We start from the raw sequence: 71,722 nt of genomic DNA on the forward strand, positions 1-71,722 counted from the left end.
GGTTCCTCTCTTCAAAAAGGGGGACCGGAGGGTGTGTTCCAACTATCGTGGGATCACACTCCTCAGCCTTCCCGGTAAGGTTTATTCAGGTGTACTGGAGAGGAGGCTACGTCGGATAGTCGAACCTCGGATTCAGGAGGAACAGTGTGGTTTTCGTCCTGGTCGTGGAACTGTGGACCAGCTCTATACTCTCGGCAGGGTTCTTGAGGGTGCATGGGAGTTTGCCCAACCAGTCTACATGTGCTTTGTGGACTTGGAGAAGGCATTCGACCGTGTCCCTCGGGAAGTCCTGTGGGGAGTGCTCAGAGAGTATGGGGTATCGGACTGTCTTATTGTGGCGGTCCGTTCCCTGTACGATCAGTGCCAGAGCTTGGTCCGCATTGCCGGCAGTAAGTCGAACACATTTCCAGTGAGGGTTGGACTCCGCCAAGGCTGTCCTTTGTCACCGATTCTGTTCATAACTTTTATGGACAGAATTTCTAGGCGCAGTCAAGGCGTTGAGGGGTTCCGGTTTGGTAACCGCAGGATTAGGTCTCTGCTTTTTGCAGATGATGTGGTCCTGATGGCTTCATCTGACCGGGGTCTTCAGCTCTCGCTGGATCGGTTCGCAGCCGAGTGTGAAGCGACCGGAATGAGAATCAGCACCTCCAAGTCCGAGTCCATGGTTCTCGCCCGGAAAAGGGTGGAGTGCCATCTCCGGGTTGGGGAGGAGACCCTGCCCCAAGTGGAGGAGTTCAAGTACCTAGGAGTCTTGTTCACGAGTGAGGGAAGAGTGGATCGTGAGATCAACAGGCGGATCGGTGCGGCGTCTTCAGTAATGCGGACGTTATACCGGTCCGTTGTGGTGAAGAAGGAGCTGAGCCGGAAGGCAAAGCTCTCAATTTACCGGTCGATCTACGTTCCCATCCTCACCTATGGTCATGAGCTTTGGGTCATGACCGAAAGGATAAGATCACGGGTACAAGCGGCCGAAATGAGTTTCCTCCGCCGTGTGGCGGGGCTCTCCCTTAGAGATAGGGTGAGAAGCTCTGCCATCCGGGAGGAGCTCAAAGTAAAGCCGCTGCTCCTTCACATCGAGAGGAGCCAGATGAGGTGGTTCGGGCATCTGGTCAGGATGCCACCCGAACGCCTCCCTAGGGAGGTGTTTAGGGCACGTCCAACCGGTAGGAGGCCACGGGGAAGACCCAGGACACGTTGGGAAGACTATGTCTCCCGGCTGGCCTGGGAACGCCTCGGGATCCCCCGGGAAGAGCTAGACGAAGTGGCTGGGGAGAGGGAAGTCTGGGTTTCCCTGCTTAGGCTGTTGCCCCCGCGACCCGACCTCGGATAAGCGGAAGATGATGGATGGATGATGGATGGATCTTTAATTGGTGAGTAGTTTTTTTAGTTTTATTACATAGGGTGGTTTTACCGCTCTATCTAGCTTTAGCTATCTATATATTTAACTATATTGCAAGTACTGTAATTACCATGTAGCATAAAAACAGAGCTTCCTGTTCCTTTTGGGTCTCAAAGTATCCAAAGGTATCTTTAATTGGGGAGTAGTTTTACTAGTTTTATTTTATCGGGTGGTTTTATTACTCTATCCATCTAAAGATCTATATATTTAACTATTTATCAAGTACTGTATTTAGCATGTAGCAGAAAGCTTACCATGAATTAATAACGTGGACCCCGACTTAAACAAGTTGAAAGACTTATTCGGGTGTTACCATTTAGTGGTCAATTGTACGGAATATGTACTGTACTGTGCAATCTACTAATGAAAGTTTAGATCAATAATCAATCAATCAATCAAAAGCTAACGATAGCAAAAAGAGAGCGTCCTGTTCCTTTAGGTTTTCAAAGTATCCAAAGGTATCTTTAATCGGTGAGTAGTTTTACTAGTTTTGTTATTTAGGGTGGTTTTATCGCTTTATGGAGCTATAGCTATTTATGTATTTAACTATTTATCAGGTACTGTAATTAGCATGTAGCAGAAAGCTAGTCACACTTGCCAACCTTGAGACCTCCGATTTCGGGAGGTGGGGTGAGGGTGGGGAGGGCGTGGTCGGAGGTTGGGCGAGGGGCGTGGTTGGGGGGGCGGGACGTTGTTGGGGGCGTGGTTAAGAGGTGAGGAGTATATTTACAGCTGTCCATCCATCCATATACTACCGCTTATTCCCTTTGGGGTCGCGGGGGGCGCTGGTGCGTATCTCAGCTACAATCGGGCCCAAGGCAAGGTACACCCTGGACAAGTCGCCACCTCATCGCAGTATGTATAGAAATTGTTATTTATAATTGAATCACATGTTTATTTTTCAACAAGTTTTTAGTTATTTTTATATCTTTTTTTCCAAATAGTTCAAGAAAGACCACTACAAATGAGCAATATTTTGCACTGTTATACAATTTAATAAATCAGAAACTGATGACATAGTGCTGTATTTTACTTTTTTATCTTTTTTATTTTCAACCAAAAATGCTTTGCTCTGATTAGGGGGGAACTTGAATTAAAAAAATGTTCACAGGGGGTACATCTCTGAAAAAAGGTTCAGAACCACTGCTCTAAAAGCTGTAGATGTTATTGTCACATATGCATGCACAGTAGATGGCAGTATTGTCCTGTTTAAGAGTGTCACAACATTGCTGTATACGGTAGATGAACTGCTTTACGCTAGACGAAAACGTGACTGCTGTTGTTGTGTGTTTTTACCACGCTGGGAGGACAATAATGAGACTGACTAACAATAAACCCACATAAGAAACCAAGAACTCGCCCTCGATCATTCTACAGTTATAACGTCATTGGGCAGGCACTCTGTTTATATTGTGGGAAAGGGGACGTGAAAACAGGCTGTCGACACGTCACTCGGGTCCGCATGGAGCTGCAACGGGCGTGGCCTCCAGCGCCGCCTGAATTTCGGGAGATTTTTGGGAGAAAATTTGTCCCGGGAGGTTTTCGGGGAGGCGCTGAATTTCGGGAGTCTCCCGGAAAATCCAGGAGGGTTGGCAAGTATGAAGCTAATGATAGCAAGAAGATGGCTTCCTGTTCCCTCATTCCAGTGGAAAACAACATTTTTCATGAGAATTCCAACATGGATTTGGCATTTGCGGTAATCTAAAGGAATTCATAGTATTGGATGATCAAACGCCCCTCAGTAGTAAAGAATGCTGGATTTTGTCGCTTGCCTGGTCGTAAATACATGACTTTCCGACCTGTATAACAAGGCTGTTAGCGAACTCAAGACGGTGTGGAGTCTGTCAGCGTCACAACAAAATACATTTACTGTATTTATCCAACAATCAGGTAGAGTACATGCAAATTATATTAGCATGTACTAGGGCTGGGCGATAAATCGAGTTTGTAAGATATATCGCTATATTTTCAAACAAGATATGAATCAAGAAAATACTGTAATATTGATATAATTCATTTCATGTTAAAATGACCAGATGCCGCTAATTTTTTGTGATCCTTGTTCTCACCTGCTCCCTGCTCTCCTCTCCCTCTCATGGGCTACTAAACCCCTCATCCTCCTTCTAAGATGTCCGTGATTGGTTGGTTGTTTACTATGGTAAATCACGATTGGTTGAGATTATGGCAATAGATTAGGGACAGGTCAACCAGAGGCATGGAACTAGGAAAGGAAATCCCAACAGACATCCCAAATGACGACAAGAGAGTTGTAGAAGAGAAGAGGGAATATTCAAGTGGGCGATTTATAAAATAAAAAGACCAGTGGAAGATGACATCGGGATTCTCTTTCTCAGATATTTCTTTTAGCGATGTAGACGACAACCAGGAAACCCATAATGTGTCTACTTGGCCACATTTGGAGAAATGTATGCATCTGGATAAAACATTCATTTGAATTGATTTACCATGTAAAACCAAATCAAAACTGTTCTCCACTCGCCAAATATAAAATCCATTTATATTTGGCACGAGAAATGCTGCCAAAAATGTATGCCGAAGTAAGGAAGATCAAAGCCGCACAATTACGTAAAGTGACTTACTTGGCGCTGGTGTGACAGTCCATTACATCGTTGACTGGGAATTAAAAAGTGCCTGCCTGCAAATGTGTTGGGTTTTTTTATCAGAGTTTGATACATTTTGTATTATTTTCACAGCTATGTTAATTATTTTATGTAGAAATAATATTTTTCTATGTTGTGTATACATTCTTTGTTTTTTTATTCCATTTATGTTATGTAATTATGTGCTACCTAAACAGTTTATTTTCTGTGCTGTTAATACCCATACCAAAGTGCCACTGACTAGTTTCAGTACAGTAGTCTTTCACTTCAACTTCAGTGAAATTAAATGAGTATCTTTATATAAACATTTTCACCGGAAAATATATCGAGATCAGAGGTGGGTAGAGTAGCCAGAAATTGTACTTAAGTAAGAATACTGTTACTTTAGAGATGTATTACTCAAGTAAAAGTAAGGAGTAGTCAAAAAATATTTACTTGAGTAAAAGTAAAAAGTATGTTGTGAAAAAGCTACTCAAGTACTGAGTAACTGATGAGTAACCTGTTTGTTTAATGATTACGGCAACAAATAATGCACAAAAACATAAAAATAGCAATGAGCAAATTCAGAGCCAGGAATATCGCTTAAACAACTAAAACAATAATATATATTAAATAATAATACATTAAAATTAAAAAAAATAAGGCACATTGAGCCACAATAACTTAATAGCACCATAGGCTCAGAAGGCATTGATTGATTAAGTGATTGATTGAAACTTGTATTAGTAGATTGCACAGTACAGTACATATTCCGTACAATTGACCACTAATTGGTAACACCCCAACAAGTTTTTCAACTTTAATCAATTACTTAATAAATTACCAAGTCGAGGTGATCTACCTCATATATACGTATACATACACACACATCATATATATATATATATATATATATATATATATACAGTATACCACTATAATTTATATTTATTTATTTTGCCATTTTGTTCACATGTTAAAGGTGTTTTACTGAATATACATGCATGTTTAACATATAGATTCCTATCTTTCATGAAGACAAGAATCTAAGTTGGTTTATTACCTGATTATGATGACTTGCATTGATTGGAATCAGACAATAGTGCTGATAACGTCCACGTTTTCAAATGGAGGAGAAAAAAGTTCCTCCTTTCTGTCTAATACCACATTATTTGTCCAGCTTCCATATTCGTTTTATTTACACTTTACAATAAATACATTGGCGGCAAACTCCGTAGCTTGCTAGCTTGTTTGCGCTGGCTTTCGGGAGACTCTTATTTTGTTAGCGCAGGCGCGATGGAGCGGCACTTTTATTGTGAAGACAGGAACTGTGCGATCAGTCTTTAGGCTTTTGACGGGAAGTACAGTTGAAATAAAAAGTTTCTTTCTTCCTTTACACTTTTGATTGATTGAAACTTTTATTAGTAGATTGCACAGTACAGTACATATTCCGTACAATTGACCACTAAATGGTAACACCCCAATAAGTTTTTAAACTTGTTTTTAAGTCGGGTTGTACGTGTGTTCGTCCATATCGCCCAGCCCTAACATGTAGCAGAAAGCATGACAGCTATTTATTTAAGAAGATGGCTTCCTGTTCCCTCAGGGTCTCCATTTATCAACAAAGTGTCTTCAATAGGTAAGGTATCTATCTAGCTAAAGCTATATGTAGCTATCAAGCTATCCAGTATGTGCTAACGTAAATAGCATGTAGGATGATGGCTAACAACCAGCAAGAAAATGGCTTCCTGTTCCCACTCCTGTCAGGTGTCTTTAAAGGGTCAGTAGTTTCAGTGTTTCTATCCATGTATCTCTCTATTTCACGTACATGCTAGCATAAATTACAAACCCGGTTTCCATATGAGTTGTGAAATTGTGTTGGATGTAAATATAAACGAAATACAATGATTTGCAAATAATTTTCAACCCAAATTCAGTTGAATATGCTACAAAGACAACATATTTGATGTTAAAACTGATATACATTTTTTTTGTTGCAAATAATCATTAACTTTAGAATTTGATGCCAGCAACGCGTGACAAAGAAGTTGGGAAAGTTGCCAGAAAATACTGATAAAGTTGAGGAATGCTCATCAAACACTTATTTCGAACATCCCACAGGTGTGCAGGCTAATTGGGAACAGGTGGGTGCCATGATTGGGTATAAAAGCAGCTTCCATGAAATGCTCAGTCATTCACAAACAAGGATGGGGCGCGGGTCACCAATTTGTAATCAAATCGTCGAACAGTTTTAGAACAACATTTCTCAAAGAGCTATTGCAAGGAATTTAGGGATTTTACCATCTATGGTCCGTAAAATCATCAAAAGGTTCAGAGAATCTGGAGAAATCACTGCACGTAAGCGAAGATATTACGGAGCTTTGATCCCTCAGGCGGTACTGCATAAAAAGCCGACAACAGTGTGTAAAGGATATCACCACATAAGCTCAGGAACACTTCAGCAAACCACTGTCAGTAACTACATTTGGACGCTACATCTGTAAGTGGAAGTTAAAACTCTACTATTCAAAGCAAAAGCCATTTATCAACAACACCGAGGAACGCCGCTGGCTTCGCTGGGCCCGAGCACATCTAAGATGGACTGATGCAAAGTGGAAAAGTGTTCTGTGGTCTGACAAGTCCACATTTCAAATTATATTTGGAAACTGTGGCCGTGGTGTCCTCCGGAACAAAGAGGAAAATAACCATCCGGATTGTTATAGGCGCAAAGTTGAAAAGCCAGCATCTGTGATGGTATGGGGGTGCATTAGTGCCCACGGCATGGGTAACTTACACATCTGTGAAGGCACCATTAATGCTGAATGGTCCATACAGGTTTTGGAGCAACATATGTTATCATCCAAGCAACGTTATCATGGACGCCCCTGCTTATTTCAGCAAAACAATGCCAATCCACGTGTTACAACAGCATGGTTTCGTAGTAAAAGAGTGCGGGTACTTTCCTGGCCCGCCTGGAGTCCAGACATGTCCCCCATCAAAAATGTGTGGCGCATTAAGAAGCGTAAAATACGACAACAAGACCCCGAAATGTTGAACGACTTAAGCTGTACATCAAGCAAGAATGGTAAAGAATTCCACTTTCAAAGCTTCAACAATTAGTTTCCTCAGTTCCCAAACGTTTATTGAGTGTTATTAAAAGAAACTGTGATGTAACACAGTGGTGAACATGCCCTTTCCCAACTACTTTGGCACATGTTGCAGCCATGAAATTTTAAATTAATTATTTGCAAAACAAAAAAAGTTTATGAGTTTGAACATCAAATATGTTGTGATTGTAGTGCATTCAATTGAATATGGGTTAAAAAGCATTTGCAAATCATTGTATTTTGTTTATATTTACATTTAACACAATTTCCCAACTCATATGGAAACGGGGTTTGTAGAAGTATGTCAAAGAGATCCAGCGTTTAAGTAAGTAGAACAAACAGAGAGCCTTATATTATTCTGCATTCAAAACAACTTGACCAGGTAGATTAGCCCAGCCAGTGTGTTATCTCTAACATCACAAGCTGGTGGTAAAAAGAAGTCCATCCATCCACTCTGTCATGTCCTTCCAAATAAGGTGATTGAGTTCGGTTTAGCTTTGCAGCTGAATCTATTTATTTTAACTCCCCCCCGCCCCTTCACTGGCCTTGCCATAAAGAAGCTGAGAGGGGTCTCTGTGCTCCACACAGTGGCCCTCAAATATCCACACTGCCTGCCTCCTAACATCTGCTATGTGATGCAGGAGGAGGGTATTTTTTTATTAACGTTGGCACTGAATGATCACATCATGTCTCATGGGGGCATAGAAACGGAGGCAGATTACGGCTAAAAGCCTCTCTTTAACCGCTTTTGTGGCCCAAAAACATGGCTTGTCTAACATGGCTGACATAAAATCACAGAGAGATTAGCGTGAGACGCTTTGCATGTTTAAAAGTAGAACTCATGCGTGTAGAGGAAGTTCGCCAGAGAGAGGGAAAGCAGGAGAGGAGCGAAGAACAGGCAAGGTCTTATGTGTTGATATTATTCTAATCTCGGCGACTAGGTCCAATGTAAGCAACATGGAGTACTGGAGCATCACTTCAATCGCAGCTTCATCAATGGCTGCTCTGTTTCACACTCCCACCATCAGACATTTCATTACGCATCAATCTCGACGGCATAAATAACACTGACACTCAGAGAACCTCCGCCAACGCTTGAACATTTGTCACCTGCAAAATCATTCAGCACGTCTGCCACCTTTTTAACTACTAGGTCAGACTTCAGACCAGGTAAACAAGGTTTAACCATTTAAACATGTTTTATTGTCCCATCCATCCATCCATTTACTACCGCTTAGTCCCTTCAGGGTGGCGCGGGGCACTGGAGCCTATCTCATCTACAACCGTGCGGAAGGCGGTGTACACCCTGGACAAGTCACCACCTCATCACAGGTTTTATTGTCCCATCCATCCATCCATTTCTACTGCTTGTCCCTTTTGAGGTCATAGGGGGTCGCTGGAGCCTATCTCAGCTGCATTCGGGTGGAAGGCGGGGTACACCGTAGACAAGTCGCCACCTCATCACAGGTTTTATTGTCCCATATTATTATATTTTTTAACAATTCTAAGTGCCAATGGTCCCACAATAGTGAACCATTTTAGAAATGTGTTGACCAAAATGTAAGCTTGATGCTTAGTAAGCCCGACTGGGAATACACCATTTTGTGTACTTTTTTGGGAACTTTGCCTATCGTTCAAAATCATTATGAAAGAAACGACAACGGATGGATTTTTTTTTAATGCTTTCTAAATATTAAATGAATAAATTAAATAAACTTAAATAAAAGTCTACATATAGCGCTCTATTTTGGCCATAATATCCAATGACCTTTCAAAAAGCGCCAACAATACTCCATTTAATTTTCGTAACTTGAATATTAACCAAGTATTAGTGATATTGTTATTATAAGCGCTAACTCAGACTAAATATTTTTTGCGGCACTACCATGTGTCCCTATATTGAGGTCCTTGAGTGGTCTGCTGCTTCCTCGCTTCCCTGCTCCTTAGAAATTTATTGAAGATCATAAATCATGCATCTCACCTGGAAACTAGATGGCTGAGGATATAATCCGACAAGTTGGGACACTTTGACAGAAATTTAGGACCGGGACTGGTGAGAACGACACGAAAAGGCGCGGAGTAAACCCTGTGTCTTTGCGAGGATTATGAGTGATTCTTCATCTAAATGGGAATATATGAACATGCTAGCAGTCTGCATCCTAATGACAGCATATATTGTACAGTAAGTGATGTTTTATTATGTTTGTTGGCTCTCATGAAGTCTGCAGTGAGTAGAAATCAGTGATTAAAGGGGGGGGGGGGGGGCGAACATCATGATGCGTTAATGAAATTAATCGCATTTATTTAATGTTTAGAAAGCATTTAAAAAAATACTATCCATCGTCAAGTCTTTCATAATGCCTGTGAATGATAGACAAAATTCCCCCAAAAAGTGCAGTTCCCCTTAACGCTGCTAATGAGCTGCTGTTGACCACGCCTGTCTCTGACAGAGTGTGGCTCCATTTACACTGAACAGCAAATATAAATGTTTTACCCTCAAGTGACACAAATGGGATATCTTTTGCTAGTGTAAATGCTCCAAAGTGCTTCAAATGTGATATTTTGGCATCCGATTTGGGCCACATCAGGAGGAGGTCTGTATGCATTTGGAATAGAATCTTTTCAAATGTGATTGCAGTCTAAACAGCAATGAGACCTGTTTGCTACGTTCACGTCATATTTGGTCGAGCTGCATCATTCGCGTGATCACCAAAATCACTTTCCTATTTGCAACTCTTTTCTTCCTTCTCCTACAGTTGTTTTTTGTCGTCTTGCCACTTCCTCCATACCAGTATTTTTCAACCACTGTGCCGCGGCACACAGGTGTGCCGTGGGATACAGTCTGGTGTAATTTCACCTAATTGGGTTAAAATTGGTACATTTTAAGTCTACTTGATACTTCTTTTTGTGCCCTTGTGTTCATGATGCTTTCCATCCTTATCCTTTCCATCCTTTGTAACTGAGCTACTGTGTGGAACATTTTCCCTTGTGGAACATTAAAGTTTGTCTAAGTCTAAGTCTAAAAATCTTTTTTGCAAACCAGTAATTATAATCCGCAAATAATGTGCCCTTGTTGAGTGTCTGTGCTGTCTACAACTCGGCAGACTAACCATGTCATACTCTTCTATATCAGTAGGTGGCAGCAGGTAGCTGATTGCTTTGGAGATGTCGGGAACATGGGTGTCCATGATCACAATATGCAACTGACAGCGGGAGGCAGTGTGAAGGTAAAAAGGTATCTAATTTTTAAACCCAAAATAAACAAAAGGTTAATGCCTCTAAGAAGAGGCATTGAAGCTTAGGGAAGGCTATGTAGAACAAAAATAAAACTGAACTAGCTACAAAGTAAACAAAGACAGAATGCTGGACGACAGCAAAGACTAACAGCGTGTGAAGCAGAGACACCGTCCACATCCGTACATGACACGACAATCAACAATGTCCCCACAAAGAAGGATAGCGTCCGCACAACTAAAACATCTTAATTGCGAAAACAAAGCAGGTGCGGGGAATAGCACTCAACAGAAGGCATGAAGCTGCTACAGGGAAACTACAACAAAACAGGAAGAGCCACCAAAATCAATCAATCAATGTTTATTTATATAGCCCTAAATCACAAGTGTCTCAAAGGGCTGCACAAACCACGACGACATCCTCGTTAGAGCCCACATAAGGGCAAGAAAAAACTCACACCCAATGGGATGTCGGTGACAGTGACAATGATGACTATGAGAAACCTTGGAGAAGACTGCATATGTGGGCAACCCAACCCTAGGGGAACAAAAGCAATGGATTTCGAGCGGGTCTAACATTATATTGTAAAAGTCCAATCCATAGTGGATCCAACATAACGGTGAGAGTCCAGTCCAAAGTGGATCCAATATAGTAGCGAGAGTCCCGTCCAAAGTGGAGCCAGCAGGAAACCATCCCAAGCAGAGGCGGATCAGCAGCGCAGAGATGTCCCCAACCGATACACAGGCGAGCGGTCCATCCTGGGTCCCGACTCTGGACGAGCGGTCCATCCTGGGTCCCGACTTTGGACAGCCAGTCCTTCATAAAATAACAGAGCTAGACAGGAACTTAAGCAATGCACACTGGAAAACAACAACAAACTCAAAATAAGGCACGACAACCTGGTGGAGTTTCATTTTTTAACCTTGTCTGCTGGTGGTGTGCCTCTGTATTTTTTTTTTATTAAAAAAAATCTGCCTTGGCTCGAAAAAGGTTGAAAAACACCGTTCTACACAAACCCACTAACAAACTGATCTGTGGCATCCATGTTTTCTCGTGTAATGGCGACTTCCTTGTTCATTTACATAATCTGGTCAACTTCCTTTGTTTTAACTTTCATCATCATCAGCCGTTGTCAGTCCACTGCTGGACGAAAGCCTCAGCATGTTTCTGCCATTTGGCGTACTTTTCATGCTGGTTATTAGCCTACACCTTCCACGCTGGCTTGGTGCGGGTTGGAAGGGGTATTTTGTATCAGAGATCCTTCTCCTAGACTAATTGCCTTACTGGGCTGTTGAACTTAGTCTGTATTGTAGTGTCCCGGAAGAGTTAGTGCTGCAAGGGGTTCTGGGTATTCTTTCTGTTGCGTTAATGTTGGATTACGGTGCAGATGTTTTCCCGAAATGTGTTTGTCATTCTGGTTTGGTGTGGGTTCACAGTGTGGCGCATATTTGTAACAGTGTTAAACTCGTTTATACGGCAACCCTCAGTGTGACCTGTATGGCTGTTGATCAAGTATGCTTTGCGTTCCCTTGTGTGAGCCAAAAGCCGTAGATATTATGTGACTGGGCCGGCATGCTATTTTGCCTTATGTTTATTGGCGCTCTGTACTTCTCCCTCTGTACACACCAGCCTTTTAAAAAGTAGTACATTTTACTTTTTGAATCCGATACCGATAATTTCCGATATTACATTTTAAAGCATTTATCGGCTGATAATATCGGCAGTCTGATGTTATCGGACATCTCTACTTACAATGGATCCTATGGTAGCCACTCTAATCTGCCTGTAAAGCCCTTAAAAACACCCAAACACATCCATTAGGGTTTTATATATGTTCTGTAAGTATATATGTAATGTACTAATGAGCCCATTTATAATAACATTTAATATGTATGTATTTTGATTAATTTCAGCATTCGGCGATGCATTAAGTTAAAAAACGCATCACAACGATTGCTTTCTTCTCCACTACAATCATTAATTATTACTCACTGCAGACTTCATGAGAGCCAACAAACATAAAAAAAACCTCACTTACTGTACAAAGTCTGCGGTCATTAGGATGGCGACTGTTAAGATGTTCATATATTCCCATTTAGCTGAAGACTGACTCATTATCAACCAAAAGAGGGATGGAACCAAGCATATTTTCGTCTTGTTCTCGCCATTTCTGGCTCTAAATTGGCTGTAAAAGTGTACCAATTTGTCGGAATACGTCTTTGTTCTTCTACTATCCATGTGAAAGGAATGATTTTTTTAATCTAGAATAAAGTTTGACGAGCAGGGAAACAAGGAAGCAGCTGATCAATCGATGATGTTAACACTGGCACACAAGCTCATGATCACGGCGCCGCTACAAATTGTTTGTTTGCGTTAGCGCTTATAATAACAATACTACTAATACTTGGTTTATATTCTGGTCACGGAATGTAAATGGGAGTATTTGGGGCAGTTTTCGGATGGTTGTTTTATTCGGTTTTATGGGCGAAATAGAGGACCTCCCATTGGCTCCACTGTAAACTGACTTCTATTTACAAATTAACATGCATTAAAAAAAATACAACCGTCTTCATGAATTTTATAATGATTGTGAACAATAGGCAGACTTCCAAAAAAAGTGCAGTTCCTATTGTGAGACAAGAAAACAATGTTAGCATCACTGGCATAGCTACTGTATTAGACTCACATTTTAATAGCAACGTACAATAATGGTACTGTAAATTGGCTTATTTTTTTGAAGAAAAACAAACCTAAACAAACAAATTTAAAGCTCCAATGCTTGACTCATCGATAGGTGGCATAGCTCCAGACTTTATTTTAATGTGTGTAGTGAAGCCTGTGTTTTTGGGGGGTTTTTTTTTGTTTACATACTTTGCGGGTTTACAGGTGGTGAGCTCACTTTTCACAGATTCAATTTCAGTTAAACTTCAACTTTAACCAGGGTATAAATGATATTGGGATTAAATGTTGATACCTACTTACAGGTAAATGGTTCAATTGCGCTAACAATCAGTCTTTGGAAGAATTCCTTTACCCATCATTAAGTTACCAACAAAACTGACAGGGAATTAAGGAACTAAGTATTAACCAAAATGTAGAAACTTGAGGCATATACAGTATGAGACTCGTTTATCCACTAAGAGTGGCAAGCATACTTAAACAACTTAAAGCATGCACTGTGTAAATGCTGATTGTGTGCACACAAACACCAATTTATAGTCCGCCTGAGCTTTGGTCCACCACAACATTTTTTGTTTCAATAACACTATTGCACTTAATACTCACTAAATATGCATAACAACCGAGCAAGTAAGGGGATGTTTTCAATGAGAAGCCTGTGTTTTGTCAGGTGTGCATTTGCTTTGGTTGATTAAGGTGGTCTTTCTCGTCGGCCTCTCCCAAAGGCCACAGCAGGGTCAGCAGTTGGAGGGGAGTGGATAGTGGGGAGTTGTGCATTCTGCCTTACCGAGTTTGGCCACTAGGTGGCGACACGAATGAAGAGGGAGCCCTTTTGGGGTCAACCGGCCATCAATGGTTAAAGGCCTACTGAAACCCACTACTACAGACCATGCAGTCTGATAGTTTATATATCAATGATGAAATATTAACATTGCAACACATGCCAATACGGCCGGTTTAGTTTACTAAATTGCAATTTTAAATTTCCCGCGGAGTTTCTTGTTGAAAACGTCGCGGAATGACGACGCGTGCGCGTGACGTCACGGACTGTCAGGAAATATTAGCGCAGCACAACTTGCGGCCAAAAGTAGTCTCTTTTCATCGCGCATTTAAACAGTATTCTAGACATCTGTGTTGCTGAGTCCTTTGCAATTTGTTCAATTAAAAATGGAGAAGTCAAAGTAGAAAGATGGAGTTGGGAAACTTTAGCCTTTAGCCACACAAACACATGGTGATTCCTTGTTTAAAATTCCCAGAGGTGAAGCTTTACTATGGATCAGAGCGGTCAAGCGAACATGGTTCCCGGCTACTTGTCAACCGGCAGGTTTCGGTGAGAAAATTGTGTTAAAAAGTCACCTCTTACCAGAGATCTGTGGAGTTTGCGCCGTCCTTGTATCTGCCGTGACTTCCCTCAGACACTGGCCTCAAGACACCCGTGGACACACCCCTCCGACTAGCAGGTACTATTTCACTCACTAACACACTAGCAACACAATAGAAAGATAAGGGGTTTCCCAGAATTATCCTAGTAAATGTGTCTAAAAAACATCTGAATCTAGCAACACAATAGAAAGATAAGGGGTTTCCCAGAATTATCCTATTAAACGTGTCTAAAAACATCTGAATCTGTCCCAATGCAATCGCCTTTTTTTTTTAAACTTTATTTGTATTTTTTTTTTTTCTAGTCCTTTGCTATCAATATCATTATCCACGAATCTTTCATCCTCGCTCAAATTAATGGGGAAATTGTCGTTTTCTCAGTCCGAATAGCTCTTGCTACTGGAGGCTGCCGTTAAAAACAATGTGAGGACGTGAGGAGCCCTCACCCTCACCTCATCGTCCGCGATTTCCGGTAAAGGCAAGGCGTTTTTATCAACACCAAAAGTTGCAAACTTTATCGTCGATGTTCTCTAATAAATCCTTTCAGCAAAAATATGGCAATATAGCAAAATGATCAAGTATGACACATAGAATGGACCTGCTATCCCCATTTAAATAAGAACATCTAATTTCAGTAGGCCTTTAAGAGTTCCAGTTAAGCTCGAGTCATACAGTCTGGCAATTTTTGGCTTAAAATTGTTGTATTAATGTCAATAAAAGATGAGAAACATTATTTTTCCACAATGATAATTCTTCGTCTTATTTTCTTGTGTTTATTTTTAATACAAAAAAGAAATTTCACGTTGAATAAAAGTAACTTTGAGTCAACATTTTTTAGAAGTATGAATAATTTAGTAATTTAATGATTTCATTTTTAAAGGACTACTGAAACCCACTACTACCGACCACGCAGTCTGATAGTTTATATATCAATGATGAAATATTAACAGTGCAACACATGCCAATACGGCCTTTTTAGTTTACTAAATTGCAATTTTCAATATCTCGCAAAGTTTCCTGTTGAAAACGTCGCGGAATGATGACGCGTACACGTGACGTCACCGGTGGTACCGGACATGTTCTCCCAGCACCGATCACGGCTAAAACTAGTCTGTTTTATCGCATAAATACACAGTATTCTGGAATTCTGTGTTGCTGAATCTTTTTGCAATTTGTTCAATTAATAATGGAGACTACAAAAAAGAACGATGTTGGTGGAAAGCGGTGTATTGCAGCCGGCTGTAGCAATACAAACACAGCCGGTGTTTCTTTGTTTGTTGTGAAGCTTTAATATGGAACAGAGCGGTCAAGCGAACATGTTTCTCCACCACATGTCAACGGGCAGGTTTCGGTGGGAAAATTGTAGTAATAAGTCGGCTCTTACCGTAAGTATGAGCGGGGCTTGTGTCGTTCCCCCTGCAGCTGTCAAAGAGGCAGCTGTGACTTTCTTGGGTCCTCCGTGGCTTCCCTCAGAGACAATGGCGGTCACCACACCCCTCCGACTTTCAGGTATGACTTTATAATGTCACTAAAACACTAGTAACACAATAAGCAGATAAGGGATTTTCCAGAATTATCCTAGTAAATGTGTTTAATAACATATGAATCGCTCCCACTGCCCTTGTCTTTATGTTTTTCTTTTTTTCTTCTAGTCCTTCACTCTCACTATCTTCATCCACGAATCTTTCATCCTCGCTCAAATTAATGGGGAAATTGTCGCTTTCTCGGTCCAAATCGCTCTAGCTGGTGGTGGTTATGATTGTAAAAAAAGTGAGGATGTGAGGAGCTCTACAACCAGTGACGTCACGCTCACATGGTCTGCTACTTCTGGTACAAGCAGTGCTTTTTTATTAGCGACCAAAAGTTGTGAACTTCATCGTGGATGTTCTCTACTAAATCCTTTCAGCAAAAATATGGCAATATTGCGAAATGATCAAGTATGAGACATAGAATGGACCTGCTATCCCCGTTTAAATAAGAAAATCTCATTTCAGTAGGCCTTTAATACTTCCCTTTTGTTTTCATATATTTTTGGAGACCTTTTGAGTCTGCACCATAACCATGTGGTTTTGATGTGCGCCTGAAACAGTGGCATTTTACAATTGCAATTGTGATTCAAATAATTTCCATTGAGGACCTACAGTATAAAGTTTGTTAAAGTCTAAATAGAGACGTGTGCTTAAACACTGCGCGGACGAATTCACAGATGTATTTGTTTCCATTTTTAATCTGTCACTGTCTATATCCTGGGTCCCCGCCTGTTTCAATAATTCCCATCCCCAAAAAGGCCAACATCTCATGCCTAAATGACTACAGACCTGTTGCACTCACCTCCATACCTGCTAAATGCATGGAGAGACTGATATTGAAACATATTAAAAAGGCAATACCACCATCTTTTGACCCATATCAGTTCGCATACCGGGAGAACCGATAGACCGAAGACACCCTCGCTATTGTAATCCATAGGCTCTTGGAACATCTTGAATTTAAGGACACTTATGCAAGACTGCTCTTTGTCGATTTCAGCTCAGCATTTAACACAATAAGGTCAAACAGACTCAGATCTAAGCTTCACAATCTTGGTTTGAACACCTTCCTCTGCAACTGGATTTTGGACTTTTTAAGAAATCGCACACAGTATGTGAAAATAGGTGAGCACATTTCTGCCACGCTCATCATCAACACCGGTGCCCCACAAGGTTGTGTGCTAAGCCCTGTGCTCTTCACTCTCCTCACACATGACTGCATAGCCTCTTCAACATCCAACCTCACTGTCAAATATGCCGACGACACCACAGTGCTTGGGCTCATCAGCAGCAATGATGAGACAGCATACAGTGCAGAGGTCCAACAGCTGGCTTCACGGTGTGCTAAAAACAACTTGGTTCTTAACACCAACAAAACCAAATAACTAATTGTAGACTTCCGCAGGAAAAGGCAGAAACAACACCCTCCACTTGTAATTAATAACAATCTCGTAGAAAGGGTCAAACAATTCCAATTTTTAGGGGTGACCATCACAGAAGATCTATGCTGGGACATTAACACTGCTTCTACAGTCGGAAAGGCCCAACGTCTTTTCTTTCTAAGGAAACTAAAATGCGCAAACATTCCGCAGAAATCAATGGTAAACTTTTACAACTGTGCCATCAGCAATGTCCTCACCTACGGCTTTGTAGTGTGGTTCGCTAGCTGCATTAAAGCAAACCAACAGGCCCTCCAGCGAGTGGTTGAAACGGCAGGGAAAATTTCAAGGACTGTACTCCCAGAGATGAGTGCCATGTACACAGCTCGCTGCTTAAAGCGAGTACGCAACATCCTGAAGGACAGTTACCATCCAGCACGTGGCCTCTTCAACCTGCTACCCTCTGGAAGGAGGTACAGATCGATTCGCGCCAGGACCACCAGAATGTCTCACAGTCTGTATCCCCAGGCTGTGAGACTACTAAATGAAAAGCATGCCCTTTACTGGCCCCGACCATCTATTCACCTCACTCTTCACCACCTCAATAATCGTGCTCTGGACATTGCATTGCTGCAGCATCAGACATCTGACTGCCCCCCCCACCCCCCCACCACGTCCCTCTATACACGTTCTCATAGACAAACGCTAAACTAAACTGTAAACTATGGTCAACCTGCACATCAATGTAGTTTCTATGCCGCTGGACAAAGCTCAAACGAAATCTTGTTGACATGTATGACTTAAGTGTTATTAATGACAATGACAATAAAGGAATTAATTGATTGATTGATTGATTGACTGAAATAATAATAATTGAATAGGTTCTGTAATTTCCTGCTGTTGTATTAATAGAGAGAACATACTGTGATAGTTGAATCTGTTGCTCCTCTGCAAAATGTCACTCATGCCCGTTTGCTGCAAAGCCTCAGTTAACCTGTCTTCATGTGGTTTATAAAAGTAGGGATGGTGGGTGGCCATTTTGGTCTAACTTGCGCGTCCTCCACAGAGCATTCCTTAAAATCCGCTGGATATTTGGTCTCTTACATAACTGCGGCGTAGCTACATCTCATTAATGCCTACAAACGGTCAATTCATATAGCGAGAGTTTCCTGGACCCCTCAGTGGGCGCAGAATACCTACAGTGTTGTTATGTATTCCAGCTGAATCATGATTCTCAGACAGGACTGTTTGTCAAGTCAATGTTTTTGTTTGTCATCATTAAATGCATGCAAATGATAACCTTTGTTGTAGAGCAAATTGAATATAAACATAAATGATACAATCTTGAATTACATATCAAGTAAATGCTTGCATCACAGATCCATGAAATGTTTGAAGTAAAAGGAATGACATCTGTGTTTTTGTCAAGTTAAAATATTTTCAGTGTTGGTTGAGAGTGGGGCCACTGGGGGTGGAGTTGGGGAGTGAGGTAGTGGTCCCTTAAGTAGGAGCAAACTTATCCCTCGCCTCCTTTATCCTTCCTCTCACCTTCCACCCCGCAAGTCTACATATGATTTTCCGATCAGATGGAAGGAACCAAACAGAGATAAACTATCCAAATCATTTTTAGGGTAAGTGACGTTTTTAATTAAACATGGTTTTATACATAGTAATGTTTTTTGGTTTATTCTTTGATTTTTAGATTGTGCAGGTGTACTAGTAATTGTGTTCGGTTGGGTCCTCACGTAAACTGCATATGATTTAGCATAACAGTGAGTTATGAATTTGATTAACAAAAAAAACAACTTTGAAATGCAATCCCACAAAGCCAATTACAGTATTGATGATCAAATGTACTCTTAATTGGGGTAGCGTTGCTCACTTTGTAGAGCGGCCGTGCCGGCAACTTAAGGGTTTCAGGTTCAATACCAGCTTCCGCCATCTTAGTCACTACCATTGTGTCTTTGGGCAAGACACTTTACCCACCTGCTGCCAGCGCCACCCACACATGGTTTAAACGTAACTTAGATATTGGGTTTCACTATGTTAAGTGCTTTAAGTCACGAGAGAAAAGAGCTATATTAATGTAATTCACAAAAAAATAAAAATTCACAAAATTGCTGAACTCTAATTTTAGATAAGCGTGCATCTCAAATTGTTTGCCTGTTGTTTAATTTTGATCAAATTATTTGCATTTATTTGAAATATTTTTCTATGACTTTTATTATTGTTACTGGAGCTCATGTTAGCTTATGTAAGCATCTGTGACGTGAAAGACATACAATGTTCCACAGTTCTATACAGTCCCCCACTGTTAGCTCTCTACTTGGTCTCACCATCAGACACTCAATTCACCTTCTCCTTTCCTGTTCGAAACCATCTAATTTGGATTGGGCAAGCTGATGAATAAACTATTATGGGTGAGGGTCGGAACACTGGCACATTTTGTTACCTCAAATGTGGTGTAGGCTAAATTTAAAATGGTCTATTTCTAAAGTATAGTGTGATCAGTCATGGTTTATTGCAATAAGGCTATAGTGATTTGTTATAAAACTATTGATATTTTAATTTACAGTAATACAAAAATTATACAGCTTTAACGTTTTTAGATTTCTTGTGAACCTTTACATTTACATAACTCATAGAGTTAAGACTTAAAACTATATTTCCTTTGGGATCCAGTACTTATAATATTTTATAACCTAATTGTACATAGATATCATAGATGTATGTATAACCTTCCGTGACAATTAATTGTTCATTTCTTCTTATTTGTAGGTTAAAGCTTGCTTACCACCACTTACATAGAAGGAGTTTACAATCTAAGGAGTAACATACATCTAATCCCCGGTGACTGTTACTGGCTCAAAATGCTGTTTACACTGGGACTTCTCCTCCTCCTTACCCCATTTCCCTCTCTTCAAGCCACAACAAATCAGAAGAAAAACTCCACAGGAAATGACTTGACTAAAACCAATGTCACTTTAATCATTTTGAAAACGAAAACCAGCTCTGCTGGTCCCACAAAACCAAATGGGCGCCCCACCCTAAAGACAAACCATATAAATCAGATAGTTTTACCCACTCCTCTCCCCAACCAAAAACCTCCAACAATAAACACCACAGCAAGTGCCAGAAGCAAGCCCAACCAAGTCGTAAACCCCACCACTATGTCCATTTCGTCAAAGGCATCCACAGCTAGTATATCTGTGGTCAAGAAAGATAAGCACACGGTGTCAGTAAACCAGACAGGCTTAGCTAAATCCACACCAGCCAGTGATGTGAAGTTTACGAAGACCAATCATGGACCCACTGAAATTGCAAATGGTCAGTCAGTATCAGCAATGTCTTCATCAGTCAACCGAGCTAATACCACTAAAGATAAAATCAAACTTTCTGTCAATCAGACATCATCTGAGAAATCTCCTTCAACCACCAATGGGAAGTTTGCCAAAGTCAAGCCAACCCCCAGCATAGTTCTAAATACCCAGTCAATGTCCACAAAGTCAGCCGGTAGCAGTAAAACCTCCAAGAAGAAGCTGACTGCCTCTGTCAATGAGACAGTTGCTACGGAATCTCCCTCTACCGGTGAAATGAAGAACTCCAAAGACATGCCAGCCCCTATAGTACGGACTGATACGACAGCTAACAGTTCTGCAGTTGTCAAAAATAGGTCCACGGCCTCTGTCAATCAGACGGCTGTGGGAAAATCTCTGTCTACTGTTGATACAAAGAACTCAAAAGACAAGCCTGCATCTACTGCCCAGGCTGCTCTCTCAACCCCAACGAAAACTACAACATCCAGTAATTCTGTATCTGTCAAAGAAAAGGCCACAACTTATACAAACCACACTGGAGATCTCAAATTTCCCACTGCCGATGATATACAGAACTCTAGAGTAAAACCAACCAACATGGCTCAGACTGATGCATCCATCTCTGCAAAGGCCTCAGCAGATCAGGCCTCGCTCATTAAAAATTCCGGCAGCAACAAAGTAAAGACTGCTCCTGCACAGCCTATTAAGGTGGTAGTTGCTAATGACTGCGAGCCCAGCCAAACCACAGAGCATGAAGTAAGCTTAAAACCTGGTGCTCCCTTGGTCATGACACATAAGATCAGTTTAATGCCTGGTGGCTGTGCCGGTGGATGTGATTCAGAGATGGCAGGGTTGAAAATCCGCTTGGCCCGTCTGGAGAGGGAGATGACCTCTCTAAAAGAGAAATGTAAGGTTTTATGAGTTTTGCCCTACATGTTAGAAAGTCTCTCCAATATTGTGTCACTGTTGTGTTTGCCGCCTAGGTCCATGTTCTGCAAATTGTCCAAATGATTGTAGTGGCAATGGGAAATGTCAGAAGGGAAAATGCGTCTGCCAGGGAGGATTTCTGGGTCCAGACTGCAGTGATTGTGCCCAAGGAGCTGAGTGTAATAAAAGTAAGTGATACTTTAACTGACAATGTTTATATCAGGTATTCATTATTTACTGAAAACCATTATGCTCTGTATTCCCAGAAAAATTCAAGGGGACAATTAAGATAAAAATGGACACAGTATCCCAGAAGGTGAACAAAGACAGCAGCACTATCAAAGAAAAAAACCAAGAAAGAACCAGCACATCAGAGCACCTGGAGAAGAAGGAGGAAAAGAAGGGAACTGATACCAAAGAGGCTGACACTAAATCAAAGTTAGCAGCTACAGCTAAAATAGATCTTATAAAAGCACAAGTCAACCTGGATGCTTATGGGAAGAAAATTATCATAAAGGGTAACACAAAGATATCCAGTCCAACTGTTGGCCAGGCGTTGTTGAAGCATGGAGGAAGAAAGCATGAAGAAGCTCGAACTGCAGCCAACACAGCACTCATGGATCCTAAAAAGACTGATCTCACATTTGTAAAGGAAGGAACCATAGTTAAATCCTATTCTAAATCTGACCAACTAAAAGATGAACCTCAAAGTAACACAACCCAGATTGTTGTTTCAACGACAACAATAAAGTCAAATGGGACAGGTAAAATTGCAAAAATGCTTACCAGGATTATGGCCGCCAACAAAACCAGAATTGGAAAAGACGCCATGGAGCAATCAACAGTATTTGAAAATAATTCTACTCAACATTCAGGGCCCAAACTGATTAAAAAGGTCAAAGTAGACACTTTATCTGAGAACTTGAGTGATAGAAAGACTGGACAGGGCAGACATACTACAACTAATGCTAGCAAAACAGAAAAAGGGAAGGAGGCTGCAACAGTGCACTCTGTTGATGGTAAGACCGGTACAGGGAGTGTTACCATAACTGTGCAGACTGCTGATGGTAAGACTGAGAGACAAAGTACAACATTCCACTCTGTTGATAACAGAAACACAGATACTAGCAGGATCGGAAAAGGAAGCGCTACCATCACAGTGCACTCTATTGATGGTAAGACTGGAAAAAGCAGACACACTACACCTTTGCCCTCTGTTGATGGGAAGACTGCTAAAGGTAAGGATACAACTGTGTCTTCTGCTGATGGCATTAATGGGCAGGGAAGAAATGCAAGTGGTCAATCTGTGGATGCAAAGACTGAGAAAGGGAGATTTACCATAACTGTGCACTCTGTTAAAAGTAAGACTGGAAAAGGTAGAAACATCATCACTGCAAAAACTGGTGATGGCAAGACAGAACAAAGCAAACATACTACAACTTTGCATTCTGTTGATGACAGAAACACAAATGTGAGCAAGACTGGACAGGGTAGAGATACAGCGATGCATTCTGTTGATGCCACAACTGGGAAAGAAAAAGCTACTATGACTATTCACTCTGTTGACGGAAAAATGGAGCCAGGCCGACAAACTACAACAATGACAGATGCTGTGAAAACAGGAAAAGCGAGAGATACCATAACTTCTTATTCTGTTGACAGTAAGACTGGTGAAAGGATCCGTTATACAACTGTGAACTCTGTTGACAACAGAAAAACAGATGCTAGCAAAATTGGAAAGGGGAGAGACACCATTACTGAACAGTCTGCTGATATTAAGACTGGACATGGTACATATATAGTAATTTCACACTCTGTGGATGACAAGACGGGACAAGGAAGAGATGCCATAAGTGTGCACTCTGTTGATGGGACACACATTAAGAGCGGTAAAGGGAGAGTCAATCTAAAAAGTCAGTACATTGTGAATGCTACTGTTGTCGATGAAAATAGACAGAGCCAAACAACCGCCAATGGTGGCTCTATGGCAAGGACCAAAAGTACAGGGGGGTTAGGTTCAGTTAGGGTTATGAACATCTCGTCCCACAGCTTCATCCTGACGTGGTCAGCACCACAAGGAATGTTCAAGAACTTCACAGTAATCAGAAGAGAGCCGCGAACTGAAGACAATGAGAGGGACTATGAGGAGTTTGAAGAGGAGGCTTTTGAGGGAGATAGCCAAGCAGCAAAGAATGCAAAAGAGGTCAAGGTGCACAAGGAGATCACAACTTCTTCAGTTAAAGTTGGTGGATCCAGAAGTAAAGCAGAAACTAAGAGAATGTTAATAGTGGTTCCTGGTAGTGTGCGGTCAGTTGAGTTCAGTAACCTTCGCGCTAGCACACGCTATGTCCTGCACATACATGGTACTGCTGCTGACAGAAGATCCAGTATTCACAGAGTTATTGCAGCTACAGGTAAAACAAATTTGGCCACATACACTAAGAACTGTCTTGAGAAACAGTGAATGCATCCATGTGTCGACACCTTCTCATTTTCCTGCTGTAGGTCCTGAGGCAGCCACCGATATGGTATTTACGAACATAACAGAAACATCACTCATGGTGTCTTGGTCCAAACCCAAGACCGCCATCACAGGCTACAAAGTCACATACACCCACATTGTAACAGGTCAGTTATGCTGTGGTATGTAAGAAGACCACTACCACTTGGGTTAATCAAGATAAACATTGTATTTCCACTGTTGTCCTTCAAGGAGAAACACGTTCGGTTAGCTTGAACTCCCAGCAGACTCATGTTGTTCTTTCCAAGTTGTCCGCTGGATCATCCTACATAGTCACTGTAACCTCTACACAAGGCAAAGCCCAAAGTGATGCTCTTCTGTCTATTATTACCACAGGTACACCACACATTCCATTCATCTCTAGCATCAAAAGACTTCTGCAGTACTGAATGCACTAACCCCACAGAATCCGACACAAAACGAGTACGCCCATCATATTTGAGAAACTATTTTATTATGTATTCTTGTGGGACAATAATACATGACTGGCATGTTACTTGGACTAGTCAGTGTACCGTTTTGAAAGCAGTATACTGTATATTTGTACTATCCGCTAAGAAAAAGTCAACACAGAGTCATCCACATTGCTTCCACATGAGAATTCCCCATACATGCTCAATTGGTTTGATGTGTGGAGACCTACTTTGCCAGACCATCAGCTTCACCCTCAGCTTTCTCAGCAAGGCACTTGTCATCTTGGAGGTGTGTTTGCCGTCATTATCATGTTGAAAAACTGCAATGTGGCTCACTTTTCCCAAGGGAGCGGGTCATGCTTCCCTTCACAATGTCACAGTGCATGTTTAAATTCATGTTTCTCCTCATGAACTTGAGGTGGCGACTTGTCCAGCACCAATTCCAGCACATAGTCAATATATATTGATTTTCAAGCTGTAGACAGACTACTCTAAAGTATATCCAAGTTTTATTCCTATAGTATTGTCTCTTGAGACATTTCACTTAAATAATAATGGCTGTTAGAATGTGATGTGTGTACTCACTTTTGTGAGATACTGTGACTGGTGCAATGCAAGCCATGTTGTTAAAATCTTATTTGTGTTTTGTAACTTATTTGAAGTGCCTGCACCTCCAACTTACCTACGAGCCATCAACGTGACAGATACCAGAGCAGTGTTGCAATGGAGCCCCAGCTTGGGGAAGGTGGACCGCTTTATCATCAGCTATGAGTCTTCTAAGAGTGAGCGTTAGAATTTCAAACCTGCTTGAACTATATTAAATCGAGATAACTGGTATATTTAATGATTCTCCTCACCGCAGCACCGAATGTAACGGTGACAGTAATGGTGTCTGGAAACTCAGTGGAGCACCAGCTGAGAGGCCTGCAAAGAGGCACCGTGTACACTGTCAAAGTTCTCAGCCAGAAGGACAGTCTGCAGAGCGCAGCGATTACAACTTTATTTACTACAGCTAATGGTGAGTAAGTAAGACAATTTTGTTGGTAAGATAACAACTTAACAGTGATTTATTCTTTATTTCCTCAAGTGTTCAAAGCTAGTGAGGTGGATGCCCGATCTGCTCTGATCACTTGGAAAAGTTCTACCATAGTTTATCACAGCTACAGACTGATCTACCAGGTGGTAGGAGAGGTGGCAAAGGTAAAAAATGATTATTAGTAGAGTGGAAACTCAATTTACAAACAGGGTTGATAAATCGAAAAGTTCAAATAGTAAAGCAAATTTCTCCATGAAAAAAAACTTGTAAATATGAATGAGTTCCAGGCTTAAATAAAGTAAAAATTTTAGTTAACATTTTTGTACACTTTCAACAGAATTTGAAGTACTATACAGTACTGTATATCTATCAAACATTACGTGATTGGTTGGCAACTTGTCCAGGGTGTACCATGCCTTCTGCTGAGTGCAACTGGGATAGGCTCCCGCCCCCCCACAACCCAAAAATGGATAAGCAGTAAAAAAAGATGAATGGATGGGCGGATAACAACAGAGTGATCAATCAATGTACTCTCTATTAACAAATCAAAACAAAAACAAGCTGAACTGTGCTGTATGCGCTGCTCTGCCAACACGCGCAAACAGTCCCTTTGGTGCCCTCACAAACTATCAGAAAAAAAATTATTTACTTCTACAACATTACTGCTACAATAATAAACTTTTAAAAAATAAAATACACTTACATCAACCGCCGTAAAAGAGGATCTGACAAGATAGGAGCAGACAGTCAGAAAGCAGAGAAGAGAAGGATCGGGGGGATTGTTTGAAAGAGGTGCTGCAAAATGACAGGTAGCTCCTGAAACAAATCTGTTTTGGCATTTTTTTACAAAAACGTCCGGTCTAGCTCCATTTAAAACGTGCTTTGATATGAAGCGTGCTTCGTCGGTGGTTCTATACTTTTGAGTGCCATTAATGTACTCCTTGCAAATATTAATTTATTTTTCTTTCTTTTTTTAACTCCACAGCGATTGCCCCCTCCTTTCCACAGTGGCCTGTTGTCTTTTTGAGTCTCATATTGAGTTGGCAAAATGGACAAAATGTTTCAAAAGGCGATAAAACACAGAAAAGGCAGACACGCTAAAGTACTTAGAAGTGACCAGTAATGTTTTGCACAGCCTCCCCAAAATGCTGCACCACGCTTTTTGCCTGCATGCGGGATACAAAATGAATGAAAGAAGCATTCGTACACAGACACGTGGTTCGTACGCGGAGGCCTATTTGGCTCAATCTAAAACTTTGTAAATCTAAAAGGTCGCAAGTAGAGGTTTTCATAGATCGAGGTTCCACTGTACTTCAAGCCTAAACATTGATATGATGACTAAAGAAGATGTTTTAATGTTTATATTAGGAGCTTCTCCTGGAGTCCACTATCACAGAATATAAGTTGACAGGCCTGTTACCCATGTCACGCTATATTGTTCTGGTACAAGGCGAGAGAGATGGACAATACACGTCCATTGTCACCACTGAATTCATCACAGGTAAACACAAAACCCCAAACTGGGCAATAGCCTTTTCTGATAGCACTCACGGTTTTTTTCCTATTGTGCAGGAAAGCTGCGTTTCCCGTACCCTACGGAGTGCTCCCAGGAGTTGCTGAATGGAGCTCTTCAGTCTGGGGAGGTGGACATATATCCCCAGGGCAGGGAGGGACAGGTCGTGAGAGTCTACTGTGACATGGAGACTGATGGAGGCGGTTGGACGGTGAAATTATGTTATTTCAATAAAAAAAAAAAAAGCAGAAATGCTAGTACATATTTAAAATACTGTAATTTGTTGTTTTTGGTCTAGGTGTTTCAAAGAAGAATGGGTGGAAAGACAGATTTCTACAGAACCTGGAGTGAATATAGAGCCGGCTTTGGAAACCTCAGCGAAGAGTTCTGGCTCGGTACATTTTTGGATTTGAATTGCATGGGAAAGAAGGAAGGAAAAGTTATCTATTTCACATCCATGTTCGCCACTCCAAAGAGAATATCCAAAACAACACAGCAGCAACAGAGCCAATTACATAGGTCAATACGACTGCCAACAACAGTGCAGCAAGTGTAACGAACAATAGTTTGATCAATAGCTGAGTAGCACAACCTACGTAAGAAAGCGCATGCACGGGAAGATAAAATGGCTGAATGATAAGCTTTTTTTTTTATGAATGGTTGATTTATATAGGCTAGTAAGGTAAAGTTTTGTACCTGACAAGTTTGGGCTACCTTGCTTCTGCAGCCTTCATCAGAGGTGTCACGTGATGTTAGCGTGACGTTGTCTGTGACGTGTTATATGGATTGTTCCATCCCAGCTGAAATGGTTGGATGGAACCTTACTAGCCTATATAAATCAACCATTTATAAATACACCTCAGTAGGCTAAATTAACCTCTTCAACATGAATGATGACCTTACATGATGCATCAAACATAGCTACAGCCATCTTGCGTCGTTAATAAACACATCAGGAAGTTGTCTACAGCCACAGCTTTTAATGGCAATGTTTTGTGAGTCGGCCCCAATTTAGGACACCGGCGGTTCCTTACTTATGTAGACCATGCACCAACCTAAACAAAACCCTTTATCTGCCTACTAAAGCTGTTGTGTGTAATAGTATCAGAAGGTTCAGGGTGATATGCTTTGCCACTTCGTGATCAGGACACTCACTCCTTCCATTCTGTTGTGTTGAAAGTAGGGTTGTCAAACTTAATGCGATAATAACACGCTAACTATAAGTTCCTTTGGCGGCAATCATTTTTTAAACACGCGATTAAGGTCCTGACTCCTTAGCGTGAGGAAATGTGATGTCGTCCAGTTACGGTGGAGCCACAAGCTTGAAAATAGCGAGCATAAATGCACAAAGAAAGCGGGACATTTTTCCAAGTCTCAGGTCCACAACCATGACAAGTTATTTTAAGAATAAGACAAGACCATTTTACCTTCAGTCGCCGTGAGATGACATCATTGGAGAGGAGCTTCACGTCCAAGTTTGGATTACAGTCGAGTGCGTTAAAATGTCGATTGTTACTCGAACTGATTTAGTAAGATGGAATAAAAGCTCAGCAGGAAAAAGACAGTAGCGAGGAATTCCAAAGTCACTCTGTCAAAATATGTTACTCTTACCAATCACACACTTCAGGCTTCACAATTATAGCGCTAAGCTTCATATCCGATCTAACCAACAAAACAACAAAAAATCGTCTTACAAAACGATCATTCTTTGTCAAAGATGTTTTGTAATATTATTCTGTGATATTCCTATTTTTTCTTGCAGATTTAAATAAAGTTTATTGTAATAGCGGCAGCAATATTACGAAAGTAGACTGTCTTTGAACAAATCAGCATTATATTTATGTTCACAAATCGCACTGTCAAACTAAATAGGGGGTAGCACGGTGGAGGAGTTTGTGCATGTGCCTCACAATACGAAGGTCCCAGGTTCAATCCTGGGGTCAGGATCCTTCTGTGTGGAGTTTGCATGTTCTCCCCGTGACTGCGTGGTTTCCCTCCTAGTACTCTGGCTTGCTCCCACTTCCAAAGACATGCACCTGGGGATAGGTTGATTAGCAACACTAAATTGGCCCTAGTGTGTGAATGTGAGTGTGAATGTTGTCTGTCTATCTGTGTTGGCCCTGTGATGAGGTGGCGACAAGTCCAACGTGTACCCCGCCTACCGCCTGAATGCAGCTGAGATAGGCTCAAGCACCCCCGCATCCCGAACGGGACAAACGTTAGAAAATGGATGGGTGGGTGGAACTAAATAGGCCGAAGCGCAACATGTACTCACACACACACACATGACAGCTCCTCCGAACACTTTCTCGTCTCCTTCTTCACTCCTACTGAGACGAGGTCTAAGACCACAGTCATGCCTGCCACTGCCCTCTACTGCCCACATCGGGTAATTACAGTTCACTACACAGTGTTCCCATCTCTACCGAATATTCTTTGATAACCTGTTCTGATTGATCATCTGATTGATAACAGGTGGATTATTACGTCGTATTAAGAAAAAAGAGAAGGTTAAAAGATTGTCATGCAGAGATATGACTACCATTAACTTGTACAACATGTAATGTACAGAACATTAGAAGCATTTATTCAGGTAGAAATATCACATTTTAGATTACCTAACATCTTTGACAATCAAACCATTTTGTGTTAAAAATGCGTGAAACTAGGATCCAAAGAATGGTGTTGCTCCTCCTCTTAATGCAAGTGCTCCTACAGCAGAAATACAAATACTGTTTTCCTACAAAATGCAAAATCTGGCCAGACACCAACACACTGAAAGTATTTTTTGATTTTCTTTAAAAGTGTATTCGTCCTTTTTGTGTAGAGTTGTTTCAAAAAGCATAATGTTAAAATATAAATTATTAAACGAATTGTCCAGTACACTTATTAATGAAGAAAAAATATATTTATTTGTGATTAATCGTGATTCATTGTCAATTAACTATGAACAAACTGCAATTAATCGTGATAAATATTTTAATCGTTTGACAGCCCTCAGGCTGTCTTCTTCTAATGAATAGATTACAATCTTTGCAAGCTGGGTAACGTTTGTTGTGGTCTGTAACGAGACACAAACAACAATCAGAAATGCATCCAATATTACATACAGATAATGTGTCATGAGACATGCAAATATAAATTAAGTACAGAGCACTTAAGTAAGGGACCTTAAATGAGCTCGAATATACCTACAAACGAGGCATAATGCACTGACCAAAAATGCCTGATTAGCACTCCAACAAGTCAATAACATAAACAAAACTCATGTTTGTGCATTCACACACAACATAAAAAGTTTGGTGGACAAAATGAGACAAAGGAGTGGCATAAAACATGTCTTTCTGTGGCAGCGTCGGAAACTGTTGTACATGTAAACAAACTATGGTGTGTTCAAGGACTACCAAAATTAGTAGGGCAAAACCACGCTCGCCAAATTCTCTCATCAGTGATTCATGTTTATTTCTCACAATTAGGAAGGTTTGTGTCAGGTGTTTCCTCCTACAGAAATCATATTAAAACAAGAAATATATTTTTCCCCCAGCTTTTTCCATTTTCCTATATTTATAAAAAACTCCTGGGAGCCACTAGGGTGGCACTAAAGACATGCGGCTATAGAGCCGCGAGTTGCCAACCCCTGCCCTAGTTAAAAGCAATTAATGTTGTCTACAGCGCCTCAGATTGAAGAAGGGGGAGGTGGATGGGGACAGGGAAGTCTGGGCATGCCTACTTAGACAGCTGGTCTCGGATAAGCGTGATAAAGTAAATGACTCACAGGTCTTGCTTTCTGTCTCTCCCCACCAGGGAACGAGTTGCTGCACAACCTGAGCAGCATCGGTCCAGTGAGTCTGAGGGTGGACCTGAGGTCGGGAAATGACACTTCTTATGCTCACTACGCCAACTTCTCCATTGATTCAGAGGAGAACAATTATGCCCTCAGCGTGTCGGGATACACAGGAACAGCAGGTGCGATTGTTTGCCTTAACATGCAAAGTATCAGTCTAGCGCAAGGCTATTCAACCACATAATGAAGAGGGCCGCAGTTTCAAGAGCTGAATAATTAATTTATGGACATCGAAATTTGGATGTTTCATCAGAAAATGCCTGCACAAGTTATATTATTTAGAGACTGTGTTTACTTCATTGCACACTGCACTGTCAATAAATTAATTATTCAGCCCTTGTTACTTGTTTTGTAGCGTGTGCAGCTAGACAGATAGTTAACAGCATGAAGAAATAGAAGCTCCAGAATTTTTGTTGAGAATTGATGTCCCTTCTTGTAAAAACGTTTCCTCCCTCAGTTATATTTCTTTACACCTCTTCCTTAATTTAGGTTAGTAAAATTAAAAAATATTAACATAAAAAAACATTACAAATGTATAACGTACATTTTGCATTTTACATTATGTCCGTTGTGTATTTTACAGAAATAAAATAGGTTTAGTGTTCATACATTCACACAATAAAATACAGTTATTTACGCATATAGAAATAAAACAACATCCACATCAAACATTGCACACAATGAATATGATTCATTACAATTAGTCCTAAGGTGTATCATTGTCTCCCTCTATTGGTTAAATGTAGCGCTTCTTGTATTAAAGTAACTCTCAGACAAATAACTTGACCACGAATACAAAAGACATCCCAAAGTCAGCAATTTCAATACAAAACAAACTACCGTAAATATCTTTATGCATAATATCTACATACCAAGATCTGACCAAGTTGTGTGATAAAGCTTAAACATGTGAAGTTATAATAATAATAATAATGGATTACATTTGATATCACACGTTTCTATTATTAGATACTAAAAGTGCTCACAGAGAAGTGGGAATCCATTAGTCATTCACACCTGGTGGTGGTAAGCTACATTTGTAGCCACACCTATTCTGGGGTAGACTGACCGAAGTGAAGTGAAGTGAATTATATTTATATAGCCCTTTTTCTCTAGTGACTCAAAGCGCTTTACATAGTCAAACCCAATATATAAGTTACAATTAATCCAGTGTGGGTGGCACTGGGAGCAGGTGGGTAAAATGTCTTGCCCAAGGACACAACGGCAGTGACTAGGATGGCGGAAGTGGGGATCGAACCTGCAACCCTCAAGTTGCTGGCACGGCCACTCAACCAACCGAACTATACCGCAAACTGGCGAGGCTACCAGTTTGCCCCTACGGCCTCTCCGACCGCCACCTATCATTCATTCACCACCACTTATCATTCATTCATCATTCATTCACCAGTGTGAGCGGTGACACGGGTGAAGTGTCCTGCCCAAGGACACAACGGCAGTGATTTGGATATCAAGAGGCAGGAAGCAAACCTGCAACCCTCTGGTTTCTGGTACCGCCCCTAGATTACCGTTGCAGGAAACAATGACTCGAGCACTTGCTGGGGGCAGAACATTCATACTTTGTTGTCTAGTTGTTAAAAGTCAGATTTTCACAATTTATTTAGATTTATTACAGGGTTGAATGAGTAGTCTTCTTCTGCTAACCTTACTGCTGCATCATTGTGACACATATGCCTCATTGTTGCCCTCTGTGGGGTGGCAGGAGTAACTGCATACATGATCAACTCTAGTTTTAATGGTTTCATCAAGCCCATTTGAGTGATGTTCGGCGGGCCAAATAAAAAGCTTTGGCGGACCGGATTTGGACGCCTGTTCATCATCAGCCGTTGTCAGTCCACTGCTGGACGAAAGCTTCAGCATGTTTCTGCCATAGTGAACGATCTCTTTTCATGCTGGTTATTAGCCTACACCTTCCACACTGGCTTGGTGCGGGTTGGAAGGGGTATTTTATATCAGAGATCGTTCTCCTAGACTAATTGCCTTACTGGGCTGTTGAACTTAGTCCGTCCTGTTGGTTGTCCGCACCCCATTTACCCAGGGACCCGCTCAGCTTTATGGCACTGACCGCCCGCCAGTCACAAGAGAAGGTGCAAACGGTTCTTTGTGTGCATTTTATAGACGTTAGTTGGGACTCACTAACCCCACACACAACCTCTCATCTCATGCCTGGATGTAGTTTAATGTCATACCCAGGACATCCTGTTAATCTTTGCAAATACTACATTGTGATTGTCGGCTACAGGTGATTCCATGAAGTACCATAATGGGCGTCCATTCTCAACCTTGGACAAGGACCCTGATTCTTTGGGGATCCACTGTTCTCGGGCCTACATGGGAGGCTGGTGGTATAAAAACTGCTACAAAACCAACCTCAATGGACTGTATGGCATCAACACTAACAATCAGGTGAAGTACATTCGACCGACCACCACAACCTTTAATGTCTTTGCATGTTTTTTCCGTTGGATCACATCTTATCTTTTTTTTTGCACTACAGGGGGTGGTGTGGATAGACTGGAAGGGTAAAGACTCCTCCATTCCCTTCACCGAGATGAAGTTCAGACCGTCCAGGTTCTCTCCTGCGACACACGGCTAAGGACAGTCCGACAAGAACAGAGAGGACTCTCTCCAAGTGTGTTCCGACTCAGCAGGGTCACGTCTGTCGTGAGCTCGAGAGAAACATCCTTTTTTACCTTTCATCCACTTCAACACAATGTTGTTTTGACTCGTCTCACTGCTACTGTAAATATGCACTGTCTCGCTCCATTGAAATCAATGTGGCTGATGTGGACTGGTTTTGCATTAAACACACCCAGTTTAGAAACATAAGTTTGCACTATTTCTTTGCAAGGAAAAAAAAACATTGCTTCTATCTGTCATGCTGGTCGGGCCGTGTTATCACGCCCTTCGCAGAGACACTGCTAGTTTATCACACTAGCCGGTGCATTCCGATGACATAATGTCCTTGACAACAAAAACAAAATATCGACACACACAGACAGCTGAGATCAGTATAAATGTGGCAAACAACACGATGAGCAGCTTCCTAAAGACGAGCCGAGTGGAAGACACAAGATGCCGATAGAGGTGACGGCGTTCAGTGTTGGAGCTGCACTTCTCTTGCTGATGCTCACACTCACGTTCATTTTCTACAAATCTGCTGCCAGAGACGATGGAAAAACACCAGGTAACTATTACCCTGATCAGAGGTTTCAAAAAAGACTGTATTTTAAATGCTGTGATTAAAAAAACAACAAAACCTTGCTATAGAGGAAATGTTTTTTAGATGAAAAAAATAAAAATAAAAATAATGTAATTTTCTTTAACCCAAGACGTCAGTGTTTTTATGGACAAAAAATACCAAAAATAATTATTTGTTGTGTCACAAAAGTTTAAGCACCATGCATTTCATTTTAAGAGTTGTATTTTTATTTGACTTATTTATTTATTTTTAACCAAAAAAAAAATATATATATATTATACAGCAGAAGCACTGGAGGAAAAATAAATAATATAAAATAAATATTACATATTAAAAATAGTATTTTCTAATTTATGTTTGTTTTGAATTTGTATAAAAACACAATAAATACAACCAAAAAACTAAGAAAAATTAACAGAAGTTTAAACTGTGTTTTAGAGACACAAACATAGAAAAACAAATAGAAAGCATCTACAATTACTTTTTTATTTTATTTGATCCAAAACACTGCTTAAAAAAAGTGATGTTTGCCTTGACTTAAAGGCCTACTGAAACCCACTACTACCGACCACACAGTCTGATAGTTTATATATCAATGATGAAATATTAACATTGCAACACATGCCAATACGGCCTTTTTAGTTTACTAAATTGCAATTTTACATTTCCCGCGGAGTTTCTTGTTGAATACGTCGCGGAATGATAATGCGTGCGCGTGATGTCACGGAGTGTCAGGAAATATTAGCGCCTCACCACTAACGGCTAAAAGTCGTCTCTTTTCATTGCGCAATTACAAAGTATTCTGGACATCTGTGTTGCTGAATCTTTTGCAATTTGTTCAATTAAAAATGGAGAAGTCAAAGTAGAAAGATGGAGGTGGGAAGCTTTAGCCACACAAACACACGGTGATTCTTTGTTTAAAATACCCGGAGGTGAAGCTTTACTATGGATCAGAGCGGTCAAGCGAACATGGATCACGACCATTTGTTTGCAGGTTTCGGTGAGAAAATTGTGTTAAAAAGTCGCCTCTTACCGGAGATCTGTGGAGTTTGCGCCGTCCTTGTATCTGCCGTGACTTCCCTCAGACACTGGCCTCAAGACACCCGTGGACACACCCCTCCGACTATCAGGTACTATTTAATCTCACTAAAACACTAGCAACACAATAGAAAGATAAGGGATTTCCCAGAATTATCCTAGTAAATGTGTCTGAAAACATCTGAATCCATCACAATGCAATTGCCTTTTTTTTTTTTACCTTATTTTTATTTTATTTATTTTTTCTAGTCCTTCGCTATCAATATCATCATCCATGAATCTTTCATCCTCGCTCAAATTAATGGGGAAATTGTCGTTTTCTCGGTCCGAATAGCTCTTGCTGCTGGAGGTTCCCATTACAAAAAATGTGTGGACGTGAGGAGCCCTCACCCTTGTGACATCATCGTCTGTGATTTCCGATAAAAGCAGGGCTTTTTTATCAGCACCAAAAGTTGCGAACTTTATCGTCGATGTTCTCTACTAAATCCTTTCATCAAAAATATGGTAATATCGCGAAATGATCAAGTATGACACATAGAATGGACCTGCTATCCCCGTTTAAATGAGAAAATCTCATTTCAGTAGGCCTTTAAGAAACAAACAAAAAACTTTTTAATACGTTTTTTTCAATAAGTACATACGTTACTAAATGTTTTTAAAAAACAATAATGAAAATCAAAACAATAATACTTTTAGTTGATTTTTGAGGTTGCAAGGGTAACAAATACTTTTGAAATACCTAATACATTACTATTCTGATTGACATCCTAAAGGATTGATTGACCTAACAATAATTAAGTCTACTGTAAAATATTGGAATACTGAGATATGATACAAAATGTGTTAACGCACTAAATATTACAATACATGCATTTAATTTTAAACTCTTTATCATTTTTAAATGTTATGACAGCCAAAGTTTATCAGCAGGACGTGTCTGCCGTAGATCTTTTTGCATTGTGTTGAGGAAAGTCTTCACAACTTTTTGTCCCCGACATGTGCTGCAAAGAGATTATCTGACATGTGCCATACATCTATCAGACTAATGATAATAATATAGTGAAAGTAGTGAAGGTTATAAATCATTGTGATCATGCCCTTTTCCTCTTATTGTCTCTCTTCTGTCTCAAAGCTTCCTCTCACATTTGGCAGACCCTGCGTCGGATTCTTCGACCTCCTTCTTCTTCACTTTGCTCCCTCCCAAGTCCTCCAAGCCACTTTCTAATTGGCAACATGATGGAGTTGACCCACGACCATCTGCCCATTCACCTCACCCATCTGGCAGAGCGCTACGGGGACATCTACCAGCTTAAGTGCGGCAACACTCGTAAGGCTTGACGCCTTTGCATTTTTTAGTGCAGCAAATAGCGAGTGCAACAAAGTATTGTTTCGTTTTCCAGGCATGGTGGTTCTAAATAGCAGTAAGGTCATAAGGGAAACACTGGTCAAGAAATGGTCCGACTTTGCAGGAAGGCCCATTTCATTCACGGGTGAATCAGTCAAAGATATTTCCTTGTAAAAATATAGATATATATTTACTGTGACGCTTGTGTGTCCATCAGGGGATATCGTCTCTGGTGGCGGGCGCTCCATCTCTCTGGGGGACTACAATGACGAGTGGAGGGCCCATCGACGTCTGGTGCACGGCGCTTTGCTGCGATGCTGCCAGCACTCTTTGCATGAAGTGATTGAGAAGCAGGCAGCACTCCTCTGCAAGGTAAATGTAACGCACTGATTCTCAAAATGTGGTGGAATGCAGGCTCCATCTAGTGGTGTGCCAAAGAATCACTTAATAAAAGGCCTACTGAAACCCACTACTACCCACCACGCAGTCTGATAGTTTATACATCAATGATGAAATATTAACATTGCAACACATGCCAATACGGCCTTTTTAGTTTACTAAATTGCAATTTTAAATTTCCTGGGAGTTTCTTCTTGAAAACGTTGCGTAATGATGACATGTACGCGTGACGTGACGGACTGTTAGGAAATATGAGCGCTGCACACACACACAGCTAAAAGTCGTCTGATTTAACCACATAATTACACAGTATTTTGGAGATCTGTGTTGCTGAATATTTTGCAATTTGTTCAATTAATATTGGAGAAGTCAAAGTAGAAAGATGGAGTTGGGAAGCTTTAGCTTTTAGCCACACAAACACACGGTGATTCCTTGTTTAAAATTCCCGGAGGTGAAACTTTACTATGGATCAGAGCGGTCAAGCGAACATGGATCCCGACCGAATGTCAACCAGCAGGTTTCGGTGAGAAAATTGTGGTAAAAAGTCGCTTCTCACCGGAGATCAGCTGAGCTTGCGCCGTCAATAAAGCTGCCGTCGACTTCCCTGAGACACTGCGCATCAGGACACCCGTGGACACACACCTCCGACTATCAGGTACTATTAAACTCACTAAAACACTAGCAACACAATAGAAAGATAAGGGATTTCCCAGAATTATCCTAGTAAATGTGTCTAAAAACATCTGAATCCGTCCCAATACAATCGCATTGTTTTATTTTTTTAACTTTTTTTTTTCTAGTCCGTCGCTATCAATATCCTCACACACAAATCTTTCATCCTCGCTCAAATTAATGGGGAAATTGTCGTTTTCTCGGTCCGAATAGCTCTTTTTGTTGGAGGCTCCCATTAAAAACAATGTGAGGATGTGAGGAGCCATCAACGGGTGACGTCATCGTCTGCGACTTCCGGTAAAGGCAAGGCTTTTCTGTTAGCGACCAAAAGTCGCAAACTTTATCATCGCGAAATGATCAAGTATGACACATAGAATGGACCTGCTATACCCGTTTAAAAAAGAAAATCTCATTTCAGTAGGCCTTTAAATATTTCAACACACTGTTACTGTTCAAACGGTCTGCAATGTTACATTTGCCAAACATATTAAATAACATATACTTGTTAAATACTTTGTTTTTAATTAATACTAGGCCTGCTATGATACTGTATTTTAATGTTGGTCATTATGGTGGTAGTTGGAGAACAAAGCTTTTTCCTAATATGGTGAAAAATGTTTGAGAACCGCTGGTTTCGATGACTGTAGTTTCAAAGATGTATAGAGTAATTTTATGACTATATTTCTCCCCATAGCAAATAATGTAACCTTAAACTGTTGCCATTACAAAACCTTTATTTGGTGTATAAGAAATGTTTTAAGTAACAATGAAGCCTTTCTGGCTGTCATACAACTGTATGAATAAGCAAACCCCTGTATGATAAAACTCAATCAAACTAAAATGAAGTAAAATAACAAAACCTTTGAAGTATTTCTGCAGTGTGCCGTTTGTTTGCGAGCCCTTTTTTATGCTAGTCATTAGCCATTGCTTCTAGCTACATGCTAATAATGTTGGGTAAAAGGATTTGTTTATGTAATGTAAAAGCAAGATTATGCTGGGGCGTTTAATTAGAGCTAAAATTGTATGTATGTATGTATGTATATATATATATGAACACACATATTTACACAAATATATACACACATATGTTTGTGCGTGCGTGCCATAATAGAATTGTTTTAAAACAAGTTACTAATTTGGCTGCTGACATAGACTGTAACATATTGCATCATTTCTGATTGGAATATTTTTTCAAAAATAATATTAACCTACTTGTTAATTTACTGCTTATAACTGGTTACGTTCTACTGTAACATGATTCTATCTACACTTCTGTCACAATATAACAAGCATTTTTTCGTCAGTTGTTTGGAAACTTTATATTAGTTTCGGGTGATACTACAAATTTTACGACAAGCATTGATCATCCACATACTGATAGTGATACTTTACATTTTTGAGATCAATTGATTATTACATTATGAATCATGAATATGATCAGACAAAAACACATGAAGGCAGTGTAACAGTATGAATAAAATATTTTAATTATTTTCTACTATTGGCTGTGATTTCGATCAATCAATCAATCAATGTTTACTTATATAGGCCTGAATCAGTAGTGTCTCAAAGGGCTGCACAAACCACAACACAAACCACTACGACATCCTCGGTAGGCCCACATAAGGGCAAGGAAAACTCACACCCAGTGGGACGTCGGTGACAATGATGACTATGAGAACCTTGGAGAGGACGAAAGCAATGGATGTCGAGCGGGTCTAACATGATACTGTGAAAGTTAAATCCATAATGGATCCAACACAGTCGCGAGAGTCCAGTCCAAAGCGGTTCCAACACAGCAGCGAGAGTCCCGTTCACAGCGGAGCCAGCAGGAAAACATCCCAAGCGGAGGCAGATCAGCAGCGCAGAGATGTCCCCAGCCAATACACAGGCAAGCAGTACATGGCCACCGGATCGGACCGGACCCCCTCCACAAGGGAGAGTGGGACATAGGAGAAAAAGAAAAGAAACGGCAGATCAACTGGTCTAAAAAGGGAGTCTATTTACAGGCTAGAGTATACAAATGAGTTTTAAGGTGAGACTTAAATGCTTCTACTGAGGTAGCATCTCGAACTGTTACCGGGAGGGCATTCCAGAGTACTGGAGCCCGAACGGAAAACGCTCTATAGCCCGCAGACTTTTTTGGGGCTTTGGGAATCACTAATAAGCCGGAGTCTTTTGAACGCAGATTTCTTGCCGGGACATATGGTACAATACAATCGGCAAGATAGGATGGAGCTAGACCGTGTAGTATTTTATACGTAAGTAGTAAAACCTTAAAGTCACATCTTAAGTGCACAGGAAGCCAGTGCAGGTGTGCCAGTACAGGCGTAATATGATCAAACTTTCTTGTTCTTGTCAAATGTCTAGCAGCCGCATTTTGTACCAACTGTAATCTTTTAATGCTAGACATGGGGAGACCCGAAAATAATACGTTACAGTAATCGAGGCGGGACGTAACAAACGCATGGATAATGATCTCGGCGTCTTTAGTGGACAGAATGGAGCGAATTTTAGCGATATTACGGAGATGAAAGAAGGCCGTTTTAGTAACGCTTTTAATGTGTGACTCAAAGGAGAGAGTTGGGTCGAAGATAATACCCAGATTCTTTACCGTGTCGCCTTGTTTAATTGTTTGGTTGTCAAATGTTAAAGTTGTATTATTAAATAGAGGTCGGTGTCTAGCAGGACCGATAATCAGCATTTCTGTTTTTTTGCCGTTGAGTTGCAAAAAGTTAGCGGACATCCATTGTTTAATTTCATTAAGACACGCCTCCAGCTGACTACAATCCGGCGTGTTGGTCAGCTTTAGGGGCATGTAGAGTTGGGTGTCATCAGCATAACAGTGAAAGCTAACACCGTATTTGCGTATGATGTCCCCTAGCGGCAGCATGTAGATGCTGAAGAGTGCAGGGCCAAGGACCGAACCCTGGGGAACTCCACACGTAACCTTAACGTAGTCCGAGGTCACATTGTTATGGGAGACGCACTGCATCCTATCAGTAAGATAAGAGTTAAACCAAGACAGGGCTAAGTCTGACATACCAATTCGTGTTTTGATACGTTCTAATAAAATATTCTGATCGACGGTATCGAAAGCAGCGCTAAGATCGAGGGGCAGCAACATAGATGACGCATCAGAATCCATCGTTAGCAATAGATCATTAGTCATTTTTGCGAGGGCTGTCTCCGTGGAGTGATTTGCCCTGAAACCGGATTGAAAGGTTTCACATAGATTGTTAGACGCTAAGTGTTCATTTAACTGCTCCGCAACAATTTTTTCGAGGATTTTTGAAATAAAGGGAAGGTGAGACACCGGTCGGTAGTTCACAATGAGGTCAGGATCGAGGTTAGGTCTTTTAAGAAGAGGATGAATAACCGCTTTTTTGAATGCTAGGGGAACAGTGCCCGAGGAAAGTGATAAGTTTATAATATTTAGCACTGATGGCCCTAATAATACAAAGAGCTCCTTGATAAGTTTCCCAGGAAGAGGGTCATAAACACGTTGTTTGTTTTATTCCATTTACACGTTGTAACAATTCCTCTAATGTTATTTCCTCAAAACGAGAGAAACTATTTTGGAGGGCAGTATCCGCCGTACATACAATCGTATCAGTGTTAATAGAGCCCAGTTGTAGCTGGGACGCATTGTCTTTAATCTCCTTTCTAATGACTTCAATTTTCTTATTAAAGAATTGCATAAAGTCATCAGCTGAGTGGGTGGAGCTACTGGAAGGAGTCCCTTGATGGGTTAAAGATGCTACCGTACTAAACCAAAATTTAGGATCGTTTTTATTACGGTGGATGAGATTTGAGTAATATTTAGCTTTAGCTAGGGTAAGCATGCGCTTATAAGTTATTAAACTATCATCACTCCATGTTTGATGGTGTACCTCAAGTTTAGTTGTGCGCCATTTGCATTCCAGCTTTCTACATAATAATTTCTGAGCTCTAGTTTCTTCTGTAAACCACGGGGTACGCTTTTTTGGAACCTTTTTTAACTTTAGCGGTGCTATGTTATCAATGGTTTCGCGCAGGGCGTCGTTAAAGTTGTTAGTGAGGGTATCAATAGAGCCCACATACTTTGGGAATGGTGCAATTACCGAGGGCAGTAGGTCAGCAAGAGTTGTCGTTTAATGGCCGTATTAATGTTGCGGCTGCTAATGCAGTTATTATTATTATTATTAGTTTGACGAACATGCGTCTGAACCTCAAATTGTATAAGGTAATGATCGGACAATACTTTAGTATACGGGAGTATCGTAACTTTGGAAACGGTGATACCCCTGACAAGCACTAGGTCTATCGTATTACCGTTGCGATGCGTGGGTTCATTTATTATTTGTGTAAGACCACAGCTATCAATTATAGTCTGGAGCGCTACGCATGGTGGGTCCGATGGGGTATTCATATGGATATTAAAGTCCCCCATTATGATTATATTATTGGCGTGCGTCACTAGATCAGCAACAAACTCTGAGAATTCATTGATAAAGTCCGAATAGGGTCCTGGGGGGCGGTAGATAACAGCCAGTTGTAGAGGCAGCGGTGTGACAGCCCTCATAGTAAGCACCTCAAACGATTTATATGTATTATTTATGTTAGGACTAAGGTTAAAGTTTTCGTTGTATATTAGTGCGACCCCCCCACCCCCCCCCCACCCCTTTTAAGGGGACGGGCAATATGCGCATGTGTAAAGTTAGGAGGACATGCCTCATTTAGCGCAAAAAAGTCATTTGGTTTAAGCCAGGTTTCGCTGAGACCGATGACGTTAAGATCGTTGTCTCTGATGATATCATTAACTAACAACATTTTGGGAGACAATGATCTTATGTTTAAAAAACCTATATTATAGGTAGTGGGCTGTTTTAGGGAATTGTTGATCAAATTATCCGTAGTAGCAATATTAATAATGTTGTGTTTATTATGCCCAGTGCATTTAGTATAATTACGACCATATCTAGGAATTGATACGACGGGAATTTTCCGATTGTTTGTTTGTTGCTTTGATAAACTGAACGCATCATAGTTTGCCAATCTCAGTAGAACGCATGTTCCGATTGTTTGTTTGTTGCTTTGATAAACTGCACGCATCATAGCTTGCCACCTCAGTAGAACACATGTCCAACTCTGAAACAATCAAAGCAGAAAAAACTTGTTGTAATTTAACTGACTCCTTACCCAGACCAGTAGTCTCACATCTTCTATTCAAATCCGGCTTCAGGATGGAGGGAAGTGGTGTTCTAAAAAAAAAGATTTAAATCTTTTGTGGTTTTGCCCTTAAAGACCCCGCCTTCCGCCCGATTGCAGCTGAGATAGGCGCCAGCGCCCCCCGCGACCCCGAAAGGGAATAAGCGGTAGAAAATGGATGGACGGATGGGTCCTGATGTGCACAATACCAAAAACAACATAGTTTGATAATAGAACGGCACCCACCTGTTCCCAATTAGCCTGTTAACCTGTGGGATGTTCTAAATAAGTGTTTGATGATCATTCCTCAATTTTCTCAGTCTTTAGTGCCACTTGTGCCAGCTTTTTTTAAAACATGATGCAGGCATCAAATTCCAAATGGGCTAATATTGCCAAAAATAGCAATGTTTACCATTTCAAACATTAAATATCTTGTTTTGCAGTCTATTCAATTGAATATAGATTGAAAATGATTTCTGAAATCATTTGACAGACACCGTTTCCATATGAGATGGGAAATTGTATTAGATGTCAATTTAAACGGAATACAATGATTTGCAAATCATTTTTAACCCATATTCAGTTGAATGCGCTACAAAGACAACATATTTGATGTTCAAACTGATAAAAATATTTTTTTTGCAAATAATCATTAACTTTAGAATTTGATGACAGCAAAAATAGATAAAGACGTTGGGAAAGGTGGAAATAAATACTGATAAAGTTGAGGAATGCTCATCAAACACTTATTTGGAACATCCCACAGGTGTGCAGGCTAATAGGGAACAGGTAGGTGCCATGATTGAGAATAAAAACAGCTTCCTAAAAATGCTCAGTGTTTCACAAGAAAGGATGGGGCGAGGTACACCCTTTTGTCCACAACTGCATGAGCAAATAGTCAAACAGTTTAAGAACAACGTTTCCCAAAGTGCAATTGCAAGAAATTTAGGGATTTCAACATCTACCGTCCATAATATTATCAAAAGGTTCAGAGAATCCGGAGAAATCACTCCACGTAAGCGGCATGGCCGCAAACCAACATTGAATGACCGTGACCTTCGATCCCTCAGACGGCACAGTATCAAAAACCGACATCAATCTCTAAAGGATATCACCACATGGGCTCAGGAACACTTCAGAAAACCACTGTCACTAAATACAGTTTGTCGCTACATCTGTAAGTGCAAGTTAAAGCTCTACTATGCAAACCAAAAGCCATTTATCGACAACATCCAGAAACGCCACCGCCCTCTCTGGGCCTGAGATCATTTAAGATGGACTGATGCAAAGTGGAAAAGGGTTCTCTGGTCTGACGAGTCCACATTTCAAATTGTTTTTGAAAATATTCGCCATAGTGTTATCCGGACCAAAGGGGAAACGAACCATCCAGACTGTTATCAACGTAAAGTTTAAAAGCCAGCCTCGCTGATGATATGGGGGTGCATTAGTGCCCAAGGCATGGGTAACTTACACATCTGTGAAGGCAACATTAATGCTGAAAGATACATACAGGTTTTGGAACAACATATGCTGCCATCTAAGCGCCGTCTTTTTCATGGACACCCTTGCTTATTTCAGCAAGACAATGCCAAGCCACATTCAGCACGTGTTACAACAGCGTGGCTTCGTAAAAAAGAGTGCGGGTAATTTCCTGGCCCGCCAGCAGTCCAGAACTGTGTCCCATCGAAAATGTGTGGCGTATTATGAAGCGTAAAATACGACAGCGGAGACTCCGGACTGTTGAACGACTGAAGCTCTACATAAAACAAGAATGGGAAAGAATTCCCCCTTCAAAGCTTCAAAAATTAGTTTCCTCAGTTCCCAAACGTTTATTGAGTGTTGTTAAAAGAAAAGGTGATGTAACACAGTGGTGAACATGCCCTTTCCCAACTACTTTGGCACGTGTTGCAGCCATGAAATTCTAAGTTAATTATTATTTGCAAAAAAAAAACAAATTAAGTTTATGAGTTTGAACATCAAATATCTTGTCTTTGTAGTGCATTCAACTGAATATGGGTTGAAAAGGATTTGCAAATCATTGTATTCCGTTTATATTTCAAACTAACACAATTTCCCAACTCATATGGAAACGGGGTTTGTATTCTGTTTTTATTTACCATTTACACAATGTGCCAACCCAAACTTGCCAGCCTCCCGGATTTTCCGGGAGACTCCCGAAATTCAGCGCCTCTCCCGAAAACCTCCCAGGACAAATGTTCTCCCGAAAATCTCTCGAAATTCATGCGGAGCTGGAGGCCACACCCCCTCCAGCTCCATGCGTACCCGAGTGACGTGTCGACAGCCTGTTTTCACGTCCACTTTTCCAAAATATAAACAGAGTGTCTGCCCAATGACGTTATAACTGTAGAATGATCGAGGGCAAATACTTGGTTTCTTATGTGGGTTTATTGTTAGGCAGTCTCATTATCGTCCTCCCAGCGCAGCAAGAAGACACATCAACAGCAGTCACGTTTTCGTCTACCGTAAGGCAGTTTGTCTGCCGTAAACAGCAATGTTGTGACACTCTTAAACAGGAGTGTCACAACATTGTCACAACAAAGTGCTGCCATCTACTGTGCATGCATATGTGACAATAACATTGACGGCTTTTAGAGCGGTGGTTCTTAACCTTTTTTCAGAGATGTACCCCCCTGTGAACATTTTTTTAATTCAAGTACCCCTTAATCAGAGCAAAGCATTTTGGGTTGAAAAAAAAAGATAAAGAAGTAAAATACAGCACTATGTCATCAGTTTCTGAATTATTAAATTGTATAACAATGCAAACTATTGCTCATAGTGGTCTTTCTTGAACCATTTGGAAAAAAAGATATACAAATAACTAAAAACTTGTTGAAAAATAAACAAGTGATTCAATTATAAATAAAGATTTCTACACATACTGCATTGACGTGGCTACTTGTCCAGGCAACACATGTTTAGACGCTGATTTACTACAATGCCAAGGTAGTTGTGTGATGGCCAGTTGTAAATTGACGTGTATTCTACATTTAGCAACTGCCAGAATTACCTGCAAATGTCTGGTATCACATACAATCGTCTATGTATCGTAAGTGCAGGTTCTGATGGACTACCAAGGCAGTGCTGTTGATCTGTCTGAGGACTTCACAGTGGCAGCCAGTAATGTGATCACCACACTGACTTTTGGGAAAGACGTGAGTATCATTTAGTAGATGTTTGTGTGAATCAGCCATAATTGTAAATCATGGCATTTTAGTATGAAAAGAGTTCTCCGGAGCTGCAGGAGTTACACAAGTGTCTGAATGAGATCGTCGCTCTGTGGGGATCTGCTTGGATATCAGCCCTGGACTCATTCCCTTTGCTTCGAGTCAGTAAAACTTGATCTCATAATAAATCAAACAAAACTTGATATACCGGTAGTTACTAACAACTGAATTTTTCCCCAACCAAGATATTCCCCAACCCTGTTTTCTCTCGTCTCATGAAAGAGGTGACCAAGCGCGATGACATCATAAGAAAACACCTCAACCACTACAAGGTCAGTACAGTGGTGCCTCGTTTATCACTGTTAAATGGTTCTGGATATGACCACAAGAAAGTAAGAATCATTCATTGTGAAGCAAATATTTTCATAGCTAGAGCATAAAAACCTGTTTACGACTCTCCAAATAAGTTTTTTTTAACATTACGAGAGCCCTTTAGACATGAACTAAAACCCTTTAACCACCTTTACATTCTTTTAACCCTAAATGTTAATGCCAACTGAGGCTGAGCCAATCAGTGACCACGATACTGAACAGCGTGTTCTGATTGGTTTGGTCTCCTCAAGTGGCCAATATTACTGTAGTATTGACATTTTTAGTTTATTTATTCATGTTTATGCATGAAAATGCTGTATTTAGGACTAAAACAATTTAGAATATGCTTTAAAAAATTAAAACTGTATTAACTACTAGTGATAAAACTGAGCTTGATACCAATGATACCAATGGTCATACTTTGGCCACGCAATTGCCTTTGGACACTGTGGAGAGACGCAGCCGACGGGCCGACAGCGGGCTGAGAGAGACAGCCCTGGCCAGGATGGAGGCCAGGAGGCGGGGCAATAAAGCAATAAAGCCGAATCAAACCTGCTATGATGCGTCGTGTGTCAAGTGTCCCCGCAACACACACGGTGATGGCAGGAAATCTGTCACAGACACAAATAATATACAGATACAACACAAAGCATATACACAATTTGAGGTATGTTTGGGATATATTAAAGAAGACAATATAATACACACACACATAAACCTAAATATAAACCAAAAATAGGGACTGCCTTTGAAGTAATTTTGCATTTCTCATTGATGCGGCACAGATGATTTTAATATCACATGACTTAATCCAACCGCTTTTCTCAAACAGTCTTCCAAATGTATAAAATGTTGATATCAGGAGGCCCTTTTTCAACAAAAGCTCTAAATGTATCAAATTATTGATATCAGGAGGCCCTTTTCCACCCAAAGCTGAACTTTTGGTTCCTGGAATCTCTGGTTCTTGGATCTATAAGTTCCTGTAGAAGTGAGTGGTTTGTGGTTCCACCGCATTTCACAGTTCAGGGCAGTTTATACAAATTAGGCTGATGGCGTGTGGAGGAGTGTTTTACTATAGTTCGTGTAAATAAACACTCAATATTAGTAGTAGTCCATAGTTCATTAAAAGTCTTTATTTTAAAAATGTGCAAAGTATACGAATAAATGTAATCCGCAAAGGCAATGATCAATGATTTTGAACTTACAGTATTGAACTTTTAACACAACATTTAAATGCGATACTAAATTTGCATTTATAATATTCATTGACCATTTATTTTTATATAGTCATCAAAATTAAGAAATTAAAATATCCACAATATAAACACATTTATTTTGATTGTACTAGACAAATAATTGAACTATTCCAAGATATTGTAATTTTTCAAGATGCGTATGAAGTTTATTGATACTGGGTCCATGCACCATCCCAGATTGGAGACTAAATCAGGGACTGTCCAGACTGCGCGTTGCAGCCTTTTTTTTAATCTTTATTGGTCCTCAACTGATTGTAAAAGTTAAATGAATTCATTATTACTGAGATATGGTATTAGTTTAGTAGAGCTGTCAAACGATTAATCTTTTTAAGCCAATTTAAATTTAGATTAATCTCAATTATTACTATTTGTATGAATTGCTTGCATAATTTCAATTAAATTACAAAAGTCACCAATGTTTGGACATTAATGCCATTGTATTGTTAGAATAGATTAGATGGTAAAGGAGCATCCATCCATCCATTTTCTATCGCTTACATGTGCAGTCAAAATTGATTGCATAACATACTGTGTATACTAGGGGTGTGGGAAAAAATCGATTCAAACACAAATCGAATCGAATACGTTGTGCGATTCAGAATCAATTCCCATGTTTAAAAAAATATTTTTTTTTATCAATCCAACAAACCACTACACAGCAGTACCATAACAATGCAATCCAATTCCAAAACCAAACCTGACCCAGCAACACTCAGAACTGCGATAAACAGAGCAATTTAGAGGAGACAAACACGACACAGAAAAAAACTAAAGTAGTGGACCAAAAATTAAAATGATCAACAACAGTTTCAATATTAATTATAATTTCAGCATAGCAGGGATTGAAAATCCCTCATTGACATTACCAAAGACATTTATAAAAATAAAAATAAAAGAACAATAGTGTCACAGTGGCTTACACCTACATCGCATCTCATAAGCTTGACAACCCACTGTTTCCAATATTTTCACAAAGATAAAATAAGTCATAGTTTTGGTTCCTTTAATAGTTAAAACAAATTTACATTATTGCAATAAATTGATAAAACATTGTCCTTTACAATTATAAAAGCTTTTTTAGAAAAAAAAATCTACCACTCTGCTTCCATGTCAGCAGACTGGGGTAGATCCTGCTGAAATCCTATGTATGAATGAATACAGAATCGTTTTGAATTGGGAAAATATCGTTTTTGAATCGAGAATCGAATTTAATCGAAAAAAATCGATATATTATCGAATTGTGACCCCAAGAATCGATATTGAATCGAATCGTGGGACACCCAAAGATTCACAGCCCTAGTGTATACACTAGATTAATGTAATATTTTTTATGATTAATTGCATGAGTTATGTGTCATGATATACAGTACATGACAGTTTTGGTTTTTGTGTGTTGTTTTCCAGTGTTAAGTATTACTTCCTGTCTCGCACGCTTTTTGTTCCACTTCCTGTTTTGATGATGTCTCGTTTCTGAGCGGTGTTTTCGCACCCACTCCTGATTAGTAATCAGTGGACTCACGTGCCTCTGATCATTAATGAGCAGGGTTTATGTGTGAGTGTTGTCTTCCTTGTGACACCGGTTTATTGCAACCAATGTCCATTTTGTGCCTTTTGGTCATTGAACCTCCTTATTACCTGCATGTCGCTTCCTATCTCTGCATCCTGGGGTCGCATCAACTACCACTATGCGAGTAGCTGACAAGCTAACTTGTTATTTTTGACAACTCTAGTTACATATTACACTCATTTCTTTTGACACCTATAAAACAAAGCTAACATGGATGTTTTGTTCACCTAGTTATGCATATATTGACGTACTTTGGTTGGCTTTTAGCATAACTATCGGACAAAAAGGTTTCAAGGTGCACCCCCCTTCATTTCTGAATGTGCAGGCCCAAGAGCAGAAACCAGAAGAGACCATCACAGGCTACTTCCTGGAGGGCCTCGACAGCGAACATGGCGAGGTCATCCATCCATCACTTCATTCTTTTGAATAAGACATTTATGTCGTTGTATAAAGCACAAAGGATGTTGTGGTTGTTGGCCCTCAGCTCCTGACAGACACTCATGTCCACATGGCCACTGTGGACCTTCTCATTGGAGGGACAGAGACCACCGCCGCCTGGCTCAACTGGACCATCGCTTTCCTCTTGCACCGCCCAGAGGCAAGTGGAATACAAATCTTCACATACTGAACAAGTACTATACGGATACTGTACCTTCTCCTACTTGCTCCTTCAGGTCCAGACTCAGGTCTATGAGGAGCTGTGCAGCGTTTCAGAGGGTCACTACCCAAAATACAGCGAGAGGCACAATCTTCCCGTCCTGTGTGCCCTCATTAACGAGGTGCTCCGACTCAGGCCTGTTGCTCCTCTGGCGGTACCTCACAGAACAATCCGAGATAGCAGGTCAGTGACATTAAACTCATTTAATATCTAATGTATTATTTACCACCACTTCATCATGTAAATTAGCATGATCTCATTAGATCCAATACATATTGTTGTTGAGGGTATATTCTAATATTAGTCAGCTCATTTATGTACATGACTCTGAATACGATTGAAAACAGCTGTCAGTACTCAACAACAAATATATTTTTGACAGGGTCAATCAAAAGTGATCTTTTTGATCTGATTGGGTTGTTTACACATTGAAGTAAGTGGTCAGTCGGTGTATGACTTACACCAGTGGTACCCAACCACCGGTCCATGAACCGGAATTAATTTATAAACTAACGCATTTTCTCCAACTTAACTTTCGCCTGTCCCACTAAACACAACAATAAGTTTGTTCATAGATGTATATTACAACTCCTGATAGGAAGTCACCATTTTTTTATAGTAAATTAATGTACATTAATGAACATATAGCATATTAATGTGCCAGGTTGTAGCCAAAAGTTCATTGCCATCTGCAGGGTCGTTGTATATAGCACGGGTTCTTAACCTGTTTGACCTAAGGACCCAACTTTTCCACGACAGAGGTACCCAGGGACCACTCCAATATTAACACGAAATTAGTAAGCTTACTCTTGATTTTAATCATATTCAATAAAAATAAAATATCTAACCTACTTACAGTTCACTACCTTATAAAAGTATAAAAAAGCAAGTATTAATCACAAAGATCATATCATTAATTTGACAAATATACCTTGGTGCTTAGGTCAGGCTGATTAAACAAAATACATTTACAAACAATATATAATATGTTGTGCTAAAATAAACTAAATTAATAATAAATATGCAGCTGAGATAGGCTCCAGCACCACCCACGATCCCGAAAGGGACAAGCAGTAGAAAATGGATGGATGGATGGATGTTGAACTAAACTGTCAATAAAATTTAAGTGCAAATGAAAATATAGGTTCACCACTTAAGTCATAATTGTTGCGCTAAAGAAATGTCTTTATGACATTAGTGCCAGACTTCTTCTGTTTGTTTTTTGCTGTCATTACTGCCACAAGTGGTGGAAAAGTGTATTGCAATTCAGTACCGCTGTGGCCTATGCGTACCACCGGTGAAAAGAACAGATATATTAAATTCTAGGAGCCGCTCGCTGGCCCCTAGAATGGTTAGTCCTATGGTTAAGAAACACTGGTGCATAGTATATGCCATCAACGGGCAAAGGACCATCTTTTTGCAAACAAACACGCTCAGGGCTCCCACTACTTCAGCATTGTAGGGAGTTCTCTTTTTTTTTTGCTGTTTTTATTTGACACACGTGGAAAGTCGGTCCGTGAAAATAATGCATACATTAAACCGGTCCCTGGTGGAAAAAAGGTTGGGGACCCCTGACTTACACAATGTCAAACTAAATCTACATTGAGGCATTAAAAATCAAATTGAATGGAACTTGTTGGAGGCAGTTTGGAAATTGCTTTGGAGTTCTTGCATCACTTCGACAAAAACTGATCAATCCAAGTCCATGAGCACAAACTGATAGCACAAACTACCCCTGTTCCAACACAACACAAAATCAGGATTGCAAAAGCCACATCAAATGAAAGCACTAATTTATTCTGCTATAGTTGAGTTGAGTTAGAGTTTATTTGGAACATGCAAGCATACAACATGATCCATCACAATTTCCAGTTTCTCCATTCAAAATGTTCGAAAAGGAGTAGGAAGAAGCAGAGCCTATTTAATCCTACCCCTTTTTCTTTACTTAGCATTTGCTAACTTTAGTTCACTTTCTATTCTCAATTTATTCACATTATACTCTATATGTAATACCAATAAAAATAAATAAATAATTATTAGTGCACGTTAATACTTCATTCTTACACACACTTACTGAGATCCAACTAAATGTGTTTTGATATGTGATTAAAACTTGTTACATTTAATATTCTTGATATTATGATCTAAGTGGGTTTTGGTTTTTTTCTTGCACTTGCAAACGTCAGCATTGCAGGTTACTTTATTCCCAAGAACACGATGATTATTCCTAATCTTTTCGGAGCTCACCACGATCCTGCAGTTTGGAGCGAGCCGCACAGTTTCAAACCAGGTTTGTGCTTGATAACAAACATTATATTTGTTTGTATTTAGTGTCCCATGTTGCATTATCACATCTTTCTGTCTGCCAGAGCGCTTTCTAGAGGGAGGAGGATCTTCCCCCAAAAACTTGATCCCCTTCGGGACTGGCGCTCGTCTGTGCTTGGGCGAGGCAGTTGCCAAAACGGAGTTGTTTCTCCTCACGGCTTATTTGCTCCGGGATTTCTACTTTGTCCTTCCTGACGGAGAAACATGTCTACCAGACGTGAGGGGCGTGGCTAGTGTGGTGCTCAAGATCAAGCCTTACAAAGTTATTGCACGGCCACGACAATAATATTGTTTAAAAACATGCAAATACATATTCCGCACTTCTATGTACTAAATGTGGAATATTTCATACCCGCTGTTACAAACAAAATGTACATTGAGGCATTACATTTATATGCGCACATTTTTTTTCAAATTAAATGGAATTTTCATCCTGAGAATGTTTTTTTTTTCTGATAATCGTTATGAGAAACAGTGACACCGCGTGGAGAAAGAACAACATTACACGATGATTGGAAATATTTCTGTCTACAGTTCTAGTCACTCATATAAAGGAATTACAGGTCATAATTAAAAAGGGAAAAAGGTAAAGTCCTGGAGAAAAAAAGCTTGTAATACAGGGGGTTTGGGAGAATCACAATATTTAGAGAAAAAAGTAGCAAAATGTAGAACAATTTTTTTTTATTTGATAAAACGACTAAAAAAGTTGCAATATGAAGAAAAATGTCAAATTTAAGGATGTTTTATATTACATTTAAAAAAGTTGCAATATTTGGAGAATACGAGTCAATATATTGAGAAGTTGAAAGTTTTAATGTTACAAGAGAGGATTTTTTTTTTTCATTTTTTTGAAAAAGAAACATATTACCAAAAGAAAGTTGTAATACTGCATTTGGGAAAAAATCAATATAATGTATTATCACGAGAATAAAAAAAAATACGCTATTTGGAGAATACAGTAGTAGTCAGTTTTTGCTGATTTTTAAAAAAAAAAAAGTTATTTTGTAAGAGAAAAAAGCTGTTATTACCCCCCAAAAAATACATATGATACAAAAAGCGATTTTAGCCGAATTTTGAAATATTACAATAGAAAGTTTTTTTGGTTTTTTTTTTCAGAAATAACAGTTTTAATGTCAATATTTGGGAAAAGGAAATGCAATATTACAAAAAAGTTGCTATATTGTATTTGGACAAAATAAGCAGTTTAAAAAACTTATGTTGTAATATAATAAGAAGAAAAATGCTATGTTTGGAGTCGTTTTTTTAGGCGACCCCGAAGGGAATAAGCAGTAGAAAATGAATGGATGAGCTATGAGGATTTTTATAAGAAGAAAATGTTGCAATGTTAGAGTTCTAATTTTGGGGGGAAAATGTTAATAAAATACAATTTTACAAAAAAAAAAAAAAAAGAGTACTACTAGAAAAAGTTGCACTATTTGGAGAAATAAGTTGTTTTAATTTTTTACAAAAGTATACATACAGCAATGTTAATATTTGGTTACATGTCTCTTGGCAAGTTTCACTGCAATAAGGCGCTTTTGGTATCCATCCACAAGCTTCTTGTTGAATCCTTGACCACTCCTCACTATGCTTGATGTTAGGCTTGGTGTTCCTGGAATTAAAGGCCTCATTTTTCTCCTCCAAACATATTGCTTGGTATTATGTTGTGCTGATGACACCCAACTCTACATGCCCCTAAAGCTGACCAACACGCCGGATTGTAGTCAGCTGGAGGCGTGTCTTAATTAAATTAAACAACGGATGTCCGCTTACTTTTTGCAACTCAACGCCATAAAACGGAAATGCTGATTATCGGTCCTGCTAGACACCAGCCTCTATTTAATAATACAACTTTAACATTTGACAACCAAACAATTAAACAAGGCGACTCGGTAAAGAATCTGGGACCCAACTCTCTCGTTTGAGTCACACATTAAAAGCGTTACTAAAACAGCCTTCTTTCATCCCCGTAATATTGCTAAAATTCGCTCCATTTTGTCCACTAAAGACGCTGAGATCATTATCCATGCGTTTGTTACGTCTCGGCTTGATTACTATAACGTATTATTTTCGGGTCTCCCCATGTCTAGAATTATACGATTACAGTTGGTACAAAATGCGGCTGCTAGACTTTTGACAAGAACAAGAAAGTTTTTTGATCACATTACGCCTATACTGGCTCACCTGCACTGGCTTCCTGTGCACTTAAGATGTGACTTTAAGGTTTTACTACTTACGTATAAAATACTACACGGTCTAGCTCCATCCTATCTTGCCGATTGTATTGTACCATATGTCCCGGCAAGAAATCTGCGTTCAAAGGACTCCGGCTTATTAGTGATTCCTAAAGCCCAAAAAAAGTCTGCGGGCTATAGAGCGTTTTCCGTTCGGGCTCCAGTACTCTGAAATGCCCTCCCGGTAACAGTTCGAGATGCTACCTCAGCAGAAGCATTTAAGTCTCACCTTAAAACTCATTTGTATACTCTAGCCTTTAAATAGACCTTTTTAGACCAGTTGAGCTGCCGCATCTTTTCTTTTTCTCCTCTGTACCCCCCCTCCCTTGTGGAGAGGGTCCGGTCCGATGGCCATGGATGAAGTAGTGGCTGTCCAGAGTCGGGACCCAGGATGGACCGTTCGCCTGTGTATCGGTTGGGGACATCTCTACGCTGCTGATCCGACGCCGCTTGGGATGGTTTCTTGTGTACAGGACTCTCGCTGCTGTTTTGGATCCGCTTTGAACTGAACTGTCGCGGCTGTGTTGGATCCACTATGGATTGAACTTTCACAGTAACATGTTAGACCCGCTCGACATCCATTGCTTTTGGTCCCCAAGGGGGGGTCCTCTCCAAGGTTCTCATAGTCATCATTGTCACCGACGTCCCACTGGGTGTGAGTTTTCCTTGCCCTTATGTGGGTTCTTCAGAGGATGTCGTAGTCGTAGTGGTTTGTGCAGTCCTTTGAGACATTTGTGATTTAGGGCTATATAAATAAACATTGATTGATTGATATAATGGCCAAAAGCTCAAATTTTGTTTCGTCAAGCATGGTGGTGGTAGTATTATGCTCTGGGCCTGTTTTTCTACCAATTGGTGCTTTAAATTGGACAATGAAAAAGGAGGATTAACTCCAACTTCTTCAGGACAACCAAAAATTATCAGGCCGGGGGTTGGGTATTAGGCACAGTTGGGTGTTCCAACAGGACAATGACCCCAAACACACGTCAAAAGTGGTAAAGGAATGGCTAAATTGGGATAGAATTAAGGTTTTAAAATGGCCTTCCAAAAGTCCTCACTTAAACGTGTGGACAATTCTGAATAAACAAGTCCATTGCAGTAAACCAACACTTTCAGCTGAACTGCACCAATTTTGTCAAGAGAAGTGGTCAAAAATTCAACCAGAAGCTTGTGGATGGCTACCAAAAGCACCTTATTGAAGTGAAACTTGTCAAGGGACATGTAAGCAAATATTAATATTGCTGCATGTATACTTTTGACCCAGCAGATTTGGTCACATTTTCAGTAGACCCATAATAAATTCATAAAAGAACCAAACTTCATGAATGTTTTTTTGTGACCAACAAGTATGTTCTCCAATCACTCTATCACAAAAAAATAAGAGTAGTAAAAGGTATTGGAAAATCAAGACAACCATGACATTATGTTCTTTACAAGTGTATGTAAACTTTTGATCACGACTCTATATTACTACAGCATGAATATTACTATACAATATCTCTAGGAAATGTACATTTCGTCATTACTACGCCCATAGGTGCTTTGAGCAACATCCGACTTTCACATGCGTGGCAGTAAAACGTGAATGAATGTGAACTGTAAGGTGTGCACATATTGTACAACACAGTTCTTGTGAAAAAGTGTGAATGCCTGGTTGTGGCTTTAAATAGTCACGTATGAAACCAAGCAAAATGTCACTTGACTTCCTCTTTCAGCTCACTTTGAAGAAGCAACAGCGGATTGTGCAGCTTTCTGTTCCGCAGAGCACAAATGGACCGCAGTACTCAAGGTTGGTGCTTTTTGCTAAACTTTTTCAAACAGGAGTTAATCATTGAAAATGTCAAAATGTCAAATGTGCCTTGTTTGTTTGGGTGGCAGGCGGGAAAGCGTTCGGCATCCTTAAGTCTCACCAAGAAGACAAACTTAAATCCATCAATGAGGTGACTTGTTACACTCAGATCATGTGACTGTTTAAGTCAATACACCACAATGTTGAGAAACTAATAAATGTTTTACCTGAAGGCTTTTCTGTCCGATGAGCAGTATGCAAAAGTGGAAGACCTGGCTGTAAAGCTGGACATATTTAAAAGTAACACATCTCTACAGTGCAAACATTTCAGTAAAATGTACTCGCAGTCTGACTCAACTGTTTTCTTGCTGCAGAAAAATACATGGAGTTTGATCTGAATGACAAAGGCGACATCGGTAAGCAACTTTAGATTTTTGTATTTATTATTATTATTTTTTAATTCTATATCACCGCGTTCTTTGTTTCTTAGACATGATGGGGTTAAAACGGATGCTGGAGAAACTGGGAGTGGCTAAGACTCACATGGAGCTGAAGAAAATGATGTCAGAAGTGTGTGGAGGAACGTCCAAGGAAACTTTCAGCTATGAGGATTTCCTTGCTATGATGCTGGGGGAAAGAAATGCCATTCTAAAACTGTGAGTGGGACATCTTTGTTTGTATTTGGGGAAGAAAAAAGTGGATTTACTGAATGTCAAATTTCCTCCTTTGTAGGATCCTCATGTTTGAAGGCATGAGTAAGCAGGAGGAGAGAAAACATGTTGGACCACCTTCTGCTAAAACCTTCTCAGAACTACCCTGAAGATATTTAATGTCTACATGAAAACCCCCTTGCTAATTTATCACAGAATTGTCACTTTTCTATGGAACTTCTGTGAATGTTTTGAAGTCCAATGTACAATACAGTGGAGGCTTCAAAATCCAAATACTTTTTCTTTGTCCTTTCCTGTGTTGTCCAATCACACAAACAGCAATTAGACAACAACCTTAGTATTGACCTAAGTCCAAAACTGTAGTTATTATCGTAGTTTCTTCGTATTCATACTGACTCAGAGGTTTTCAATAATAAAAAGTATCTGAAAGTTATGATTAAGGGTGATATAATTAATTTAGTTGGGCAAACCTGGACAATGTCCTCCAATGAGCCTACAAGTTTGGTCTTTTCTTGTATTTTAGTGATGTCATTTACAAAAAGGTAAACATGCTAGGTTATTGACTACTGGGGTCTAGGAGCTACAGTTGTGATCAAAATTATTCAACCTCCACACAATTTTGGTGTTTTAGCAAGTTGGACATGTATTCCGTATTTTGTTTATAGTCATATCAAATAAAGATGTGTCAAATAGACAAATGCAACTTAAATTGTAACACTGTATTTTTCAAAATACCAAAAAAGGACATTTTTCTTAATGTCCCATTGACAAAATGATTCAACCCCCTAGTTACATGCATATTTAGTACTTAGTAAAACACCCTTTGGCAGTAATTACATCCTTCAAACGTGATACATAACCAGACACAAGCTTCTTGCAACGATTTACAAGTATTTTAGCCCATTCCTCTTGGGCAAAGGCCTCCAGTTCATTCATATTCTTGGGCTTGCATGCTGCAACTGCCTTCAAGTCCCACCACACGTTTTCTATAGAATTTAGTTAGGTGTGGCGACTGTGAAGGCCACTCCAGAGTCTTCCAGCCCTTCTTCTGCAACCCCTCTGATGTTGATTTGGAGGCATGCTAGGGATCGTTGTCCTGTCGGAAGGTCCAACGTCTCCAAAGCCTCAGCTTCGTCACTGACTTCATGACATTTGCAGCTAATATATCCTGGTAGGAGATAGAATTCATAATGCCTTGAACGCGCTGGAGATTCCCAGTACCTGAGGCAGAGAAACAGCCCCAGAGCATGATTGACCCCCCACCATGCTTAACAGTAGGCAAGGTGTTCTTCTCTTCGTAAGATTATTTTTTTCTCCTCCAGACATAACGTTGATTCATAGGCCCAAAGAGTTCCAGTTGTCTCATCACTCCATAGAACAGTTTCCCAAAACCTTTGGGGTTTGTCCAGATGATTTTTGGCATACTGGAGTCTATTTTTCTTGTGCCTGGTAGTCAGAAGTGGGGTGCGCCTGGGAGTTCTGGCATGGAGGCCTTCATCTCGTAGTGCGCGCCTTATTGTCTGGGACGAAACCTGCGTTCCCCCCTCTGCAATGTCCTCAGCTGTTACCAGGGGGTTTTTCACAACTGTATGCTTCAAATACCAGACGGTAGTTGCACACAGCATCCTCTTTCTACCACGCCCAGGCAGTGTTTCCACTGTGCCTTTAGTTTTAAACTTGCGAAATATGCTCCCAACTGTGTGTTTCTTGGAATGTGTAATGTCTTTGCTATTTTCTTATATCCATATCCTTTCTTATGAAGAGAAACTACCTCCTCTATTGACTTCTTTGACCACTCCCTGGACTTCACCATGTTGCAAATACACCATTGACCATCTACAAGAAGCTGAGCGTCACAGTCTTTTTCAATCAGTTTAATTATTGCTCGTTATGGTTCTAATCCCATCTACAGGTGTTTTCAACACTTGATTGAAAAGACCTTATTCAAATTCTGTTCTTAAGAGTTATGATCTTCAAGGGGTTGAATAATTTTGTCAATGAGATATTAAGAGAAATGACACTGTTTGGTGTGTTACAAAATATGTTGTAATTCAAGTTGCATTTGTCTATTTAATGCATCTTTATTTGATATGACTAAACAAAATACAGAATAAATGGCCAACTTGCTAAAACACCAAAATTGTGTGTGGGTTGAATAATTTTGATCACAACTGTACATATATACACACACACACACACACACACACACACACACACACACACACATACATATATATATATATATATATATATATATATATATATATATATATATATATATATTTATTAGGTGTGTAACGGTACGTGTATTTGTATCGAACCGATTCGGTACGGGGGTTTCGGTTTGGCATGCGGGCGTATCGAACGAGTTCGGAAGCAGAAGTCTGTTCTGCTTTCTGCCTCTGCCTCATTGTCCCGCCCACACAACCATCTGATTGGTTACATACAAAGCCAATCAGCAATGCGTATTCACAGCGATGTAACAGCCAATCAGCAGTGCGTATTCAGAGCGTGTCCCGCCCACACAACCATCTGATTGGTTACATTCAAAGCCAATCAGCAATGCGTATTCAGAGCGATGTAACAGCCAATCAGCAGTGCGTATTCAGACTTCAGAACAATGTGGTCCATGCTTCAGTGTCGAGCAGATATTCGTCTAGCAGGGGAGGAGCGGACTCTACCCAAATTATACTAAACACTTCCCAGTCACAACTAATACAAACATCGTTATGAGCCCGTTGACCTTCTAGAAACTTCAACTGCAGCTCAGCTCGCTCACTGTATAGGCTTGAGATGAAGGCTAATTAGCTTTTAGCGTAGCGTTAGCTCACTTTGCTGTGTGTGTGTGTGTGTGCTAGGGGCAGCAAAGCCCTGTCTGTCTGTTATTTCATTGAATTCTATTGCGTTTAGGGATGGATAGTCTCTCCTATTGCAATTGTACTATTTTTCAGCTATAGTTACATGAATCATTAGTAATGTAACAGCCTAGTTTTGAATAGCTGCTATCACATGTTGATAAAAATACAACATTTACATAATAAAAGTCAACTACAGGCTTCCAAATGCTGTGATAAATTAAGCATGATGAGTTGACATTAAACAGTTTCAATGGAAACTGTTTAATGTTGCACTTTTTATATGTAGAAGAAAGGTTTTGTAATTTTATTTAATCAAAGCAACAACTTGAGGCAGTTTAATGTGGATTAACGTGGGCAGAATTATTATAGTGTTCCCAATGTTAAAAGGATAAAGCCATTGTTTACAAATTTGGTAAATAAATAACCCAAAAAATTATATTTTGTTGTTTTCTTACTGTACCGAAAATGAACCGAACCGTGACCTCTAAACCGAGGAACGTACCGAACCAAAATTTTTGTGTACTGTTACACCCCTAATATATATATAACGTACACACACAAAAAAAAAATATATATATATATATATATATATATATATATATATATTAGGGGTGTAACGTACACAAAGATTTCGGTTCGGTACATACCTCGGTTTAGAGGTCACGGTTCGGTTCATTTGCGGTACAGTAAGAAAACAAAATATACATTTTTTTTATTATTTATTTAACAAATTTGCTAAATCTTCCACCAAAAATATTTTTCTTACTGGAATATTTGATGTGAAGTAATCGAAAACTTGGATAGGTCAATAATTCATAATAACATTGATTTTGATGCAATATGATGTTTTGAGCAATGACAGTTTGAAAGAAAAAAAACAGCTTTGTTTTATTAGTCAACGTTGCAACTTTTTCTATATTACATTCAGCCTTTAAGCTTTTATATTTCACTTTTGTTTATATTTATTTTAATAGTATTTTTAGAATGTGCCGTGGGCCTTTAAAACATTGTCTGTGGGCCGCAAATGGCCTCCAGGGCACACTTTTGACACCTCTGCGAGAGATATTAAAAAATAAATTCTGATAAATATATGGGTAAAAAGCAGAGCCTGGCGACGCATGTGCGTTTATCACAACTCTCTCGCTCTCTCTGTCTCTCCCCCGCCCTCACGAATGTTACTGCGTGCAGCACTTTTTTTGTTGTTTTTAACCCCTTCTTAAACCTGAACGTATATTGAAAATAGACGCAACCCTAACTTAAAATGCCGGACATTTGAGGCATTTAAGAAACTGCACCTGAACAGCCTCGCAAAAAAGTACATATCCGGTGAAAAGAGGAGGTGTGGTCAGCCTATCCTAGCCCGGTCGTTGCTAGCATGCCTTGTGTTGTTGTTTTTTTGATTGATTGAAACTTTTTTTAGATTGCTAAGTACAGTACATATTTTGTACAATTGACCACTAAATGGTAACACCCGAATAAGTTTTTCAACTTGTTTAAGTTGAAAAAGTTTAAGTTTAAGGTCCACATTAATCAATTCATGGTGCCTCGGTGTGCATGTTTACACAACGTGCGGTGCGCTACTTAATATGTCCGTGTCGTTCGGTACACCTCTGAACCGACCCGAAACCCCCGTACCGAAACGGTTCAATACAAATACACGTACCAGTACACCCCTAATATGATATATATATATATATATATATATATATATATATATATATATATATATATATATATATATATATATATATATGTTTGTGTGTGCAGATATGCTTATACATATATGTTCAAAAACCTTAACCGAGATATGTGTGCATATATCATATGTGTGTGTGTTTTAGATACAATTATTGCATTTCAACATAAAAATTATTTTATGTTTTGTATTCCAAAATAAAATTTACATAAAACAATTGTTTTTTCAATTCCTCTTGATTATATGACAATGCAAAGACCAACATATACAGAGATCCATGTGGAGCGAAGATATTTGCAATCATTTCTGGTATTGCTATGTTTCTGCAGACTAAAACCCATTTTGGTGAGTTTTTAGTTCTTTGTTTGTCCACTTTTACAGGTCAAACTATTCAAAAGGAAAATATCAAGAAACCACAACTAAAACATTTCCAAATATATATATTTAATTATTTACAAAAGGATGTACAATAAAACAATCAATATTTAAATGTGAATGAAAACAATTAGATGTTTTAAAGTATCTTGGGGTTTTGTCAGTATAAACAAACAATAACACCAATGACCATATAAAAAAATATAAAAAAAAATCAACAAGAATTCAGTCACACGGCTGCTTGCTTGAAATTCTAAATAAAGTTTTTTTCAGAATGGCGACAGAAATGACCCCGTCTTATACCTCTACCTCTATTTCTGCCCGAGCCTCGTCCTCAGCCTCTTCTTTTACCATGAAGATGGGGGGGTGGATCTTGTTTTGGACTGTAATAGGATTCAGATGTCTCCTTGAAGAAAAAAAAACAAGCGTACAATTATTCATATGCAAATTGCATGTGGTGTGGTGCACATCACGTTGAGCCAGAATAATTATGCACATCTATGAACAACTACGTATATCTTCTGTCTACATTTTGCACTATTTTGTTACACTTAATTAAGCACTTCTTATATATTCCTTATTTTTTAAACATAATTTTAATTTTATTTTTTTTTATTCTTAACTATACAATGTAATTTTAACATTTTGTTTACATTGAACTCTGCCTTCCACCCAAGTGCAGCTGGGATAGGGACAAGCGGTAGAAAATAAATGGATGGAGAGATGGATGGATGATTGAGTGTTTTGGGGCAGTATGGCGTAGTGGGTAGAGCGGCCGTGCCAGAAACCTGAGAGTTGCGGGTTCGCCCCGCCTCAAGACATCCAAATCGCTGCCGTTGTGTCCTTGGGCAGGACACTCCCCCCTGGCCCCCGGTGCCGCTCACACTGGTGAATGAATGACGAATGAATGAAAGGTGGTGGTCAAAGGGGCCGTAGACGCAAACTGGCAGCCTCGCTTCCGTCAGTCTACCCCAGAGCAGCTGTGGCTACAAATGTAGCTTACCCCCACCAGATGTGAATGAATGATGGGTTCCCACTTCTCTGTGAGTGCTTTGAGTATCTAATAATAGAAAAGCGCAATATAAAATCTAATCCATTATTACTATTATTATTTTCCATGGTTTTGTTGACATTTCCTTTCTTTTTCTGCCTTGATAGCTAGCGCAATATAAAATCTAATCCATTATTACTATTATTATTTTCCATGGTTTTGTTGACATTTCCTTTCTTTTTCTGCCTTGATAGCTAAGGGAATTATAAGGAAAATTTCAATAAAAATGTTTAAAAAAAAAATTCCCCCATGTCCTTATTTTCGATAGGTCATTAAAATATCAATAATAATATATATCTACCCGATATATAAAAAAACATTTTTCAGACATCGCACAGCCCCAGCACCACAAGACTGGGGGTGTGCTGCAAACAAATGACAGTACCTCTACTGAAGAGTGTTTTGAAAGAAAAACTGTCTCTCGGCTAATTTTTATACTTAAAATTGCAAGCAAAATTTTTGCTCCAAGCATCCCCGCCATTCGTCGGAGTAACGAATGTCAGAGTGAAGCCTCAAAGATCCAACCAAAACATCTGGCCTTAATTGATAGCATTAGCTTTTAGTTAGAGATTGACATTACGGTACTTTGTTTGTTCAAGCATGAGAAGGAAGTAAATGGGTGTGAAGCAGAGGGCTGAGAAGAACAAGTGGAAGATATTAATTTTGACAAATAAAGAAATCATCAAAAACCTGCTTATGCATTTCCAGCGTATCATACTGAATGAGACCAATGCCAGACAAGACTGTTAAAATATTTACACGGCTTTTGACATTTATCCATGAAAATATGGAGAAGCTGCTGATGGTGTGTTTAAAGCAGATACCATAAACGTCTACTGTCCAAGGTGAATGCTTTACATTATATCATAAAACTACTGTACTACTACTTCATAACCAAATGAGTACACTATGAAAACCTTTAATGCTTTAATCTTTGTACACTATATTTGCACTACTCTTTTTTTTATTTTTTACACTGGCTTTACTGCATTTTATTATACCGGTAGTCTTATGCACACTGCCTATTCTTCAGGATACTAGTTGATCCATTGATATCACAGAATCAATACGCACATTGCTAGCATCAAGATCAATGCTCGTTTGGCAAGGCTCTACTCCAACAATGGAAAAGTAATCTCAAACAATACAAACAAAATGGCCTTTAGACCTTTTTTTTTACCTTTCCAACTGCGTGTCAGAGACAACAGGAGAAACAGGTTGGTGAGGAGCTTTTGCTATAGACTGGCGTTGTGATGTCAGAAGATCTTTCTCGTATTTTTCATATCTAAGGCAAAGTACAACATCCATAAAACATTGGTCAATATAAATGCATTTTAGTGAATATGTGAAGTTACATACAGTACTCAGATTTAAAAGCTAGTGCTGTTAAACTATGTTTAATCAGATTAATCACAGGGTTATTGTGGATTGATTAGCATTAATCATGACTAAATATCATCCTTTTTTATTATGATAATCTTGTTTTAATTAGCAATAAAAGAGACTCAAGGAAGAAGGATATATAAATGCATCTTTAACGTCCTGTTTACTGTAATAAGTTTAATCCGTCTGTTTTTACATGTAAACAAATATTTATTCACTTGCTTCTCCTTTTACCCTTTTAATGCAACGTTTTAAGATGTAAGTGCTTCGATAAAAAGAAAATTCCTCACTGTAGTGCATACTACTTTTACACTCAAATTCCCTATTGAGAAGGCCAACATGCTGTTTAGGGTATTCCATGTTGATTAGTTTGTTTACTGAGCCTGTCACCACCAGTGCTGTGCCAAAAACTGATTCCCTGCCGAAAATGTATCCTAGTCACGGGAGTGCGCACCACTTGTTAAAGCTGCACTGCTTGGGCTTTGTCTGTCCACAACTCATTATTACATGTAAGACAAACACTTTATTTTGGTGGTTATTGTAACGATGTGTTTGAAAATAATTAAGCAGTTATCGAGTCTAATAAATGACAGTTAGACATTTCCACGGCATTAATGAGATAGTAAAGTCATGTTATTGATCTAATATTGATCTGTTAAAGCTTATTTCTCGTTCAGAAGCTACATACAACATTAAGCCTTCTTTGTTAATGCACATAATACATTTATAAAATGTTTGGTTGTATTAATTAAAATATAATAATATATTATTGCCTGGCAAATAGTGATTAAACGTAATATTGTGATCTTGGCGAATTTGGATAAATTACTAGATTACCATAGATTTACCTTTATATATATATATATATATATATATATATATATATATATATATATATATATATATGATAATAAATATATACCGTATAGGGGTGTAACGGTACACAAAAATTTCAGTTCGGTACATACCGTGGTTTAGAGGTCACGGTTCGGTTCATTTTCGGTACAGTAAGAAAACAATATAAATTTTTGGGTAATTCATTTACCAAATTTGTAAAAAAAAATGGCATGACATACATATACACACAGGGTCCATTGCCAGGGTTAATACATATATAAACATATATAAGATAAAAACTAAATTAGGTTAAGGCTCAGAATGGTTTCTTAACAAAACCTTTCTACATATATAAATAGCTTTTTTTGATTGATTGAGACTTTTATTAGTAGTTTGCACAGTACAGTACATACAATTGACCACTAAATGCTAACACCACAATACGTTTTTCAGCTTGTTTAAGTCGGGGTCCACGTTCATCAACACAGCTCGCCGTTTTTTGTAGACATGTTCCATAAATATTGATGTTAAAGATTTCTTTTTTTGTGAAGAAACGTTTAGAATGAAGTTCATGAATCCACATGGATCTCTAATACAATCCCCAAAGAGGGCACTTTAAGTAGATGATTACTTCTATGTGTAGAAATCTTTATTTATAATTAATTCACTCTTTTCTTTTTCCAATTGTTTTTTGTTATTTTTATATCTTTCTTACCAAATAATTCCAGAAAGACAACTACAAATGAGCAATATTTTGCACTGTTATACAATTTAATAAATCAGAAACTGATGACATAGTGCTGTGTTTTACTTCTTTATCTGTTTTTTCCAACCAAAAATGTTTTGCTCTAATTAGAGTGTACTTGAATTAAAAAAATGTTCACAGGGGGTAAATCCCTGAAAAAAGGTTGAGAACCACTGTGTTATGCGAGTAGCGTATGTGTGTGTGTGGCCCTTTAATATGTGACAGCATGTGACGTCAGGGAGTGCGCGGGCGAGCGAGGTGAGGGAGCGGTAGAGCGCAGGAGTGGCTAGTGTTTTGTTGGATTGGCTGTGTAGAAGACCTCAATAAAGCCATGATATGCAACTAATCGCTGGACTCTTCATTTACCCTGGAGTCCGGAACTGTGGAGACCCACTGCCGGGTAGAGTGAAGGGTTGTGCGCACAAGGGAGACACTATGGGAGCCAGAAGCAGGAAAGGTGCAACACATGTTTGACGTGTTATCAGAAGCAGCTGCTGAACAATCTTGGCAAACCTCCATCCTCCATTGTTGTATCGCGCAGCCAAAGTGTTCCCAAACGGGAGATCTTAATGAGGCAGGAGGGTCTCCCAGCTCTGGCTTTAACATGTTGTCCTAGCCTGCTAGCTGCTAGCATGTCTACTCGTTCGGTACACCTCCGAACTGAACCGAAACCCCCGTACCGAAACGGTTAAATACAAATACACATACCGTTACACCCCTAATACCGTATTGTTTATGTGATGAAATACCCTTTAAAAAGCTGAAACCAACCCTAAACGACAAGTTACTGGTCGCTAAGACCACAGATCATGACCCCACTATTTTTTATGTTATGCAGGTCTGATATGAGGATGAGATCTATGGTTGATTGGGTGGAATCACACACCCGTGTGGGGAGTGTTATTAGCTGGGAGAGAGCGTGCAGATTACAGAACTTGCTGTAAGATTTGAAGACAGGCACATCTCTGCGTTGAATATGTGTTCAGATCTCCAGATATGATTTTCTACATGTTGTCTACACCAGCTAAGCACTCTTTAAGAGCACCATAGAAATCACTATGATTAGGGGGTCTGTATACAGTCCCTATCAGTACCGGCTTAGCGTTTGTAAATTTGATTTTTGCCCACACAGATTCAAGGGCATTGTGGTTAAGATCAGAGCGAGTTATGTATTTAACATCCTGGTGAATATACATACAAACACTACCACCATGTTTATTCCTGTCCTCTCTGATAACCGAGAAGTTTTCTATCTCTATCTCTGAGTCAGAAACACTTTCATCTAATTTAGTTTCAGAGAAAAACAGGATTTTTACCTTATTGTTGTGGAAAATTTCTCTGATTTGGTCGAGTTTATTTCCAGAGAGGCAGTTCACATTAAGATGGATGTGTGGTAGCCCACCGGAACCAAAAAGAACATCAGAGTCCGTTGGGGAGAGGTACTGTCCAGAAGGATGTTGGTTGTTTTTGAAATTTGTGTGGCAAGACTTGTTCGTCGTCCAGGTGATGGGGGTGGGGCGGAGTTGAGGAGGGGTGGAGGGTAGTAGGAGTGGTAGGGGTTCAAATGGTTTTAGCGGGTTTTGGTGCGGTGGAGAACAATGACCAGGTATTTACGAAGAGTCCCCTGAAACCTGTGTAGGCCGTGGGGGGTCCAGGTGACGCGGTGATGACCCTCAGGGTTTCGGGAGAGGTTAGGAGGACCTCCGCACTGCCGACTTTAGTAATGGCGGCCAGGGTGTCGTCAAAAGCCATTACGCCGTCTGCCGACGAGCCGCTGTCCTCACCGGTGTCTGAGCTGTCTTCCTCCGTCTCCGGGCCGCCAACCGCACCGATGATCGGGGTGAAGTCCTCCGTCGTGCCGCCGACCGCTGGAACGCAGGTGAGTTAGTTTGGTGATGAACAAGTGAGAGCTGGCGGAGGTGGAGAGCTAATGTGTTTAGCATAGCTCCGACGAGGTCCCGCAGCAACGCTAGCTTCCTCGGCGTCGTTAACAACAACATTGCTAGGCTTCGCCAGGCAAGACAACATTAACCGGGTGGTTATTGGTCCAGGGTTTAGTTCAATATCTCCTGAGAGTAGAAGTAACAGTGAAATTGTAAATCTTCGGTCTATCCTACCAGTCAGGGGCTTGTTTCTTCTGTTCCGATCCGCTGTGAGGCATGAGTGGATCACATTACCTCCGAAGCCCAGGTGCTTCGCCGATGAATTACCTAGGAGGTAGAAGTCGCAGTGATTGTCCATTTCACGTTCACAACTCTCACTTTCAAGAAGGTATTGTATCCGTGATCCACAGTAGAAAAATGATTAAGTGTGGGATCATCTGAGCGGTTGAATGTATTCCCGAGCGGGAGCGAAAGAAAATGCGAATGCTTATCACGACGCCCGGAGTATTTTGATGGTGGTGATCTTGAAGCAGGTGGGCACAAGTGACAAGTTGTATATGTCAGCAAGTATGTTAGCCAGCTCTGATGAACACACCCTGAGGGCCTGGCCAGGGATGTTGCCTGGACATGTGACGTTCATATGTTCTCTGAATTCAGGGTTTTATCGTTCATAGAAAATGTACAGTTCCATTCAGTTTTTAAGGTGGTCTGTCATAACATTTTTAGCATTCAATCAGACTTTATTGTGAGGTTTTGTATTAGTTTTCCTAAAAATAGACATACATTTTTTTCCTCTAAATTTGGCCCCCGAGTCAAAATAATTGCCCAGGCCTAATCTAAACAGAATATGCTTTATGATAGAGCAGTGGTTCTCAACCTTTTTAAGTGATGTACCCCCTGTGAACATTTTTTTAATTCAAGTACCTCCTAATCAGAGCAAAGCATTTTTGGTTCAAAAAAAGAGATAAAGAACTAAAATACAGCAGCACTATTTCTTCAGTTTCTGATTTATTAAATTCTATAACAGTTCAAAATATTGCTCTTTTTTAGTGGTTTTTGAGCTATTTTGAAAAATGTATATAAAAATAACTAAAAACTTGTTGAAAAATAAACAAGTGGTTCAATTATAAATAAAGATGTGTACACATAGAAGTAATCATCAACTTAAAGTGCCCTCTTTGGGGATTGTAATAGAGATCCATCTGGATTCATGAACGTATTTCTAAACATTTCTTCACAAAAAAGAAATCTTTAACATCAATATTTATGGAACATGTCCACAAAAAAACTAGCTGTCAACACTGATTATTGCATTGTTGCATTTCTTTTCACAGTTTATGAACTTACAATCATATTGAAGTATTATTCAATAAATATATTAATAAAGGGTTTTTGAATTGTTGCTATTTTTTGAAATATTTTTGAAAAATCTCACGTACCCCTTGGCATAACTTCAAGTACCCCCATTTGAGAACCATTGTGATAGAGTAACTGACAACTGTCATCAAAATGAGAACTACATAGTGGGGCAGCATGGCATGAGTTGAAGTAAATATTATTATACCTTATGATAAGTTACTGTATTACCAGCTACTTGTAGTATCATACAACGTAGAAGAAGCTGTACATATTGTGTTTAACAACTTAGATACACTGGTGTTTTAGATATACTGGTATTTTGAAAACAAGACATTATTTTACTAACAACATGAGCGAATAGATGTTAAATGACACTTAGGACCAAGTTAGCATGCCCTAGTGTGTGAATGTGAATGTGAATGTTGTCTGTCTATCTGTGTTGGCCCTGCGATGAGGTGGCGACTTGTCCAGGGTGTACCCTGCCTTCCGCCCGATTGTAGCTGAGATAGGCGCCAGCGCCCCCCGCGACCCCGAAAGGGAATAAGCGGTAGAAAATGGATGGATGGATAGCATGTACATCATTGATGTGATAGCCACACGTAGCTTCTCCAAGTGTTCCCTTTTTACGGTTTAAAGCAAACATGTCACAGTGGTGAAAAAGTCACAGTTGGAGTCTGATTACCCGAAGCTAGGTAGGTTATTCTAGATAGCCAGCTGTGTGGAATAAAGATAAATAAATGAATAAGAAATGTTGCAGTCAGTGTGGAGAGGCGAACTATCAAGCTGGTGTCTATTTATTGCTACCACGCAAATGTCCAATAGGCAACATTAGCATTATAATTTCGATTTGAGCATCGAAATGTACTCACTGGTCCAGCAGGAACAGAGCCAAGGCAGCATCGGTCGAAAATCCCTCCTTGTCTTTGAGCGCACGCCAGCGATTGAACGCCGGGCCAATGTTGATTCTGGACTGTCCTTTTATCCGGGTAGCCTCCCTTTTTCTTTTTTTTGTCTCCTCAGACAAAATTTTCCGTTGTTTTTGTTGTTTATCGGTTTCTGCCATGATAGCAGTAACTATACACAGGCGTTCGCATTGTCTTCCTTCTTTGGAACGAATGGGAAAAGGGGGAAGTGACGTATGCCGTACAGCAAGACAGCACTTTTGTAGTTTTGAAATGTGGCAGGGTTCTGTTACAGGATGATTGTATTGACATGCGGCGCCACCCTGTGGCAGCCACGGTGCCTGCACCTATAACATGTCACTGTGTCACGTGTGTTTACCTCCGTTGTACTTCCTACATGCAGCCTGAATACACTAACTTCGCTGCCTGATGCTTCCCCCTCAGCTTGTCGGAAACCTCTGTGATGACCTGAGGTGCAAGGAGCTGGTCGGCCACCGGAAGAAGTGTTCTCAGCCTTCGTGACATGAGACGCTGTGCTGGGCTACAATGTATGCCCTCAGTGGGCGTGTTTCGCCAATGCAGAATGGCCTTCCAGGGGTCCTCTTTGGCACGGTCCGCCTTTTTGCACAAGCCTTTCACAATCTTTACTGCAGACTCTGCTTTGCCATTAGCTTTTGGGTGCCGCAGTGAGGACATGACATGTTCGAAGCCCCACTCCCTTGCAAATGCACGGAATTCACTGCAGGCAAACTGGCTTCCCCCATCTGTGATGGCTCTGTCCGGGACGCCATAACGTGCAAACTGTGCCTTGATTCGTCGGATTGTGGTGTCGGCCGACAAGTCAGGGAGCAGGTCTATCTCCCAGAAGTCGGAGTAGTGGTCCACCACGAGCAAAAAGTTCTGTGCTGCATAGCTGTACAAATCCATGCTTACCAGCTGCCATGGACGTGTGGGGAGCGGGTGTGACATCATGGTCTCTTTTTGTTGTTCGTGCGCATACTCGTTACATACAGAACACTGCTGTACATAGTCTTTGACTTCCCCTTGCATGCCGGGCCAGTACAATGTATCGCGAGCATGTCTGTAACATGCTTCACCACCCACATGATTGTAGTGGATCCTCCTCAGCATTTCCGAACGTATGGCTTTCGGAATGATGACACGCTGGCTCCTGAAAAGCACGCCATCCTGTGCGCTTATTTTATCTCTGATGGCCCAGTAGTCCCTGATGAGTACGGGGGCTTCCTCTTTGTGTTCTGGCCATCCCCGCAGTACGACTGCCTTGGGCGTTTGGAGACACACATCCTCCTCTGTGTGTGCTCGGATCTGTGCCAGGCGTTGGCTGCTGACATTGAGGTAGTCTGCCTGCTGAATGGCCGCTGCGTCACACTGCTCCTGTTGCATGTTGCAGACCATTTCTCGTCGGTACAGTGTGTCTGTTTTCCGTGGCGGGGTGGTGGCTCTACCAAGCGTGTCACTTATGTACATTTCAGGGCCTGGCTTGTACATCACCGTAAGGCAGTAATTCTGAAGTGTCAGGAGCATGCTCTGTAGGCGCTTGGGCGCGTTGAGGAGGGGCTTACTGTAGATGGACACTAAAGGCCGGTGGTCGGTCTCTGCTGTCACATCACCCAGTCCATATAGGTAGAAGTGGAAGCGTTGACAGGCGAACACGATGCTCAGGCACTCCTTTTCTATCTGTGCATAGTTTTGTTCCGTCTGGGTCAGGGCGCGGGAAGCAAAAGTGACAGGCTGCCCTTCCTGTAGCAGACAGCAGCCCAGGCCTGTCTGACTGGAGTCGCTCTGGGTGGTGACTGGCTTGATGGCGTCATAA

The 71,722-nt window shown here is 40.1% G+C and overlaps 4 protein-coding genes across 9 annotated transcripts; 3 read left to right on the forward strand and 1 right to left on the reverse strand.

The window, feature by feature from the left end:
* The first annotated feature begins 18,848 nt into the window (after positions 1–18,848).
* On the forward strand, positions 18,849–33,725 carry LOC133562079 (uncharacterized). The gene is made up of 15 exons (XM_061915919.1): positions 18,849–18,938; positions 20,086–21,531; positions 21,608–21,739; positions 21,818–23,965; positions 24,057–24,179; positions 24,265–24,408; positions 25,148–25,267; positions 25,348–25,503; positions 25,573–25,685; positions 26,890–27,022; positions 27,094–27,245; positions 27,333–27,429; positions 30,839–31,000; positions 33,139–33,302; positions 33,394–33,725. Exons 2-15 carry the CDS (start codon positions 20,178–20,180, stop codon positions 33,490–33,492), a joined length of 5,097 nt encoding a protein of 1,698 aa, XP_061771903.1. The 5' UTR covers positions 18,849–18,938; positions 20,086–20,177; the 3' UTR covers positions 33,493–33,725.
* A 154-nt stretch (positions 33,726–33,879) lies between these two features.
* Positions 33,880–52,545, forward strand: LOC133562082 (steroid 21-hydroxylase). 3 transcript variants are annotated; one of them, XM_061915929.1, is made up of 13 exons: positions 33,958–34,083; positions 35,093–35,228; positions 36,269–36,463; positions 36,537–36,626; positions 36,699–36,853; positions 45,820–45,915; positions 45,978–46,088; positions 46,173–46,259; positions 49,448–49,519; positions 49,607–49,720; positions 49,797–49,963; positions 51,967–52,070; positions 52,150–52,545. In XM_061915929.1, exons 3-13 carry the CDS (start codon positions 36,370–36,372, stop codon positions 52,389–52,391), a joined length of 1,332 nt encoding a protein of 443 aa, XP_061771913.1. In that variant the 5' UTR covers positions 33,958–34,083; positions 35,093–35,228; positions 36,269–36,369; the 3' UTR covers positions 52,392–52,545. The 3 variants fall into 3 exon arrangements, with proteins under 3 accessions (XP_061771911.1, XP_061771912.1, XP_061771913.1); XM_061915927.1 differs by lacking the exon at positions 35,093–35,228 and having other exon boundaries at positions 33,880–34,083; XM_061915928.1 differs by lacking the exon at positions 35,093–35,228 and having other exon boundaries at positions 33,915–34,083; positions 36,289–36,463.
* Positions 52,546–55,978: 3,433 nt separating this feature from the next.
* Positions 55,979–57,072, forward strand: LOC133562086 (allograft inflammatory factor 1-like). 2 transcript variants are annotated; one of them, XM_061915938.1, is made up of 6 exons: positions 55,979–56,128; positions 56,218–56,279; positions 56,383–56,428; positions 56,503–56,544; positions 56,619–56,784; positions 56,861–57,072. In XM_061915938.1, exons 1-6 carry the CDS (start codon positions 56,110–56,112, stop codon positions 56,946–56,948), a joined length of 423 nt encoding a protein of 140 aa, XP_061771922.1. In that variant the 5' UTR covers positions 55,979–56,109; the 3' UTR covers positions 56,949–57,072. The 2 variants fall into 2 exon arrangements, with proteins under 2 accessions (XP_061771922.1, XP_061771921.1); XM_061915937.1 differs by having other exon boundaries at positions 55,984–56,128; positions 56,362–56,428.
* Positions 57,073–61,780: 4,708 nt separating this feature from the next.
* Positions 61,781–70,175, reverse strand: si:ch211-40k21.5 (uncharacterized protein LOC100332117 homolog). 3 transcript variants are annotated; one of them, XM_061915939.1, is made up of 5 exons: positions 69,856–70,175; positions 67,862–67,954; positions 67,061–67,612; positions 63,960–64,064; positions 61,781–62,134 (listed from the first exon to the last, which is right to left on the reverse strand). In XM_061915939.1, exons 1-3 carry the CDS (start codon positions 69,884–69,886, stop codon positions 67,305–67,307), a joined length of 432 nt encoding a protein of 143 aa, XP_061771923.1. In that variant the 5' UTR covers positions 69,887–70,175; the 3' UTR covers positions 61,781–62,134; positions 63,960–64,064; positions 67,061–67,304. The 3 variants fall into 3 exon arrangements, with proteins under 3 accessions (XP_061771923.1, XP_061771924.1, XP_061771925.1); XM_061915940.1 differs by lacking the exon at positions 63,960–64,064; XM_061915941.1 differs by lacking the exons at positions 67,061–67,612; positions 67,862–67,954 and having other exon boundaries at positions 69,856–70,137.
* Between the last annotated feature and the right edge of the window lie 1,547 nt (positions 70,176–71,722).

The sequence above is a fragment of the Nerophis ophidion genome, linkage group LG11 (genome assembly GCF_033978795.1).
Source record: "Nerophis ophidion isolate RoL-2023_Sa linkage group LG11, RoL_Noph_v1.0, whole genome shotgun sequence".
NCBI lineage: Eukaryota > Metazoa > Chordata > Actinopteri > Syngnathiformes > Syngnathidae > Nerophis > Nerophis ophidion.

Excerpts from the sequence above, each read along its gene's own strand:
- LOC133562079 (XM_061915919.1), top strand. The coding sequence starts at position 20,178 with ATGCTGTTTACACTGGGACTTCTCCTCCTCCTTACCCCATTTCCCTCT. Across the intron at positions 25,686-26,889 it reads TGGTAGGAGAGGTGGCAAAG|GAGCTTCTCCTGGAGTCCAC; the intron begins GTAAAAAATGAT and ends TGTTTATATTAG. Across the intron at positions 27,246-27,332 it reads CTGATGGAGGCGGTTGGACG|GTGTTTCAAAGAAGAATGGG; the intron begins GTGAAATTATGT and ends TTTTTGGTCTAG.
- si:ch211-40k21.5 (XM_061915940.1), bottom strand. The coding sequence starts at position 69,886 with ATGCTGCCTTGGCTCTGTTCCTGCTGGACCA. Across the intron at positions 67,955-69,855 it reads GCTCTGTTCCTGCTGGACCA|GTAATTCATCGGCGAAGCAC; the intron begins GTGAGTACATTT and ends TCTACCTCCTAG. Across the intron at positions 67,613-67,861 it reads AAGAAACAAGCCCCTGACTG|CGGTCGGCGGCACGACGGAG; the intron begins GTAGGATAGACC and ends CCTGCGTTCCAG.
- LOC133562086 (XM_061915937.1), top strand. Across the intron at positions 56,280-56,361 it reads AACTTAAATCCATCAATGAG|GCTTTTCTGTCCGATGAGCA; the intron begins GTGACTTGTTAC and ends TTTTACCTGAAG. Across the intron at positions 56,545-56,618 it reads GAATGACAAAGGCGACATCG|ACATGATGGGGTTAAAACGG; the intron begins GTAAGCAACTTT and ends TTTGTTTCTTAG.
- LOC133562082 (XM_061915927.1), top strand. The coding sequence starts at position 33,972 with ATGCCGATAGAGGTGACGGCGTTCAGTGTTGGAGCTGCACTTCTCTTG. Across the intron at positions 49,520-49,606 it reads TCGACAGCGAACATGGCGAG|CTCCTGACAGACACTCATGT; the intron begins GTCATCCATCCA and ends GTTGGCCCTCAG. Across the intron at positions 49,721-49,796 it reads TCCTCTTGCACCGCCCAGAG|GTCCAGACTCAGGTCTATGA; the intron begins GCAAGTGGAATA and ends TTGCTCCTTCAG.